Genomic DNA, 72,089 nt, shown 5'->3' on the forward strand with positions numbered 1-72,089 from the left:
ATTCTATAGTGTAGACTTCAGAGATCAAGTTAGACAATCTCACTTTCAACCATCTGTTTCTAACTTGACAACCTTAGATTTGACTGTCCTCTTTCTCATTATAGTTTATTGAACACTACATGGAGTAACTAAGACATTTTCTTATCTTCAAATCTGTAGCCATTTTCCATTGAATATTACCCATGGGGTACAATTAGTCTTATGCCAAGAGGGAAGAGACAATATTCTAAAAAGCTGTTTTCCAATTTTTTTTTGTATGGATGGCCAACTCCCCATCTAGAGAAATCATGAGAAGCATAAATCCTCACTATGATTCACCTAATTTTGGCTCGACTAATTCCACGTTTTGGCAGTTGCATCTTGATACCAGTTACTCTAGTAAGACCTTTTGGTTGCAAGTAGCAAAACCAAACCAAACCAGATTAGGCAAAAAAAAAAAAAAAAAAAAAAAAAAAAAAAGAAAAGAAAAAAGAAAAAAAGGAAAGAAGAAAAGAAAGAAAGGAAGGAAGGAAAAAAGGAAGGAAGGAAGGAAGAAAAGAAAGAAAGAAAGAAAGAAAGAAAGAAAGAAAGGAAGGAAGAAAGAAAGAAAAAGAAAAAGAAAGAAAGAAAGAAAGAAAGAAAGAAAGAAAGAAAGAAAGAAAGAAAAAGAAAGAAAGAAAGAAAGAAAGAAAGAAAGAGGAATAAAGTTTAAGGATAAGGAATTGTCTCACAGAGCTGAAGGGCAGATATTTACCAGGCCGCACAGGGTGACTGGAGCCAAACAAAGACTGAAAAGGCTTCATCTCTTCATCTCTCATCTCTGTTTACATCTACTTATTTGTTTTGTACTTCTTTCTTCCTTCCTCCCTTCCTCCCTTCCTTCCTTCCTCCTTCCCTCACTCCCTCCCTCTCTTTCTTTCTCTCTCTCTTTCTCTCTTTCTTTTCTTTATTTCTCTTTCTTTCTCTTTCTTTCTTTCTTTCTTTCTTTCTTTCTTTCTTTCTTTTTCTCTTTTCTTTATTCAGTTGAGCTTTGGTTTTTCCTTCCATTCAGTAAACTATGGCAACCCTTCAGCTCTTAATGTACATGACACATTTCCTGCTACAGTCTAATACTAAGTCCTAATTCCAAATTTCTAGGGGAGATATTCTTATCTGAATAACTGTGATCAGGCTTCCACATCTAGTTCACACATAATAAGGAGTGTTCAATCACAAAGTACAATAAATGGCTTCTGGGAGCACACACCTATGTATTAGTAGTGGGCATAGAAACAAATCTTTCCCAGACAAAAGTAGACATAAAATAGCCCACTATTCTTTTTTTTTCTTGCTTTTGAAAATATACTCCATTTAATAATGCTTGATTAACTTAAAAACAATAACTATCATGGTTTAAACACTGTATTAAACATTTATTAGACATATTCTGTGTGTTCCAGGCACTATGCTGTGACTTTGTAGGCATCATTTCCTTTAATTTTAAGAACCCTAGGAGAGTTAATGCCATTATCTCCCTTTTCTTTATTTTTATTGAAGTGTAATTAACACACAGTGTTATATTAGTTTCAGGTGTACAATATAATGTCTCAACAATTCTGTACATTACCTAGTAGCCCACTTTTCTTAATTATCTTCATTTTAGACAAAATAATCTATTTTTTAAATCAAATAGATTTCTAAATTAGCTACACAGATAAACCAGGTTATAATTAATCAGATAAAAGTTTTCTTATAAAATATTAACCATTCCAATACATTTAAGATATAATGTATTTGCATACAATTTTTCAGGAATTCATCTATTTCACAAAACAAAGTACATCTTTATAGATTTACAGAGATTGGCATTAATGACCAGTTTTCTAAGGAATGAGAAAATATTATTTTATACTATATTGCAACTCTAACTTTTCAAATATAGTTTTACTTTAGTTGAATGACACAATATTTCAAAATGAGTACTTTATTATTGTTTACTTTTTCCAAGTGCAGGCAATATCTAGATTGGAGTATAATTTGGGCAATTGTTTCAGAGATCAGAATACACTATCAGGCAGTTCTTGTTGATTTTATTATGCCTATGTTATGCATCTCATTTTCTCCTCAGTTGTTTGAATAATTTTATGTAAATCAGCATTCTTTATTCATCCTCAAATTCTCATTTTCAGTCCAAGTCTGTATTTTGGAACAAGTACAGTTTTGGAAGCTTTTTTAAAAAAGTTGAGAAAAAGATATTGTGATCAAATAAAAAAAATTGAGACACATACATGATTTCAGGAACTACCTAAATATAATTATTAGATCTACGGCTCCAACGCTAATCTCTCTTCCTCTATTTTGTCCCACATTCTCAATCATCCACATGACATTTCTCTTTGGAATCTAAATGATACCTCGAACTTAATATGCCCCCCAACCTCCTGCCAACAGTCAGCCCCTTACTAATTTTCTCACTACAACAATTGGCTCCACCAATCTCCCAGCCTCTACTATCCCTCATCTTTCACACTATCAAGATCTGTACATTTCCCACCATGAAATCTATTTTGGTTTCTGCCCTTTCATTCAACATTTGTGCCACCTCTCTTGTCCTTATCATCCAATCTTTAGATTACAGCAACAGGGTCATTTCTAGCATTTCTTTACTCCAGTGTTTGCTATATAATTGTTAAAAGTATCTTTGGAAAATGAAATTTTTATGAGATCGCTCTTTGTTCCCATTATTTTGAAATAAAATTTAACAACAACAACAACAACAACAACAACAAAAGCTAACACTGGCATAGTACTTGATATTCTACAGCCTCTTTAAAGTTCTTTACATGTATTGATTTCTTTAACTTTCTAAATCCATAAAGTAGGTTACTATTATTATTTTCAATTTACAGAAACCAGAGAAACAGAGTGCTTAAGTAATTTGCTAAAGTTTCACAGATAATAAGGTTTCCTGAATTTATCAAATTCTTATGCTTATTACTTTAACCACTTACCCACATTTGTTCCCCGTATCATCTCACTGACCTTAATTCATTAAGAGTAAATGCAGGTCCCACTGAAAGGCTGTTTTAATGGAAGTGTCCAATAGTAAAGCCAAGGCTAATAAATGTAAGACATGAGCCACCCAAATTATTTAAAATACACACACACTTGCATTTACTTTAAGGGCAGCAGGGTTTTTGCCAGGTTTCTAAATCATATGTGCCAATATCTTTTCAATTTTGGCCATGGTAAATCTGTCCCTCATTTAAAGGGAAAGGAAAAGACTAGATCATCACACAGATTTATAAACAGGGAGTACTTGGCAGATGTTGATGTGGCCTTAACCTCTCCAGGTTTAGCAGCTGGACTTAGACACTGTAATGATTTCTCTGTCACTCTCCAATTTGTGACTAATCCAAACTGCCTCCTGTTCTTGGGGGAAAGCAGTCATCTGTGAAGTGATTGGTCATATCAATTTTATGTTGCAAAGTTCTCATTTGCAAAGACATATTTCTGCCAGCACACCTAGAGAAAGCTGTCAAAAGTCAAACTCCTACTCCAATCCCCTCATCCCGAGTCAGCACTGCCAGCACAGATGAGTCCTTACTTAGTTCTCTGCATCCCTCTTGTCCCTCCTGTCATTTCTAAGAAATGTTAGATTTTTTACCAGTAGGAATAGAGCATATTGGATATTACATTCTCTGAACTTCTGAAAAGAAGTGATATAATACAGTGAGGAGGAAAAATAAAAAGCAGACATGAACCAAGCAGAACTAGGCTTGTTTTAGTCTTTTCTATTTACTGTATCTACCAGTACCAACAAACCGTATCTGTTTTCTCAGCTTCATAAACTCACTTGTAAAACGGGGATAGGTCCTAACTTACAGATTTGTTATGTGGATAAAGTGGTATAACATGTGTAAAGTATCTGGCACTCTACATCACTTGTCATGATGAGCACTGGGTAATTAAAAAAAACTTAAAGTATCCGGCACTGAAAAAATTAAGGATATTATGTACAAAATATATTTAATATCTATCTAGAATGTCTAGTGTGTATTTAAAATGGAAAAACATGGGAGGAATACCACTTAAACTGTTATAACACCAACAAAAAACTGGATAAACTGGAAATTCGTTAACCCCAAATCTAAGAATACTCAGGCATTTTCAAGAGAAGATAGGACACAGGTACTTTCTTACCTGCTGCATACATAATCAGACACCAGTAAGATTTCAACTAAAATTGTTATCAAACTGGTAAAGGCCAAGTCTGGGTTAGCAACAGAATATGGAACCCTATAATGTCACACAGTTCAGGGGAATATGCACTCATTTGAAGACTGATTTCCATGAAACTAACTGTTTTAGGATAGCAAGAGTTCTGAAAAAGCATTCCTCATTATAAATGCCCGGGGGAGCAAAACTATAACCACTGTGGGAAAGGGGGGAAAACCATCAAGATCCTTTCCCCTACAGAACAAAAGTCTCAAATGGTGGACAAAAATGGCAACAAATACTATCACCCCTAGGGCACTCTTTCTCCTTGGAAAACAGGGCAAGTTTATGAGGATTTGAGAATTAAAAAAAAATTGTGCATGTCTTTAAGCTTCCTTTTATATTGTGGAGTTTTGAAAGTTTTTAAAAAATATTTTGGATAAAAGTCACTTGTCAAATGTGTGATTTGCAAATATTTTCTCTCAGTCTGTGACTTGTTTTCTCATTTTCTTTTTTTGTTTTGTTTTGTCTGTTTATTCATTTTAAATGTCTATTCTTGAGACAGAGAGAAAGAGAGAGCAAGTGGGGGAGGAGCAGAGACAGGAGGCAGAGGATCTACCTGTCAACGCAAAGCCCTATGTGGGGCTTGAACCCGCAAACCTTGAGATCATGACCCGACCTGAAGTTGTATGCTCAACCGACTGAGCCACCCAGGTGCCCCTCATTTTCTTATCAATGTATTTTATATAACAAACGTTTTTCATTTTTAAATTATAATTTAGAGGTGCCTGAGTGGCTCAGTCGGTTAAGCATCCGACTTTCGCTCAGGTCATGATCTCGCGGTTCCTGAGTTCGAAACCCACGTTGGGCTCTGGGCTGACAGCTCAAAGACTGGAGCCTGCTTCAGACACTGTGTCTACCTCTGTCTGCCTCTACGCTGCTTGCACTCTGTCTCTTGCATTGTCTCAAAAATAAATAAACATTAAAAAACATTTAAATTATAATTTATCTTTTTCTGTCATGAACTGTGCTTTTCATGTCACGTCAAAAAATATTTGCTTAGCTTAAGCCCACAAAACTTTCTCCTATCATTTCTTTTATAAATGTTATTGTTTTACATTTTCCAGTTTGGTCTGTGTGATACACCATACCTGAGTTTTATGTTGATGAGATGACTCGTGGCTGGAAGCCCCTACATAGCTTCAGGATGGGTGCTGGTTGCCACAGAAACCAACCATGCGATTAGAGGGGTGGAACCTTCAAATCTCCAGAGAGTGGAGTATGTGTGTGTGTGTGTGTGTGGGGGGGATATAGATAGAGGTTATATTAATCACCAGTGACTAATGATTTAATCAATACTCTCTAGGTAATAAAGCCTTAATACAAACCCAAAAGGACATGATTTGGAGAACTTCCAGGCAGGTGAACAAGAGTACCCCACTGCACCCCAAACTCCCTGGTGACAGCAGCTCTGTGCTCAATACCCTTCTGGACCTCACCCTATGTATCTCTTCATCTTGCCGGTTATTTGTATCCTTTAATATCCTTGTTAATAAACCAGTAATCTAAAAAGTAAATTGTTTTCCTGAGTTCTGTAAGCTGTTCTATCAAATTAATTGAACCTGATGGGGAGGGTCTGGGAACTTCTGATTTATAGCCAGTTGGTCAGAAGCACAGGTGATAATCTGCACTTGTAATTGGCATTTGAAGTGGAGGCAGTCTTTTGAGACTGAACCCTTAACCTCTGAGATCTGATGCTATCTCCAAATAAATAGCATCAGAATTGAGTTGAATTGTAGATAACACAGCTGGTGTCTGCTGGAGAGTTGGAGAATTGCTTGATTTGGAAAAAAATCCCTCACATTTTGTGACCAGAAGTACCGGAAGTATTGGGAATGAGTAGAGTGTTGAACAGGTGAGTGTTTTTCATATTACTCTTTATCAGATTTTAAAAGTTTGTCTATTTCTAGTTTTCTGCAAGTGTTTTATAAAGAATGGCTGCTGTATTTTTTTTAATACAACCGGCAACCATCAGTTTGTTGTCTGTATTTACAGTTCAGATTCTTCTTTTTGTTTATTCATTTTTTAGATTCCATTTATGAATAAAATCATATGGTATTTGTCTTTCTCTTATTTAGCATTATACCTTCTAGGTACACACACACACACACACACACACACACACACCACATCTTCTTTATACACTCATGCATGGATGGACATAGGTTGGTTCCACACCTTGGCTATTGTAAATAATGCTGCAATACACAATAAATAATGGCTCATATAACTTTTCAAGTTAGTGTTTTAATTTTCTTTGGGTAAATACCTAGTAGTGGAATTACTGGATCATACGGTAATTCTGTTTTTATTTTTTTTGTGCATCTATAGTTGACACACAATGTTACATTAGTTTTAGGTGTACAACTTAGTGATTTGACAAGTTTATACATGTGTGCTATGTTCACCACAAGTATAGATACCATCTGTCCCATTACATCGCTATTACAAATCAGTAACTGTATTCCTTATGCTCCACTTTTATTCCTGTGACTTACTCATTCCATAATTAGAAGCCTGTATCTCCCATTCCCCTTACCCCTTTTTGCCCAACCCCCCATTACCCTCCCTTTGACAACCATGTTTGTTCTCTGTATTTATAATTTTGATTCTGCTTTTTGTTCATTCATTTTTTTTAAGATTCCATTTATGGGGGCACCTGAGTGGCTCAGTCAGTTGGGCGTCCGACTTCAGCTCAGGTCATGATCTCACGGTCCATGCGCCTTTGAGCCCTGCGTCAGCCTCTATGCTGTCAGTTCGGAGCCTGGACCTGCTTTGGATTCTGTCTCCCTCTCTCTCTGCCCCTCCCCACTCACGCTCTGTGTCTATCAAAAAATGAATAAATGTTAAAAATTTTTTTAAAAAAGACCCATTTATGAGCAGAATCATATGATGTTTGTCTTTCTTGGACTCACTTATTTCACTTAGCTTAATACCCTAGTCTAGGTCCATCCATGTTGTCTCAGATGGCATGATTGCATACTTCTTTCAGCTGTATAATATTACATTGCATATATATATATATATATATATATGTATATACCATATTTTCCTTATCCATATTTATTTTGACACTTGGATTTCTTCCATGTCTTGGCTATTGTAAATAATGCTGCAATAAACATAGGGGTGCATATACCTTTTTGAGTTAGTCTTTTCCCTGGGTAAATGCCAAGTGGTGGAATTGTATGGTATTTCTATTTTTAATTTTTTGCAGAACTTCCATAGTGTTTTCCACAGTTGTACCAATTTACATTCCCACCAACAGTTCACGAGAGTTCCTTTTTCTCCTCATCGTTGCCAACACTTGTTTCTTTTGTTCTTAATTTCAGCCATTATAGCAGGTGTAAAGTGATAGCTCATTGTGCTTTTGATTAGCATTTTCCTGATGATTATGCTGTTGAGCATCATTTAATGTGTCTTTTGGCCATCTGTATGTATTCTTTGGGAAAAAAATATTTTTTTTCAGGTCTTCTGCCCATTTTAATCAATTGTTTTTTTGGTGTTGAGTTGTATAAGCCTTTCATATATTTTTGATATTAACCCTTTATCAGATATATCTTCTCCTATTGAAAATACCTTCTCCTATTTAGTAGGTTGTCTTTTTGTTTTCTTGATGGTTTCCTTTGCTGTGCAAAAGCTTTTTATTTTGACGTAGTCCAATAGTTTATTTTTGCTTTGGTTTCTTTTGCCTTAGGAGACATATCTAGAAAAATGTTTCTATGGCTAATGTCAGAGGAATTACTGCCTGTTTTCTCTTCTATGATTATTATGGTTTTAGGTCTTGTGTTTAGATCTTTAACCCGTTTTGAGTTTATTTTTTGTGTAGTGTTACAAAGCAGTCCCATTTCATTCTTTTATGTCCAGTCCCTGTCCAGTTTTCCCAGCACAATTTATTTGAAAGACTCTCTTTTACCCACTGCGTATTCTTGCCTTTTTTGTCATGGATTAATTGACCATATAGGTATTAATTTATTTCTGGGTTCTCTATCTTGTTCCATTGATCTATGTACTTTTGTGCCAGTACAATACTATTTTGATATACTTTGAAGTATATCTTGAAATCTGGGATTGTGCTACCTCCAGTTTTCTTTATCAGGGTTGCTTTCATTATTTGGGTTATACTGTGGTTCTACACAAATTTTACTACTATTCTAGTTTTGTGAAAAGTGCTACTAGTGTTTTGAAAGGGATTTCATTGTATCTGTAGATTGCTTTGGGTAATATGGGCATTTTGACAATATTAATTCTTCTAATCCATGAGCATGGAATATCTTTCCATTAGTTTGTATCATCTTCAATTTCTTTTATCAGTGTTTTATACATTTCAGAGTACAGATCTTTCACCTCTTTGGTTAAATTTATTCCTAGGTACTTTATTATTTTTGGTGCAATTGTAAATGATATTATTTTAATTTCTCTTCTGTGAAATCATTGTTAGTGTATAGAACACTGCTGATTTTGGGTATTAATTTTGTATCCTGACGCTTTACTGAATTTTTTTATTACTTCTAGTAGTTTTTGGGTATAATCTTTAGGAATTTCTATGTATAGTATCATGTCATCTGAAAATAGTGACAGATTAACATCTTTAGCATATGGATGCCTTTTATTTCTTTTTCTTGTCTGATTTTTGTGGCTAGGACTTCTAGTACTATGTTCAATAAAAGTGGCAAGAGTCCTGTTCCTGTTCCTGACCTTAGAGGGAAAGCTTTCAGCTTTTCAATATTGTTGATTATGTTAGCTGTGGGGTTTTCATGGATGGTCCTTATTATCTTGAGGTGTGTTTCCTCTAGCCACATTTTGTTGAAGGTTTTTTTTATAAGGGATGGATGTTGTGCTTTGTCAAATCCTTTTCCTGAATCTATTGAGATGATCATATGGTTTTTGTCCATCATTTTATTGATGTGGTGTATGACATTGATTGATTTGTGAATACTGAACCATCCTTCCATCCTGAAAATAGATCCTACCTGGTCATGGTGAATATTGTTTTTAATATATTCTTGTATGTGGCTTGCTAATATTTTGTTCAGGATTTTTGTATCTATATTCATCAAGGATGTTGGCCTGTAGTTTTCTTTTTTGTGTTGCCTTTGTCTGGTTTTGGTATCAGGGTAATGCTGCCTTGTAGAATGTATTTGGAAGTTTCCCTTCTTCTTCTATCTTTTGGAATAGTTTGAAAAGAAATGATATTAACTCTTCTTTAAATTCCTGGTAGGATTTACTTGTAAATCCATCTGGTCTTGGACTTTTATTGTTTGGTAGTTTTTAGAGTACTGAGTCAATTGAGTTCCTTGTAATTGGTCTGTTCAGGTTTTCTATTTCTTTCTGATTCAGTTTTGGAAGATTGTATGTTTATAGGAATTTATACATTTCTTTTAGATTGTACAGTTTGTTGGCATATAATTTTTCATAACATTTTCTTTTAATCCTTTGTATTACTGTGGTGTCAGTTGCTACTTCTCCTCTGTCATTTCTGATTTTATTTATCGGGCCTTTTTTTTTTTTTCTTGACAGATCTGGCTAACAGTTTATCAATTTTGTTTATCTTTTCAAAAAAACAGCTCTTGGTTTAATTTTTTTCTATTGTTTTTTAAGTCTCTATGTCATTTATTTCTGTTGTGATCATTATTGTTTCCTTTCTTCTACTTACCTTGAGTTTTCTTTATTCTTCTTTTTCTAGTTCCTTTAGGTGTAAGGTTAGATTGTTTACTTTAGGTTTTTTTCTTGTTTCTTTGGTAGGCCTCTGTTGAAATATACTTCCCTCTTAGATATACTTTTGCTGTGTCCCAAAGATTTCAGACCATTGTGTTTTCATTTTCTTTTGTCTCCATGTATTTTTTTATTTTCTATTCCCTTCACTTACCCATTGGTTGTTTAGTATCATGTTATTTAGTCTCTGTGTGGTTATTTTTTCCCATTTTTTTGTGATTTATTTTTAGTTTCATACTGTTGTGTTCAGAAAAGATGCATGGTATGATTTCAATATTTTAAAATTTATTGAAGCTTATTTTATGGACTAACATGTGATCTATTCTGGATAATAGATTTGGAAGCAAATGAAAATAAAACATGGCAGTCCAAACCCTTCGGGATGCAACAAAGGCAGTTCTGAGAAGAAAATACACTGCAATTCCATCCTACCTCAAGTAACAAGAAAAATCCCAAATACAGAACCTAACCCACAACTAAAGGAACTAGAAGCAGAGCAGCAAAGAAACCCCAAAGTCAGCAGAAGAAGAGAAATAATAAGATGAGAGCAGAAATAAAGAATATAGAATCCAAAAAAAAGGAAAACAGATTTATGAAAAACAGCTGGTTTTTTGAAAGAATAAACAAAATTGATAAACCCTTAACTATGTCTCAAAAAGAAAAGAGAGCGAACCCAAATAGATAGTATCATGAATGAAAGAGGAGAGATCAAACCAACACCACAGAAATGCAAGCAATTATTAGAGAATACTGTGAAAAACTATAGGCCAACAAACTGGGCAATCTGGAAGAGATGGACAAATTCCTAGATACCCACACACTACCAAAACTCAAATGGGAAGAAATAGAAAATTTGAACAGACAAATAACCAGTGGAGAAATTGAATCAGGTATCAAAAATCTCTCAACAAATTAGAGTCCTGAACCAGATGGCTTCCCAGGGGAATTCTACCAGATATTTAAAGCAGAGTTAATACCTATTCTTCTCAAGCTGTTTCAAAAAATAGAATTGGAAGGAAAGCTTCTGGACTCATTCTATGAAGCCAGCATTACCTTGATTCCAAAACCAGACAGAGACCCCACTAACAAAGAGAATTACAGACCAATATCCCTTATGAACATGGATGCAAAAATTCTTAACAACATACTAGAAAATCAAATTCAGCAGTATAGTAAAAGAATTATTCACCATGATCAAGTGGGATTCATTCCTGGGCTGCAGGGCTGGTTCAGTATTTGCAAATCAATCAGTGTGATACATCACATTAATAAAAGAAAGGATAAGAAACATATGATCCTTTCAATAGATGCACAAAAAGCATTTGACAAAATACAGCACCATTTATTAATAAAAACCCTCAAGAAAGTCCAGATAGAAGGAACATAATATCAAAACCCATACATGAAAGACCCACAGCTAATATCATCCTCAATGGGGAAAAACTGAGAACTTTCCCCATGAGATCAGGAACACGATAGGGATGTCCACTCTCACCACTGTTGTTTAACATAGTGTTGGAAGTCCTAACCTCAACAGACAACAAAAGGAAATAAGTGGCATCCAGACTGGCAAAGAAAAAGTCGAACTTTCACTTTTTGCAGATGACATTATACTGTACATGGAAAACCTGAAAGACTCTACCCAAAAATTGCTAGAACTGATACTTGAATTCAGCAAAGTCACAGGATATAATGAAATCAATGTACAGAAATCAGTTGCATTTCTATACACTAACCATGAAATACCTGGGAATAAACCTAACCAAAGAGGTAAAAGATCTGGATGCTGAAAACTATAGAAACCTTATGAAAGAAATTGAAGAAGACAAAAATAAATGGAAAAAAAATTCCATGTTCATGGATTGGAAGAACACATATTGTTAAAATGTCAATACTACTCAAAACAATCTAGACATTCAATGCAGTGCCAATCAAAATTGCACCAGCATTCTCTTCGGAGCTAGAAGAAACAATCCTAAAATTTGTATGGAACCACAAAAGACCCTGAATAGACAAAGAAATATTGAAAAAGAAAACCAAAACTGGAGGCATCACAATTCCAGACTTCAAGATGTGTTACAAAGCTATAATCATCAAGGCACTATGGTATTGGTACAAAAATGGACACATAGATCAATGGAATAGAATAGAGAACCCAGAACTGGACCCACAAATATATGGGCAACTAATCTTTGACAAAGCAGGACAGAGTATCCAATGGGGAAAAAAAATTCTATGTAGCAAGTGGTGCTGTGAGAACTGGACAGCAACATGCAGAAGAATTAACCTGGACCACACTCTTACACCATACACAAAAATAAACTCAAAATGGTTGAAAGACCTAATGTGAGACAAGAAACCATCAAAACTCTAGAGGAGAAAACAGGCAACAACCTCTTTGACCTCAGCCACAGCAACTTCTTTCTCAACACGTCTCTGAAGGCAAGGGAAATAAAAGCAAACATGAACCATGTGGACCTCATTAAGATATAAAAGCTTCTGCACAGCAAAGTAAACAATCAAAACTAGGTTTGCCTACTTGGCTCAGTTGGTTAAGCATCCAACTTTGGCTCATGTCATGATCTCACAGTTTGTTGGTTCAAGCCCCACATCAGGCTCTGTGCTGACAGCTCAGAACCTGGAGCCTGCTTCAGATTCTGTGTCTTTTTCTCTCTGCCTCCTTCCCACTCACATTCTGTCTCTCTCTCTATCTCAAATATAAATTTAAAAGAACATGGGAAAAAAACCTAAATGACAACCAACAGAATGGGAAAATATATTTGCAAATGACATATTGGATAAAGGCTTAGTATCCAAAATCTATAAAGAACTTACCAAACTCAACACTGAACAAGAAATAATCCAGTGAAGAAATGGGCAGAAGACAGGAATAAACACTTTTCCAAAGAAGACATCCAGATGGCCAACAGACATGTGAAAAGATGCTCAACACTGCTCATCATCAGGGAAATAAAAATGAAAACCACATTGAGATACCACCTCACACCAGTCAGAGTGGATAAAATTAACAATTCAGGAAACAACAGATGTTGGCGAGGATATGGAGAAATTAGAACCCTCTTGACCTATTGGTGGAAATGCAAACTGGTGCAGCCACTCTGGAAAACAGTGTGGAAGTGCCTCAAAAAATTAAAAATAGAACTACCCCATGACCCATCAATAACACTACTAGGAATTTATCCAAAGGATACAGGAGTGGTGATACATAGGGGCGCATGTACCCCAATGTTTATAGTAGCACTGTCAACAATAGCCAAATTATGGTAAGAGCCCAAATGTCCATCAACTGATGAATGAATAAAAAAGATGCGGTATATATATACAATGGAATACTACTTGGCAATAATAAGGAATGAAATTTTGCCATTTGCAACAACATGGATGGAACTGGAGGGTATTATGCTAAGTGAAATAAGTCAGTCAGAGGGATGACAGTTATCGTATATTTTCACTCGTATGTGGAATTTGAGAAACTTAACAGAAGACCGTGGGGGAAGGGAAGGGGAAAAAAATTTCAAACAGAGGGAGGCAAACCGTAAGAGACTCTTAAATACAGAGAACAAACAGTTGATGGGAGGGGCTGGAGGAAGGGAGAAATGAGTAATGGGCATTGAGGAGGGCACTTGTTGGGATGAGCACTGGGTGTTGTATGTAAGCGATGAATCATGGGAATATACTCTCAAAGCCAAGAGTACACTGTATACACTGTATGTTAGCTAACTTGACAATAAATTATATTTTAAAAAATAAATAAAAATAAAGGCTATTTTGTCTGATATAAGCACTGATACCCAGGCTTTCTTTTCATTTACATACACATGCTGAAGGTTATTCCTTCCCTTCATTTTCAGTCTGTGTGTATCTTTAGGTCTGAGGTCTTATAGGCAGAATGTAGATTTTTTTTATCCATTCTTCCACTCTATGTCTTTTGAATGAAGGATATAGACCATTTATATTTAAAGTAGTTATTCATAAGTATGTACTTATTGCCACTTAAAAAATTTGTTTTCTGGCTATTTTTGTAGTTCTTTGTTACTATCCTCTTCTCTTGCTCTTTTTTTCTGTGATCAATGAATATCTGCAGTGTTGTGTTTGGCTTTCTTTGTTTTATTTTTTTGTAGATATCATAGGTTTTGTGTTTGTGGTTACCACAGGATTCATATATAACATCTTAAGTAAATAGGAGTCCATATTAATTTATGGTCATTGAAGTTCAAACACATTCTTTAAAAATAAACCTCTTCTTTCTTTTTATTTTCTCTTCTTTTCCCATTTTATTCCCTTCTCTGCACTTTATATAAATGTTGTCATATTTTATGTGTTTTCATTTATACTTTTATGCCTAATTATGGCACTTTCTTTCCACTTAAAGAAGTCCCTTTAATATTTCGTATAAGGCTAGATTAGTAGTGATAAACTCCTTTATTTTTTGTCTTTCTGGGACCTTTTTATCTCTCCTTCAAATCTGAATGATAACCTTGCTGGGTAGAATATTCTTGTTTGTAGGCGTTTTTTTTTTTTCCTTTCAGCACTTTGAATATATCATGCCATTAGCTTCAGGCTTGCAAAGTTTCTGCTCAAAATTCAACTAATAGCTTTTTAGAGTTTCCCTTGTAGGTAATTTTTTGTTTCTCTCTTGCTGCTTTTAGGATTCTCTCTTTATCTTTAATCTTTGGCATTTTCTTTTTTTTAATTTTCTTTTTTCTGTTTTAAAATTTACATCCAAATTAGTTAGCATATAGTGAAACAATGATTTCAGGAGTAGATTCCTTAATGCCCCTTACCCATTGAGCCCATACCCCCTCCAACAACCCCTCCAGCAAACCTCAGTTTGTTCTCCATATTTATGAGTCTCTTCTGTTTTGTCCCCCTCTCTGTTTTACATTATTTTTGTTTCCCTTCCCTTATGTTCATCTATTTAGTCTCTTAAAGTCCTCATATGAGTGAAGTCATATGATTTTTGTCTTTCTCTGACTGACCAATTTCACTTAGCATAATACCCTCCAGTTCCATCCACATAGTTGCAAATGGCAAGATTTCATTCTTTTTGATTGCCGAGTAATACTCCATTGTGTATACATATATATATATATATATATATATATATATATATATATTACATCTTCTTTATCCATTCATCCATCAGTGGACATTTGGGCTCTTTCCATACTTTGGCTATTATTGATTAGTGCTGCTGTAAACATGGAGATGCATGTGTCCCTTCGAAACAGCACCCCTGTATCCTGTGGATAAATGCCCAGTAGTACAATTACTGGGTCGTAGGGTAGTTCTATTTTTAGTTTTTTTGAGGAACCTCTATACTGTTTTCCAGAATGGCTGCACCAGCTTGCATTGCCACCAACAATGCAAAAGAGATCCTCTTTCTCTGCATCCTTGCCAACATCTGTTGTTGCCTGAGTTGTTAATGTTAGCCATTCTGACAGGTGTAAGGTGGTATCTCATTGTGGTTTTGATTTGTATTTCCCTGATGATGAGTGATGTGGAGCATTTTTTCATGTGTCGGTTGGCCATCTGGATGTCTTCCTTGGAGAAGTGTCTATTCATGTCTTTTGCCCATTTCTTCACTGGATTGTTTTTTGGGTGTTGAGTTTGATAAGTTCTTTATAGATTTTGGATACTAACCTTTTATCTGATATGTCATTGGCAAATATCTTCTCCCATTTCATTGGTTGCCCTTTAGTTTTCTGATTGTTTCCTTCACTGTGCAGAAGGTTTTTATTTTGATGAGGTCCCAGTAGCTCATTTTTGCTTTTGTTTCCCTTGCCTCTGGAGACATGTTGAGTAAGAAGTTGCTGCGGGCAAGATCAAAGAGGTTTTTGCCTGCTTTCTCCTCAAGGATTTTGATGGCTTTCTGTCTTACATTGAGGTCTTTCATCCATTTGAGTTTATTTTTGTGTATGGTGTAAGAAAGTGGTCCAGGTTCATTCTTCTGCATGTCGCTCTCCAGGTTTCCCAGCACCACTTGCTGAAGAGACTGTCTTTATTCCATTGGATATTCTTTCCTGCTTTGTCAAAGATTAATTGGCCATACGTTTGTGGGTCCATTTCTGGGTTCTCTATTCTGTTCCATTGATCTGAGGTCTGTTCTTGTGCCAGTACCTTACTGTCTTGATGATTACAGCTTTGTAGTATAGCTTGAAGTCTGGGATTGTGATGACTCCTGCTTTGGTTTTCTTTTTCAAGATTGCTTTGGCTATGCCGGGTCTTTCCTGGTTCCATACAAATTTTAGGATTCTTTGTTCTAGCTATGTGAAGAATGCTGGTGTTACTTTGATAGGGATTGCTTTGAATATGTAGGTTGCTTTGGGTAGTATCGACATTTTAACAATATTTGTTCTTCCTATCCAGGAGCATGGAATCTTACCAAAGAGGTGAAAAATCTATACACTGAAAACTATAGAAAGCTTATGAAAGAAATTGAAGAAGACACAAAAAAATGGCATTTTCATTATTATGAGCCATGGTGTGGACCTCCTTGGGTTCATCTTGTTTGGAACTCTCTGTGATTCTTGAATTTCGATGTCTATTTCCCTCTTTAGTTTAGGGAAGTTTTCAGTTATTATTTCTTCAAGTAAGTTTTCCACACCCCTCTGTCTCTCTTTTTCTGGGACCCCTGTAATGTGAATGTTTGTCTGCTCAACGTTGTTCAACACATCTTTTTATCTTCAGTTTTTAAAATTCTTTTCTTTTTGCTGCTCAGCTTGTGTGCTTTCCATTACTGTGTATTTCAGATCACTGATACATTCTTCTGCATTCTCTAATCAACTGCTTTTCCCTTCTAGTGTGTTTTTTGTTTCAGTTAGTGTATTATTCAGCTCTGATTACTTTTAATATTTTCTATCTCTTTGTTTATATCTTAGTTCTTCCATGTTTTTGTCCAGTCCAGTGAATATCTTTATAATCATTACTTTAAATTCTTTTTCAGGCATATTGTTTGTTTCTGTTTCATTTAGTTCTTTTTGTTATTTAGTTCTTTTTCTGAGTTTTTTCCTTGTTCTTTCTTTTGGAGCAATTCCTCTTCCAATTTTGCTTGACTTTCTGTGTTTGTTTCTATGGATTAGGTAAAATGACTTCTTCTTCTAAAGTTGAGGGAATAGTCCTCTCTATGGTGACCTCTATGTAGAGTGTGTGTGCTTGGTGACTTTGCTGGCTGGCTGGAGCTGGGGCTGTATATGCTAGTTACTCTTTTAAACCATAGCTTTTTATGGAAGTAATGAAGAAAACAATAATAATAAAGCAAAAAGAAAAACAAAGAAAATAATAAAAGAAGAAAAGGGAAAATTTTAAAAGGAAAAATGGAGAAAGAAGAAAGAGAGAACAAGAAGAGAACAAAAAGGAAAATAAATAGAAACCAAAACAAATTTTCAAATGTAAAAAAAATTAAAAATTAAAAAACAACAAACCAAAAAACCCCACAAACCACAGCTTGTTTTCTGTGCACCAGCACCACAAGGTGGCTGGTGTGGGCTTATGGACCCTTGGCTTGCTGAGGCTGCCAGGTAATTGTGAGCCAGACCCTACTCTGGTCTCAACTTTTAAGATGGAGGGGGCAAGAACATTCTCATAGCTCCTTGCCCCTTTCAAACCATGACTATTTTTCTATGCCCCGTGTTGGCTAGGGCCGGTGTGAGCTTGAGGACCCTGGACTTGCTGAGGTTGCAAACTTCCTTTGATGACTAGAACAACTAGTTACAGCATCAGAGCCCACCCCTTTCAGTGTTGGTAACCTCCAGTTATGGTGTCTGAATCTGCCCCTTATGATGTCCAGACTCTGCTTTGGTCTCTGCTTTTAAGGTGGAAGAGGAGAGCACTTCCACAGCTCATTGGCCAGTTTAAGCTGTGGCTTCTTTTTCTGTGCCTCAGTAGGATTAGGGCTGGTTTAGGCGTGTGGACATTGGGTTCCTTGTATTCACAAGTTCTCTGAGACAACTGGACAGGACCATTATGGGGTCCAGACCCTGCTTTGGTCTACGCTTTTAATGTGGGGTAGGAATGTAAACTGTGTCACTTTCTTGTCCTAACCTAGAGAGCTTTCTAGCCACTCTGCTATTTGACAGAACTCTAGTGTTGATTCTTTTATATGCTAGTTGCTCTTTTAAATGGTGGCATTTTTTTCTGTGCCCAAGGACAGAGGGATCTGTTCCTTGTCCTTCAGTACTATCCCTCCTCAGTGCCCTTTGCAGTGTTGGAGATTGGGGTTCCCTTTGATACTGTGTCTCCATCTGTCTTGCTGTTCTCTTGCCATTCTCTATATCTTTGGTTGTTCACTAGCTGTTTAGTTAGCCCTCAGTTATTTTTCATGAGGAATTGTTCTATTAAAAGCTGTAATTTGGTGTGTTCATGGATGAGGTGGTTTCAGATCTTCCTATGTCACTACCTTGAACAATGTTTTTAATTAAAAAACCTCCAGACTGCTTTCCACAGTGCCTACATCAATTTTCATTTCCACCAACAGTGCACGAGACTTTCTTTTTCGCCTCATTAACATTTGTTATTTCTAGTGTTTTTGGTTTTAGCCATTCTGAGAGGTACAAGGTGATATATCAGGGTGGTTTTGATTTGCATTTCTTTGATGATTAGTGATGGTGAGCATTTTTCCATGTGTCTATTAGCCATTTGTATGTATTCTTTGGGAAAATGTCTATTCAGGTCCTCTTGCCCATTTTTAAGTCAAATTATTAGTTTATTTGGTGTTTAGTTGTATAAGTTCTTCATATATTTTAGATATTGAACCCTTATTGGATATATCATTTGCAAATATCTTCTATTTAGTAAGTTACCTTTTTGTTTTGTTAATGGTTTCCATTACTGTAATTTTGGCATTTTGTAATTTATTTTCATTTAATTGAGAAAAATTTTAAATTTCTTTTGATATTAATATTTTTGACCTATATGTTATTTAGACATGTTATTTAGTTTTCCAATATTTGAGGATTTCCAAGATATAGTTATTATTTATCTTTAGTTTAACTTTCTTATAGTCTGAGAACAAAATATTACATGATTTCTATTGTTTTATATTTGTTCAAGTTTATTTTATTGCCCCAAATAAGGTTTACCATAATGAATTTTCCATCTGACAAGAAAATAATGTGGATTTTTCTGGGTTTTTTTGGTTGAATTTTCAATATATATCAATTAAGTCAGATTGGTAGTTGGTATTATTTAGTTCTTCTATATCCTTACTGGTTATACATTTACTTTTGTTTAACTGACTACTGAGAAAAGAATGTTGACGTCTCCAGCTGTGACTATGGATTTGTCTCCTCTTTATTTTAGTTCTATATTACTATTCGTTCTTTATTCAGTTCATATATTTTGAATCTCCATTGTTAGGCATATACTTATATAGAACAATTGGATCTTTTTATCCTTATGTGTTGCCTGTCTTTATCTTTCATCATATTTCTTGTTTTGAACATACATTGTCTAATAGAAATATAGCCACTCTAGTTTAATTTTGGATAATTCTATTTGTATTTTTGCAAATCTATGCCTTTATATGTAAAGAGGGCTTCTTTTAAATAACATTTAGTTGGATCTTGCTTTTTTTAATCCAGTCTTACAATTGTCTTTTTTAAAAAAAATATTTATTATGTTTATGTTGAGAGAGAAAGAAGAAGCGTAGAGCAAGGGAGGGGCAGAGAGAGAAGGAGAGAGATAACCCCAAGAAGACTCCATGCTGTTAGTGCAGAGTCTGACATGGGACTCAATCTCATGAACTGTGAGTTCATGCCCTGAACTGAAATCATGAGTCAGACACTTAACTGACTGAGCCATCCCAGCACCCCTGGCAACCGTTGTCTTTTAACTAATGTGTTTATACCATTGACATTTAATGTAATTTTTAAAATGAGTGAATAAAAATATACCATCTTGCTAGCTATTATTTTTATCTATTCCATGTGTTATTATTTTTTCTTACTCTTCTGCTTGCATTTGATTTAATTTAGCATTTTGTGACTATTTTATCTTCTTTATTGACATTAATTATACATATCAAAAATAATTTTGTGACACTTTAGGGTTTACAATATGCATGTTTAGTTTAACTCTATTTTTAAGTAACACATTTTCACACATAGTGTAAGAGCCTTTCAAATTGTGTATCTGATTCCTCACTCCCATTTTTTGTGCTGTTTTCTGTTATATATTTCACTTTCACTTATGCTACAAACACAAAATATATTGCTACTACCTTTGCTTTGGACAAACAGTTATGTCCTAATTAATTCATATAATATTAATTTTTTTATATCTTCATTTATTCTATTTTGGTACTCTTTGTTTTATTATGTAGGTTCAGTTTTTTTTAAATCTAATATCATATCCTTCTTCCTTAAAAAATCCCTTTAACCTTCCTTGAAATGCAGGTCTACTGGTGATGAATTCTCTCATTTGTGAGAGATTTCTCTCATTTGTGAGCAGGGGAGGGGCAGAGTGAGAGGGAGACACAGAATCTGAAGCAGGCTCCAGGCTCTGAGCTGTCAGCACAGAGCCTAACACAGGGCTTGAACTCACAGACTGTGAGATCATGACCTGAGCTAAAGTTGAATGCTTAACAGACTGAACCAACACCCAGGTACCCCTCTCTCATTTTTTAAAAATAAATTATTTATTTCTCTTTTATTTTTAATAGCATCTTTAATCTAGATATAATTCATATAACATAAAATTCACCATTTTTAATGAGTGCAATTTTGTGGGTTTTAGTATATTAATACAGTGGCGCAATCATAGATAGACATTATCTACTTTCAGAGCATTTTCATCACTCTGAATAGAAACATTGCACCTATTACCAGTCACTCCTCATTATTAGTAGCCTACCCATTTTCCCTTCTCTCTATTCCTGGGAACATACTAACATACTTTCTTTCTCTATGGATTAATTTATTCTGAATATTTTATATGGCCTTGTACCTGGCTTCTTTTACTGAGAATAATGCTTTCAAGGTTCATTCATTTTATAGTACTGAAGAATGATGATGAATGATAATAAACCTATTATTGTTATTGTAATTTTTAGGCCACATCTATTTTATAGTCTCAGTAGTTTCCTTCATAGGTTTGTTTCTTTGAAGCTAGAATGCTTAGAGTCTGGTTTTTAGCCCAGTCAATTTTCATCTCAAACGATTAAAACATGTTACTTCTTGTTTAATCTACATAATATATTGGTCGTGCAGTAAACTTACCTCATGGAAGGAAGGGTAAGGAATGAAATGGCAAAGAACATTATTATTTAACACCTATTATTTCTCAGGACTCGCATGTAAGTGATTATATATAATGCCAAAAAATTCTGTGAGATGGGAACTAAGTGATCTCCATTTTTATAAAATCATGCTCAAATTTAAACAGTAAATAAATATAAGTTTCAAACCCAGGTTTCTTGGAATACATACAGTATTCATAAGAATACACTGTATCCAATAGAATTTTTTTAAAGAACAATGATTTTTTAAGTATATTTATTTATTTTGAGAGACACAGAGATAGCACAAGTGGGGGAGGGGCAGAGAGAGGGAGACAGAGAATTCCAAGCAGGCTCCACATTGTCAGCTTGGAGCCTGGTGTGGAGCTTGAACTCATGAAACTGTGAGATCATGACCTGAGCTGAAACCAAGAGTCGGATTCTTAACCAACTGAGCCACCCAGGCACCCCAAGAACAATGATATTTTAAATAAATAACATAAAATGAATGAAAATGCTATATTTCTTGATAGGTTTACAGTACCTAATTATGCATCAGTTATAAAATGGTTATTTATATAGACTTATATTAAATGCTCGAAGTAACGTTGAATTCACCAGAGCTTTGTGCTCTAGAACGACTGATAGTCAAGTCCTCTCATTCTTTGTCTTCTAGGAAGGAATTTGCTGCAAGGACCCACATTTCCCAATGTGGCTTAGATACTTAGATAAGACTTCTGGATAACCCCCTTGTTTACCTAGGACAAGGCCTGGCACAGATCCTCCAAATTCCCATTATCTACCTCTTAAAAGATTAGCTGAATTTACTGATCAATGGGAACAAAATGCTTGTGAACTTGACCAAAATTTAATCTTCTCTCATTCCCATAGGACCCTTAACTTTGACTTACTCTCAGCTTGATCCAGCATTGGAATGTGGAATAGCTTCTTGTAGTAGGGTTTTCCAGAAAAACAATGTTAATGGAATGTGTGTGTGTGTGTGTGTGTGTGTGTGTATACACACATACCTATGTATCTCTTTATATGTGTGTGTATGTATACATATATATGCATACATGTATATATGTATATATATATACATATATATCTAATGATTTTTTAAGCTGGGTTACAAATAACCTGTGACTAGACTTATGTACACTAAAGTTCTTTTTGAAATTCTGCTGATGGGAAATGAATATAAACTAGAATTAACCAATTTCAAGGCCTCTGCTGAGATTTAGTCTTCGACAGTTGACAGAAACACTCAGAAATTAGCATTTTGGTAAAACCTTTATTTGTATAAGATGCCTCTTAGCCAAAGAGCCTGTCTGTACAAAAGGATTAACCTATTGACAATGACTTTCTAAATCCAAACCCATTGAATAACAAGCACTGAATGTGTTTACCTTTCTAATGCACCACAATTCACTATGAAGCTGGCTTTCTTGAAAAGGTCAAAATGCTTAAAGAGCTGAATTTCAATAGGAAGACACAGAAATCTGAAGTGGAATGGGATTGGGTTTGTTGAATATAAATAGAAAGTAAATTATATGAATGTGGGCCATCTAAGTGGGTAACACTCCCCCCCAAAAAAAACATCCCACACCTTCTAAAGACTGTTTTGTTATTTGGTAAGGCACTACTAGTCCATTGTCAGCATATTACTTATTCTCTTAAATAAGACACATTATTGTACTAAGAACCTCAATAACTGCCATGCTATTCTTGCAAACCAAGTCTCAAAAATTCACTCTGAAAAAAGCCAATAGTCTCTTTATGTATTGAACACTTCAGGGGTATTAGGTATGTTCTGATATTTACTGCAGAGAAATGCTACTTTTCGATAGGTAGAACAAGAAGAGATTGATGAATTAATGAAATTGTAATATTTCATGTTGGTATTTTCCTGGGCAACTCCTATCCTGACCTGATTTTTGTAGTTCTGCTAAAACTGATTTTTACTATAGTAGTTCCTATTTATCCATGGTTTCTCTTTCCACAGTTTCAGTTACCCATGGTCAAGCATGGTCCAGAGCAGATGATCCTCCTTCTGACCTATCATCCAAAGGTCAATAGTAGCCTAAGGTTACATGACAATGCCTATGTCATCCTCCTCACTTCATCTTATTAGGTAGACATTTTATCATCTCACACCATCACAAGAATAAGTGTGAGTATAGTACAATAAGATATTTTGAGAGAGAGACAATATTCACATAACTTTTATTATAGTATACTGTTATAATTGTTCTATTTTATTATTAGTTATTGTTGATCTCTTCCTGTGCCTAATTTATGAATTAAATATATGTATGCATATATTGGAAAAAACACAGGATATATGGGGTTCACTACTACCTGTTGTTAGTACTGTGGGTCTTAGAATGAATCCCCAGTCGATATGGGGGGGGGGGACTATTGTGTAGGTAAATTGTACATATATCCAATGTATATTGATCATAGAGTGTTCCAAACAGGTGTTCATCAATATTGGTCACTTAGGCTCATTAGTGGCCACTTTGAAATTAGGAAAAGTGGTTGACTTTCAATTTCTATAAGTAGCTTCTGGTATAGAAACACTAGCACTTCTCAGAATTAAAAAAATCATTTCAAGAACTGTAAACATGTCTCCTTCCTGTGACAGTAAAAGGTTTTGTAGTGCTTTTCCAACCCAGTGATAACCAATTTAGTGCTTATGTGATAAGATCCAGAGCTCTGTCTTTGGATAATAATTCCTTAAGAGTTTTACAGAAAAGAGATAAGAGTCATTTCCCCCTTTTGGTAGACTCAAATGTGAGAATATATTGTGGGTTGCATTATATACCTAGTTAATGCAATTATTTCTTATTCTGTGAGCTACTGGATACCTCAGTGTAGGCAGCAAAGAGTTCATGTTCCACTATAAAAAAAGACACCAGTAAAGTTAAAGACAGTGAAAGTTACATGTAACATTTACTAATCAAGTTGCATATACTCTTCTTCACATATAAAGATGGTATCACTAAATCCCCATTCCCTAAAGCATGCACTTTGAATTATATTCCAGGTAAGGAGATATGCCTATACTGAGTCCTTACTTGTGAATACTAACATTTGGTTTTGAATGAGCTGGATTTTATGAAGGGTAGAATCTATAACCCGGAGACAGGGATTTTTTCTTTTAGGGTGTAAACAAATGAGCTCACACAGGGAAGAAATGCTGAATTTTGGTTACTTTGGCACTGTGTTGTAGAGTTCAGCTAACTTATTCAGACCATTGTGATTAGGAGACCAAAACATTATCTTTTGGCCTTCTATTCATTTGGCTGTTTATATTTTTAAATAAACTATTTTTCTAGGTATGCTTTAATAATACTTTGTAGATTCTATGCATTTTAATAATGGAAAATGTTATAGTCAATGTGGAAAACAGTATGGAGTTTCCTCAAGAAGTTAAAAGTATAACTACACTATGATCTATCACTCGCACTACTGGGTATTTATCCAAAGAATACAAAAACACTAATTCAAAGGGATATGCACCCCTATGTTTATAGCAACATTTCTTATGATAGCCAAAGTATAGAAGCAGCCCAAGTGTCAAATGATTGACAAACAGATAAATAAGATGTGGGATATATACACAATGGAATATTACTCAGCCATAAGAAAGAATGAAATCTTGCCATTTGCAATGAGATGAATGGAACTGGAGAGTATAATGCTAAGCAAAATAAATTAGGGAAAGACAAAAGCTGTATTACTTCACTCTTAAGAAACAAGACAAATGAGCAATGGGGGAAAAAGAGAGACAAACCAAGAAACAGATATTTTTGAAAATTGTTTTTATTTAAATCCAAGTTAGTTAACATATGATGTAACGATTTCAGGAATAGAATTTAGTGATTCATCACTTACTTATAACACCTGGTGTTCATCCCAACAAGTGTCCTCCTTAATGTTCCTTGCCTATTCAGTCCATCCCCCCACCAAACACCCCTACAGCAACCCTCTGTTTGTTCTCCACATTTAAGTCTCTTATGATTTGTCTCCCTCCCTGTTATCTTATTTTTGCTTCCCTTCCCTTATGTTCATCATTTTGTATCCTAAATCCACAATATGAATGAAATAATATGATACTTGTCTTTCTCTGACTGGATTAATTTGCTTAGCATAATACACTCTAGTTCCATCCATGTTGTTGCAAATGGCAAGATTTCATTTGTCATTCATTTTGATTGAAGAGTAATATTCCAGTGTGTGTGTGTGTGTGTGTGTGTGTGTGTGCATGACATCTTCTTTATGCATTTGGGCTCTTTCCATACTTTGCCTATTGTTGATAGTGCTGCTATAAACATTGGGGAGAATGTGCTCCTTTGAAACAACACTCCTGTATCCTTTGGATACCAAAGGTATTGGTATTTACCAAATAAGGTAATTCTATTTTTAATTTTTTGAGGAACCCCCATATTGTTTTCCAGACTGGCTGCCCAATTGCATTACCACCAGCAGTGCAAAAGGGTTCCTCCTTCCCCGCATCCTCACCAACATCTGTTGTTGCCTGAGTTGTTCATCTTAGCCATTCTGACAGGTGTGAGGTGGTATCTCATTGTGGTTTTGATGTGTAATTCCCTGATGTGAGTGATGTTGAGCATTTTTCTCATGTGTCTGTTAGCCATCTGGATGTCTTCTTTGGAGAAGTGTTGTCTTTTGCCCATTTCTTTATTGGGTTATTTGTTTTTTGGATATTGAGTTTGATAAGTTCTTTATAGGTTTTGGATACTAACCTTTTATCTGATATGTCATTTGAAAATATATTCTCCCATTCCATCACTTGCCTTTTAGTTTTGCTGATGGTTTCCTTCGCTATGCAGAAGCTTTTTGTCTTGATGAGGTCCTAATAGTTCATTTTTGCTTTTGTTTCCCTTGCCTCTGGACACATGTCAAGTAAGAAGTTGCTGCGGCCAAGGTCAAAGAGGTTGTTGCCTGTTTTTTCCTCTAGGATTTTGATGGGCTTCCTGTCTTACATTTAGGTCTTTCATCCATTTTGAGTTTATTTTTGTGTATAGCATAAGAAAGTGGTTCAGATTCATTCTTCTGCATGTCACTGTGCAGTTTTCTCAGCACCATTTGCTGAAGAGACTGTCTTTTTTCCATTGGGTATCCTCTCCTGCTTTGTCAAAGATTAGTTGGCCATACATTTATGGGTCTATTTCTTGGTTCTCTATTCTGTTCCATTGATCTATGTGTCTGTTTTCATGCTAGTACCGTACTGTCTGGATGATTATAGCTTTGTAATACATCTTGAAGTCTGGAATTGTGATTCCTCCAGCTCTGCTTTTCTTTTTCAGGATTGCTTTGACTATTCGGGGTCTTTTGTGGTTCCATACAAATTTAAGATTGTTTCTTCTAGCTTTGTGAATAATGCTGGTGTTATTTTGATAGGGATTGCATTGAATATGTATATTGCTTTGAGTATCAACATTTTAAAAATATTTGTTCTTCCAATCCATGAGCATGGAATGTTTTTCCATTTTTTTTGTGTGTGTGTGTGTGCATCTTCTTCAGTTTCTTTCATAAGTTTTCTATAGTTCTCAGTGCATTTTTAACCTCTTTGGTTAGGTTTATTCCTAGGTATTTTATGATTTTTGGTGCAATTGTAATAGGGATGTATTTCTTGATTTCTTTTTCTGCTGCTTCATTATTGGTGTTTAGAAAGGTCACCTATTTATGTGCATTGGTTTTATATCCTGTGACATTGCTAAATTCACATATCAGTTCTAGAAGTTTTTTGGTGGACTCTTTTGGGTTTTCTACATACATTATCATGTCATCTGCAAAGAGTGAAAGTTTGACTTCCTCCTTGCTGATTTGGATGCCTTTTGTTTCTTTGTGTTGTTTGACTGCTGAGGCTAGGATTTCCAACACTGTATTGAATACTAGTGGTGTGAGGGGACATCTTTGTAGTGTTCCTGACCTTAGGGGGAAAGTTCTCAGTTTTTCCCCATTGAAAATGATGTTAGTGGTGGTTCATTTGTTTATGGCTTTATGATCTTCAGGTGTGATCCTTCTATACCTATTTTCATGAGGGTTTTTGCCAAGAAAGGATGCTGTATTTTGTCAAATACTTTCTCTGCATCTATTGAGAGGATCATGTGGTTCTTATCCTCTCTTTTAATGTGATGTATCACATTGATTGATTTGCAGATATTGAACCAGCCCTGCATCCCATGAATAAATCCCACTTAATTATGGTGAATAATTATTTAATATATTGTTGGATCTGGTTTGCTAGTATCCTGTTGAGAATTTTTGCACCCGTGTTCGTCAGAGAAATTGGTCTGTACTTCTTTTTCGTGGGATCTTTGTCTGGTTTTTGAATTAAGGCAATGCTGGCTTCATAGAATGAGTTTCAAAGTTTTCCTTCCATTTATATTTTTTGGAACAGCTTCAAAAGAACAGGTGTTAACTCTTCATTGAATGTTTGGTAGAATTCCCCTGGAAAGCTATCCAGCCCTGGACTTTTGTTTGTTGGGAGATTTTTGATCACTGATTTAATTTCTTTACTGGTTATGTGTCCAAATTTTTTATTTCTTGCAGTTTCAGTTTTGGTAGTTTATATGTTTCTAGGAATTTGATCATTTCTTCCAGATTGTAAAATTTGTTAGCATATAATTGGTCATAATTTTCTCTTATTATTGTTTTTATTTCTGTGGTGTTGGTTGTGATCTCTCCTCTTTCATTCTTGATTTTATTTATTTGGGTCCTTTCCTTTTTCTTTTTGATCAATCTATCTAGGGATTTATCAATTTTGTTAATTCTTTCAAAGAACCAGCTCCTGCTTTCATTGATCTCTTCTGGTTTTTTGATTTCCATGTCATTTATTTCTGCTCTAATCTTTCTAATTTCCCTTCTTCTGCTCGTTTGGGGCTTTATTTGCTGTTGTTTTTCAGCTCCTTTAGGTATAAGGTTGGGTCGTGTATTTGAGACCCTTCTTCCTCCTTTAGGAAGGCATAGATTTCTATTTACTTCCTTCTTATGACTACCTTTGCTGCATGCCACATGTTTTGGGCTGTTGTGTTATCATTTTCATTGGCTTCCATGTACTTTTTAATTTCCTCTTTAATTTCTTGGTTAACCCATTCATTCTTTAGTAAGATGTTCCTTAACCTCCAAGTGTTCATGGTCTTTCCAAATTTTTCCTTGCGGTTGATTTCGAGTTTCATAGTGTTGTGGTCTGAAAATATGCATGGTATGATGTCAATCGTTTTGTACTTGCTGAGGGCTGATTTGTGTCCCAGTATGTGATCTATTATGGATAGTGTTCCATGTGCACTCGAGAAGAATGTGTATTCTATTGCTTTAGGATGAAATGTTCTGAATATATCTTTAGGTCCATCCAGTCCAGTGTGTCATTCAAAGCCATTGTTGCCTTGTTGATTTTCTGTTTATATGATCTGTCCATTGCTGTAAGTGAGGTGTTGATGTACCCTACTTTTATGGTATTATTATCAATGGGTTTCTTTGTGATTAACTTTTTATATTTGAGTGTTGTATATTTGAGTGTTTTCAGGTTGGGGGCATAAATGTTTAAAATTGTTAGGTCTTTTGGTAGATAAACCCCTTAATTATGATATACTGCCCTTTCTCATCTCTTGTGACAGTCTTTGTTTTAAAATATAGTTTGTCTTATATGAATATGGCTACTCCAGCTTTCTTTTGGCAACCATTAGCATGATAGATGGTCCCCATCCCCTTACTTTCAATCTGCAGGTGTGTGTTTAGGTCTAAAATGAGTCTCTGGTAAGCAGCATAGAAATAGGTCTTGTTTTCTTATCTATTCTGATACCCTATGTCTTTTGATTGGAGGGTTTAGTCCGTTGACATTTAGATTGAGTAGTAAAAGATTTGTTTTTAGTGTAATTGTGATGCCTCAAGAGTTGGTGGTGTTCTCTGGTCCTTTCTAGTCTTTGTTGCTTTTGATCTTTTTTGTTTTGTTTCATTGTTCCTCTATTCACAGAGTCCCCTTAAAGTTTCTTGCAGGGCTGGTTTGGTGGTCACAAACTCCTTTAGTTTTTGTCTGTCTGGGAAACTCTTTATCTCTCCTTCTATTTTGAATGACAGCTTTGCTGGACAAAGAATTCTTGGCTGCAAATTTTTCTAATTTGGCACGTTGAATATATCCTGCCACTCCTTCCCGGCCTGCCAAGTTTCTGTGGATAGGTCTGTTGTGAACCTGATCTGTCTTCCCTTGTAGGTTAAGGACTTTTTTCCCTTGCTGCTTTCATAATTCTTTCCTTGTCAGTGTATTTTGTGAATTTCACCATGATATGCATTTGTGATGGTCGGGTTTTTGTTGAATCTAATGCGAGTTCTCTGTGCTTCTCGGATTTGATGTCTGTGTTCTTACCCAGATTAGGAATTTTTTCTGCTATAATTTGGTCCCATAAACCTTCTGCCCATTTTTCTCTCTCTTCATCTCCTGGAACTCCTATAATTCAGATGTTATTCCTTTTAAATAAGTCACTGAGTTCTCTAAGTCTTGTATCATGCTCTTTTCCCTTTGTTTTCTTTTGTTCTGCTCCATTTTTCTCCATAATTTTGTTTCCTACATCGCTGGTTTGCTGCTCTGCTTTGTCCATCCTTGCTGCTTTGGCATCCATTTGAGACTGCATCTCAGTTATAGCATTTTCAATTTCATCCTAACTAGATTTTAATCTTTTATCTCCGCAGAAAGGGATTCTATGGTTTTTTTCAACCCCAGATAGCATTCTTATTATCATGGTTCTAAATTCTAGTTCAGACATCTTGCTTATATCTGTATTGATTAAGCCCCAACTGTCATTTCTCCCTGTTCTTTCTTCTGGAGTGAATTCCTTCATTTTGTCATTTTGGAGGAAATTAATAAAATAAAAAATTAAAATTAAAAACAAAGCAAAAATTAAATAAAGGAAGCTATATCCTAGATCTGTTTTGGCATGCTTATTGAAAGAAGCTTGGTAGAATAGATAAAACAGGGAAAGAAAAGAAAAATAAAGTTTAAGAAGAAAATTAAAAATAAAAAGAAATGATATAAGAGAATAGAAAGAATGAAATAAAGAAAAAGAAAAAGAATAAAAATTAAAAAAACATTAAAAACTAAGTAAAAATAATAAAAGATTTAAAAATTAAAAATTAAAGAAGAAAATAAAAATAATTGTTTTCTTTCTGCATCCAAGAAAAGGAAAAGAAAGTAAAAAAAAAAAAGAAACCAATTCCAACAAAAACAGAAGCAAAAAAAAAAAATGATCTAATGAATGAACCAACAACCAGAATGAAAGCTGAATGAATTTATATCCAGTTTCCCCTAGAATTGAAACTATGATGCACTCTATAGTCTGTACACTAACCAGGTGGAGGGACTTTTGCTGGTCTTCTAGGGGATGTGCTTGAAGGCACAGTTGGGTGGCACTTAGTGTAACAGCTCCTTCTCTGCTAGATGGTGTTGCTTAGCTTACTGGGGTGAATCACTGTGGCATGCATGCAGTCTGGGTCCATATGATTGTGGGAGAGGTGGAAACAGCTTCACCAAGCTCCCTAGTCTCTGGCACAGGAAGTTCACACTCTCAAACACCCCTCTTTTGTCTCAGGACTCTGTTCATTCCCCACCTCTACCCTGTCCACGTCCAAGCCATCTGCCTGCCAGGTGGTACCTTCCTCCAGAGTTTTATCTCAGATGGGGTTGTGTTTCAAACATTTCACTTCAGAGACCCCTGTGGCTTGGACCGATGCCAAATCTCTGGGTGAGGGTCTTGTTGAGCAATGGCCAGGTGCCAGCTTTCACTGGAAAGCATACATGTGATTTTTCAGTTGCAGAGGTTCAGAGATTATGGGAAATCACAACACACAGCCAGTGCTAGGTTTCATCACACTCTGGCGTTTTTGTCCTAATACCAGCAAACATGGCTGCTCTTCTGGGTCCACTGGGACCTTTGCCTGTGGGGAGGCCATATGACCCCCACCAAATGCACTCCAAGCAGGGCAACTGCTTCTCCCTGTGTGGCACATGAACCTCTCAGACCATGCTCCCTGCTCCTGGGGATTTGCTCTACTTCCTCACTGCAAAGCACTGAGCCCCAAAACTTTAGACTCCACTCTATTGTTTATAGAATCCAGATGGTATTGAAACCCTCTCCTTTTTTCCTGTCAGTGGTTTTGGAGAACAGATTTCTTGTTCAGTGCCCTGCCAGTGTTTTCACTCTCTCTATCTCCAGCTACTTTGGGGGGAGTATTTTTCCTGTGCTCTCCTGATGTATGGCACTCTCGCCCCTTTTCTGTCCTTTCTCCAGAGAAACAACTCCCTACCCTCCATGACTTTTCTCTTCCCCAGTTCACCTCTACAGACCATGTACCTACCTTCTGAGTTCTGTGGCTTAAGTTATTCATATTGTTGTGTTAATCCTCAGGTCAATTTCCTAGTTGTGCAAAATGGTTTGGTGCTGATCTAGATGTGTTTCAGGGACAAGAAAAGCTGAGGAACTCCATGCTGTTCTGCCATCTTGATTGCATTCTGACTTAATTATAACAAACAAACTGATGGTTATCAAGGGGAGGTAGGTGAGGGGATGGGTTAAGTAAGTGGTGAAGATTGAGGAGTGCACGTGTGGTGCACACTGGGTGATGTGTAGAATTGCTAAATCACTATATTGTACACTTAAGACAAACATAACACTGTATGTTAACTAACTGGAAATAAAATGAAAACAAAAAATAAATTTTTGAACAGCAAAAATATTTTAAATAACATTAATTTTTTAATTAGAAAATATTTATTTAATATATTAAAAATATAAAATTTAATAAGAGCTTAAACTACTTTTCTAATCATAGTTTTTTACACTTCATAGAATTTTCAAGCTTTAAAATTACCTATTTTATTTCAATGATAAATTTGAGATATTGTTATAGTATGCTTCACACACACACACACAAACACACACACACACACACTCACAAGCAAACTCAGTATTTGAGACTTTCTACTTGGAACATCAACAGGTAGAGAACTGAGAAGTAAAATTCTCCTTCAGGTGTTCTGATCTGTCCAATAGTAGTCAAGTGTCCTATCTGCATTGCAACATACTATACTTAAGGGGGTAATAAATATGAAATAATACACTGCCCTATTTTATCCTTCTGTGGCTCATGTTCTAAAGAAGAATATTTAGCATATCTTGCTGCACTGTTGAAGTCAGTAGAAGTTATGCCAACAAATCATCAGACAACACTAGTGGCTTATAAGACTCTCCAAGTATATAAAACATACATGAAATATACTAGGTCAATAAAACTTTTGCAAAGAATTAAAAAAAATTCTCTTCATTTTAGTAGTAAAGAAATAGATTTTCTTTAGATAATAACTGGCAACAAATTCCTCCTGGCTTATTCATAATTGCCTGAAAGTTATTTTTATATCTTAATTTATTTATATAGACAAAATATGTAAATTTCTTATTTGAGAACATGAATAACATGGTGCCCAGTTTTCTTTTTATTTCTAATATCTACATTTTCTGATTATTTATATGTTCCCTTATTATGAAGTGTTGACCAGTCACATTGGTCTTGTTTATAATAGCTATGAATGTGCCATATAAGTGCAAAAACAATATGAGAAAGAAAACTAAAATGCATGCATTAGGATAATTTTAAATTATTTTAAAAATACAGCAACAGGAAGGAGATTCATGGGACCTTTTTTTAAAAATTTATTTTTGAGAGACAGAGTGTAAGTGGAAGAGAGGTGGAGGGTGGGAGACACAGAATCCAAAGCAGTCTCCAGGGTCTCAGCTGTCAGCACAAAGGCTTATGTGGGGCTCAAACCCACAAACCATGAGATCATGACCTGAGCCGAAGTCAGATGCTCAACCAAATGAGCCACCCAGGCATCCATCATGAGACCTTTTAAAACAGTAGGACCTATTGGGTCAGAAATAAAAAGACAAAATATGCTGAACTCCAGATGGTAGATGTTTCAAAATGGAATACTATTGTTACTACCCACTAGTTTATAAGAACTATCTTTGCCATCATCCCCAGCAACATATCTATTTCAGATTAAGAAATTGATCTTATTCTTCATACTTGGAGGAAAAGATTGGAGCAGGTAACCCTTTCAAGGTTAGATTCTAAGACATAATCATCTGAAAACTGAGAGTATCATCATAGTGAGAAGTATAAACTATAGAATTTAAGATTACATTCAAAAGTATTTGCTGAATGATTTCTATGGTTATGGGTCTGAATTTTGTTCACTTGTTTGTTCAGTTGTTTTAAAATCCATTCTGTAAGTTATCCCTTTGTGGTAACAAAATGATATAAAGTTGTCAAACTCAAAATTGTTCATATGCCAGCTAGTAACCTAGTGGCTCCATGGAATAGCATACAGTGAGTGTAGACAACATGTAATAAGAGCTAAATTATCCTCTTTTCATTAAACATACAGTTGTGATTCACGGTATATACCAAATTTTCTTTCTTTTTATAACTTATAAGTCAAATTTATTTTTTAATATGAAATGTATTATCAAATAGGTTTCCATACAACACCCAGTGCTCATCCCAACAGGTGCCCTCCTCAATACCCATCACCCACCCTCCCCTCCCTCCCACCCCCCATCAACCCTCAGTTTGTTCTCAGTTTTTAAGAGTCTCTTATGCTTTGGCTCTCTCCCTCTCTAACCTTTTTTTTTCTTCCCCTACCCCATGGTCTTCTGTTAAGTTTCTCAGGATCCACATAAGAGTGAAAACATATTGTGTCTGTCTTTCTCTATATGACTTATTTCACTTAGCATCACACTCTCCAGTTCCATCCACATCACTACAAAAGGCCATATTTCATTCTTTCTCATTGCCACGTAGTATTCCATTGTGTATATAAACCACAACTTCTTTATCCGTTCATCAGTTGATGGACATTTAGGCTCTTTCCATAATTTGGCTATTGTTGAGAGTGCTGCTATAAACATTGGAGTACAAGTGCATCAGTACTCCTGTATCCCTTGGGTAAATTCCTAGCAGTGCTACCGCTGGGTCATAGGGTAGGTCTATTTTTAATTTTTTGAGGAACCTCCACACTGTTTTCCAGAGTGGCTGCACCACTTTGCATTCCCACCAACAGTGCAAGAGGGTTCCCGTTTCTCCACATCCTCTCCAGCAACTATAGTCTCCTGATTTGTTCATTTTAGCCACTCTGACTGGCATGAGGTGGTATCTCATTGTGGTTTTGATTTGTATTTCCCTGATGAGGAGCAACATTGAGCATCTTCTCATGTTCCTATTGGCCATCTGGATGTCTTCTTTAGAGAAGTGTCTATTCATGTTTTCTGCCCATTTTTCCAGTGGCACAATCGGTTAGCGCACAGTACTTATACCAAATTTTCTAATGTGGAACCAAAAGGTAAGGAACCTACTCATATTTAACATCAATTTACTGCAACTCAATATCATGGGAAAGGCAGTAAGAGTCAGAAGATTTTGATTCTAGTCTTGTCCTATTCTGGTTGTGCGATCTTTCTGGGAGTTTTGAGTCAAATTCCTTAGGCTCCTACCCTAAGAGTGATTCAGAGTCTCTGCTTAGCATGTTTCCATGTTAAACCCCATTAAACCTGAATAGAGAGTTCTTTTGGATAAGATATTCTACATCTCAGACACTTTAGTTAAAGTTTTATTAGATAAACACTCAAAAATAAAGTATGGCCTTGTCTACATTTTTCTGTGATCATTCTTCTGAAAATCATTCTAACTACCTCAGGTTGGTCCCAGCCTGAGGTTAAAATAGAGAAATATACTTTTCTTTTCCTTTTATATAGTTTCATTTTAACATCTCTGTTAAATTATTTGCATATAGGCGCCAGAGTTTCAATTTTGGGACTTGGACAGATCATCTTTTATTATAATGAATTAAGCAGAAAGCACCCATCTTGAATTTGCTTGTTGATTGTCATAGCAAAGAATATGAAGAATGAATTAGGACTTGTCAACATCTATCTTAATATACCAAGAAAGAACTAACACACAAAGCATGATTAACATTTATATTCAAGCAAGAAAATGTATTTGACTAAAATTCTAGCATTAAGACCTCCATTTTTTTTCCTACCTTGGTAGTAAAAAATGAAAAATACATTTTCTTTCTCCCCTACAACACTATCTTAACACCTCCCCATGCCACGTTCCTAACTCTGCTGTTCTGTTTCCACCCCATTTATGGAGTAGGTCAACCAGATTTTGGAAAGAAGTAATAGAAACTATGGGGTATTACAATAGAAAATCTGATATTATCTATTGGGAAGTTTGCAATCCAGTGAAGAAGGGAAAAATCACACAGCCACAAGGACACACACACACACACACACACACATATGCACACACACACAAAAACACAAATCACAAAGACTCAAAAATATACCTAAAAATATTGGCTACAGAGAGGCAGACATGTTATATATGAGCCTAAGTTAAGATTAAAGTATTCTCAGAAAACACCACAGGTAATCAGCTGATTAAAATTTCTGTTAAAATACTGTTACTAAGAAATGCCACATGTTACCTTAAGATCTATCATACACTGGTAAAAGGTATTGGTTTATGAAAATATTGATTAAGGTTTTGCTGATAAATGCAGACTGAAATTCTAGCATACTTGTGAAATTTAGACAGATTACCATTCACTAAAAATCATTTCTGTCTGTAATAAAATGAGATGTTAAAACAATAAATGATTTAAGTTGCTAAAGAGGTTGCAAGCAGGGCCCTAATTATGGATTTGATAATTGGTCTTTCGTACTTGGATCCTTGCCCACCCTATCTTGCTCTTAAGTGCTGAGAAGTTGTCATTGGGTTGGTCATAAATTTCATGAAGAGATTCAACATAATTAATGTTTTAAAACAAAGAAGAAGCATAGGAGGCTGGTATGAAATATGAGATATTTTTCTGATAGGTAAAAATGCTTCAGATGGGGATTCCATTTATAATATACCAAAGAAGGAAAGTAATTTTGTTTTGAGAAGAGAATAAAAGCTAATGGATGCTAACAGGTGATAATATTTACTACTTGTCCTTTAACTACCTTGCTTCATTTTTAACTACATAAGCCACGTATACTCCATTTAATAATTAAAACCACATAGCCGTATAGCCATATATAAGAAATGCTTAATGGTTTCCTCTTACCCCAAGTATCCTCCTTTCCCCACTATCCCAAGATAACCAATGATAATAGTTTCTTGTATACCTCTATATTCTATCCTATGATTGCCAGCTATATACACACATTTTCTTGGTTTATTTTTAAATTAATTAATTAATTTTAGAGAGGGAGAGACAGTGTGTGAGTGGGGGAGAGAGAGAGAGGTAGAAAGAGGGAGAGTGAGAGAGGGAGAAAATCCCAAGCAGGCTCCACACTCAGCATGGAGCCCAACATGGGGCTTGATCCCACAACCCTGGGATCATGACCTGAGTCAGAATCAAGAGATGCTCAACCTAATGAGCCACGCAGGTTCTCCTTAGTTTACTTTTTTTTTTTTAGTACAATCAGGCTATTAATATTTTTTTTCTAATGCTTCCTTTTCTTTTCACTCAAGATGTCCTGGATATCACTTTGGGTAAATCCAGAGAATAGTTATACTGTACCTTGAAAAAATGATTATATTTCCTTGGAAGTGTCTTCTTGGAACTGTTTGGTGGGAGCATGGTAGAGGTCAATATATAATGTGGCTGAAAGAATTCTGACATTGGCAAAATAGGTCATGGCTTTGTTACCAATGTTGAAAAATGTATCTGATGGTAACAGATGCTTAAGGGGAGTTTTGGTCCATCACTGGCAGTTTGGGTGTGGCAATGTAGAAATGCTCATATTTTATGCTGTTTTCTTTCTGCAAGGTAGAAGTTGCTATTTTTATTTGAAATGAAAATTCCAAAGATGATATTTTAAGAGTATGAAGAGTTTCAGTGATACAAAAGTGGAATGGTTTGAATGGATCTTCAATGTGAAGGCTTTTCTTTTTACTTACTTTCTTTTTTTAAAAAAAGGGGAGTACTGAATAATGGCACAGTATATTGAAAGAGCGTCTGAGATTGAACATGAAATTCAAATTGCTGAGAACTTGTAAGTCATGAATTACAGAAACATGATTTGGAAAACAGAAGGGAAAGCTTTGGAAAAGGGCTAATACAATGTGAATGCTGTATAGTACATGATTGGTCTCTTACATTATTCTGAAAACCCCCGCTAAATGGAACACTCTTTAGAAATGAAAGCCTAGACAAAGAATGAAATTGTGCAATTACAAATGATATGGCATTCTTATCTATGACTTTCAAATGAATAGCAACTGATTATACCTATGGATTTCACTTTTAAGAATAGTAATATCACTTTGTAATATTTGAAAGAACTTCTATTCCAACCATATATGATTAAAAATGAAACTTGGATACTGAAACAAAATCACCAACTGGATTTACAAATGTAATAGAAAGCAAAAAAAAAAAAAAAAAAAACAACAACCTTGTTTTTAAATCCTCGATATAGCCTACATTTTCTTCTTTAGTTCTAACAATTAAAGTTTTTAAATTTACCATTGACAAACCAATTAAATTTACCATTGACAAACTGCAATCATGGGATCACAGTATTTAATACCTTTATTGTCAGCAATAAAACTCTAAGTATCATGTGATTGTAAAGATGCCACAAAACTAACAGAGCCACACAAAACTATGAAAACAATTCAAAGTTCATAGGAATAAAGAAACCACAATGTCTATAATAAACAGAAAAACTTATAAAAAATTATTGGTGATTCTAGAGCGATCAAGCAGGGAAAATTATGGCTATTTCAATAGCACTTCATTTATGCATTCACTCAACCAACCAAGTAATGAATATATGTTAGCTGCTATGAAAAATTTCTAAAAATGCATTGCTTCTGACTTCAAGAATTTGAAAATTAATAGGAAAGAAATAACTACATAAAGAGCATGCAACAAGTATATACATTATGGAATGTAAGCACCATGGAGACGGAGGTAAAAATAAAATTTCCAGAGGAGGGAAATACTACTTCCAGCTTGTTGAAGTCTGGCCTCCTTGGGAAGCAGACTCTGAGACAAAGATTAGCATGTTGGAATTTTATTAGGAAGTTCTTTCAGAATTTATACCTTTTATGTGAAAGAAAGGTAACAAGATTGGGCAGAGATGATGGATGTTAATGAAGCTTATTGGGGAGATCATTTTGCAATATGTACAAATATCAAATCATTATGTTGTACACTTGAAACTAATATAATGTTTTTTACACTTGAAACTAATAAAATGTTATATGTAAATTAGACCTCAATTAAAAAAGAGAGAAGTTGGACTGCAAAAGCTGTTCTTAGAATAAAAGTCTCAGTTAACCTCACAGTGTTCTGTGAAACTAGGGTGACCCTTCATAATTGTTCTGAGTTTGGATGAGGGGAATGGGCATTTATATTTCCTTATCTACAAGTCATTGGATACAGGGGCATGCCCTTATGTGACTGGACTCTCAGATGAAAGCAATTCCTAGATATGAATATCAGCCAGCAGTACTTGTAGCATTCATGGGCAGGAAAGTGGAGGAATCTGGGAGCACACTACAGTGTCCACTACACAGCTGAAGAGGTCAGAGTATTAGAACTCCAAGGAACCTTATTAATTATTAATTATCTCACCCAACCTAATAATTTTTACCTGATAAAACAGAGTTTAAATTATTTGTCCAAGGTCACAGAGCGGGAGATAAAATTGAAGCTAGAACTCATTTGATTTTTCTTTCCCTTATCCATTCTGATACACCTAAAGCTTTCTTATGCAAAGAGCTAAAACAAACAAAAGCAAACAAAATAAAAAGCAAAACAAAAACTAAAGCTGAAACATTCCACTCTTTGGAAAACAACAGGAAAACTGTATCTGAATTTAAGTAAATAGTTGCTTTATCAGTAAACCCCATGTAAATATCTTACGTTTAAACAAAATTTTTCATAAATGTATCTAGCACTACTATATATTAGTAAAATGCTAGGAGTTGAAGAGTAAGAGGATAATGCATACAACCACCATTGTTTCCAGTCACTGACATATTAACTTTAGATTTCTTCTTCATGAGAAGCCCATTGTTTCTGGGAGGAGAAAAGAAAACACTTAACAGTCATAAAGAGTGTTATAAACTCCTTTTTCTGTTATTTCTCTCAATTCTCTTGACCCAGACCCCCAGAAATCTCATGGTAGTGGTTGCAAACACCCAGTGGGAGCTCACAGGAGTCAAAAGTAAGAGGAGGGAAGACATTCTTTTAAAACGTTCTGTTTATTTTCCCCCTCATTGTCCACCGCTCGGCTCTAGAAATAGGTGCTGTTGCAGAAGTATGTGGAAGACTGGGGCAAATAATGCCCCAGATTTCTGAATACAGGACCAAAATGGTGAGCCTCAGGAAACCATTATGTTCCAAGAATAGTCCATTATATTTACTCTCATATTTACCATTTCTATTGCTATTCCCTTACTTGTGATGTTCCAGAGTTTTATTTGATATCATTTTCTTTTGGTCTGAATATATTTCATTAGCAATTCTTCTTAAAATGGTCTTATGATAATGAATTTATTTTAGCTTTACTTCATCTGAGATTGTTTTATTTCATCTTCATTCCTGAGGAATAGAATTTGGACTGACAGTTCTTTTCTTTCAGTACATTGAAAAATATGCCACTTCCCTTTGACTTCCATGTTTGGTGATGAGAAATCCAGTTAGAATCATCAGTCATTGTATTCATTGTATTAGTTTTCTAGGATTGTTATGACAAAGTACCATAGACTGGATGGTTTAAACCACCGAAATTTATTTTCTCACAATTCTGGGGGCTATATATCTCAGATCAAGGTCTTGGCAAGGTTATATTCTTCTGAGGCCTTTCTCCTTGGCTTGTGGATGGCCATCTTCTTCTCGTGTCTTCGCGTGGTCTTTCCTCTTCATGTGTCTGTAACCTCTTCTTATTTAAGGACACCAGTCATATTGGAGTAGAGCCTACCCATATGACTTCATTTTACTTTATTATTTTTCTAAAGGCCCTATCTCCAAATGGGGTCATATTCTTAGGTACTAAGGGTTAGGACTTTTATATATAAATGTTTGGGAAACACAGTTCAGTACATTATGTTCATTTATAGGTAATGCATAATTTTTACCAGGCTTCTTTAAAAAAATAATTTTGTCTTTGGTTTTCAACAGTCTAATTTTGGTATGTTTGGCTTTGATTTCTTTTAGTTTGTCCTGTACCTTACTAAGATTCTTAAGTATACTTGGATATGCCCCATTTGTGAGCTGCTCTTTGGTCAGTTTGGGACTTGGGTTGTAGTCTATTTGTTTGTTCAGGTCTCAAAGTCTTCGATATTCTGAATAGGGTCTAATCTATACACGTGAGGCTCAGGGATGAGCCCAGGATTGGATTAGTATTTTTATGGGGTCACTTTCCCATGTTTCTCCTTCCGTACTATTCTTGGAACTCTGTACAGCCAGCTTTTTTGGTGGGCTACCAGCAAGCTCCCTCAAGCTCAGCTGTTTTCCTTAGTGTCCTCTTTGTCCAAACCTCTTTCTTTGACCAGATAACTTTAATTCTGCTCTGTTAGGCACAGAGCAGATCAACAAGTCTGCTGCATAAGTAGGTGTCCACCTCGGCAATTAGTTCCTACTTTCTGCTTCTTTTAGGCAGCCCTAATGGGCTATCATTACTTGGCTTTAGAATTTGGTAGGGTAGCTCTTTCCTTCCCCCATGACAAGACCAAGAAAAGCTGTTGAAGTCTATTCCTAAATTGAGGTTTGATTAATTTTCTTTCTTTAGACATTTAAAAATAAACCAGAAAGTGGGATGAGCTAGAGTGGAAGTTTAAAGTAGCAGGTAGTTTCAAAATCTCAGGGCAACAAGTTCAACTCATCACTCTTTCAAACAAGCATGTTTGAATTTCAAACAAGCATGAAATGTTTGAATTTCAAACAAGCATGCATGTTTGAATTTCAAACAAGCATGAAATTTTCAGAAATAGTGTTGGGGGGTGCCTGGGTCATGCAGTCGATTGAGCTTCTGACTCCTGCTTTTGGCTCAGGTGATAATCCCAGGGTCGTGGTATCAAACCCTGAGTGGAGCTCCATGCTGAGTGTAGAGTATGCTTGGGATTCTCTCTCTCTCTCTCTCTCTCTGTCTCTCTCTCTCTCTCCCTCCCTCTGCTCCTGTCCCCAAATCGTGCACTCTCTCTCTCTCAAATAAAAATTAAAAAGCAACAAAATAAAAAAAATAGTGTTGGGGAAATTGCCTAATCATTTCAGAAAATAACTTAGAATTCTATGTCACAATCTATATCAAATTATACTTCTTATGTATTTAAAATGTAAATACAAGAAGGAAATGATTAGGACTAAGGATGGCCTTCTTAAAATATAAAGTATATAGAAACAAAATTTATCATAACAACATATGTTCCTTAAGGAAAATACAAATGTAAAGAAAAAATGTGTTATTAAAAATGTGTAATTCCACAATACAAAGATAATGGACTATTGACATTGTGGAGTTATCTTTCCTTGCTTCCAGTTTCTTTTCTCTCTCTGTCTCTCTGTGTCTCTGTCTCTTTCTTTTTATCATAATATGTTGAATCTGCTTTTGTTCTCAGCAATATCCCACCAGCATCTTTGAGAAACTCAGCGCTTTCCTTTTAATATTTGCATAATAATCAATTGCATATCTGTAAAATTTTGCTTGAGTTGGTAGGTAATTAGGTTCTATTTTTCACAATTAAAACCCACACAGTAAAGAATATCCTTATCGCTAGGTTAAATGTTTAGAAGTAAAATTGCTGCCTCAAAGGAAACATTTAAAAGACTTTTTGTTTTTCTTTTTGTACTAAGTTGACCTTCAAAGTATGTACAGAGTTTACACACTTAGTAATGATGTATGAAAGTTACTATTTCTTCATTATTACCTGCAATTAATACCAATATTTCTTTCCATCTTTGTTAATATTATATGCACAAATTAAAACCTTATATTAATTTTATTTTCTTTAATTTCTAATGATGTTGAATATTTTTTTAATGTTTATTTATTTTTGAGAGAGAGATAGAGAGAGTGTGAGCAAGAGAGGCAGAGAGAGAGGGACACACAGATTCTGAAGCAGGCTCCAGGCTCTGAGTTGTCAGCACAGAGCCCAATGTGGGGCTCGAACCCATGAACCATGAGATGATGACCTGAGTCGAAGTCACATGCTCAACCTACTAAGCCATGCAGGCACCCCTATTCTTGCCTATTTTCATTCAGAAAACCTATATAATTATTTTTTTAATTTCTAAATCCATCCTATTGAAATTTTGATTTGTATTATATTAAAGGCATACATTAATTTGTAGAGAATTGTCAACTTTTATATATCAAGTCTATGAATATGCTATATTTCACTTAATTAAAATATTATTTTATATTCTTATATGCAGTTTTGATGTAAAAATAAGAAGTGTGTCCTAATACTCAAAAATACACCAAAATGTTAATTCTAGGTATTTCTATTTGGGGGGATTATGAGGTATTATTTATTCCATGAAATTTTTAAAATAGTTTTATTGATATGCCATATAATTCACCCATTTGAAAAGCCATTCAGTTATTTTTTAATATGTTCACAGGATTGCACATCCATCATCAGTATCTAATTTATAACATTTCTATAACCCATAAGAGAAACTTCACACTCAGTAGCATTCACTCCTTATTTATCCTCAACTCCCAGAGTCTTAGGCAATCATTAATTTACTTTCTGTGACTATAGATTTGATTATTCTGAACACTTTAAATAAATGGAATTATATAAAATGTGGTCTTTTGTGACTGGCTTCTTTTACTTAGCATGTCTTCAAGGTTCATCCATATTATAAGATGAATCAGCACTTCATTACTTTTCATGGCTGAATAGTAATCCATTATATGGCTATATCGCCTATTGTTTATCCATTCATCAGTTGATAGACATTTGAGTTCTTTTGGCTTTATGGATATTATTAATAATGCTGTAGTGAACATTAGCTAGTTTTTGTGTAAATATTTGTTTTTAATTCTCTTGGGTATGTACTTAGGAGTGACATTGTTAGGTCATATGGTAGCTCTATGTTTGACTTTTTGAGGAAGTGCCAGACTGTTTTTCAAAGTGACTGCACCATTTTACATTATCACCAACAGTATATATGGGTTCTGATTTTTCCACATCCTTGTTAACGCTTGTAATCATATGTCGTTTTTATTATAGCCATCCTAGTGGGTGTGAAGTAGCATGCCATTATATATCTTTCTTAATACTCTATAATGTTCACATACTTCTTTTTAATGGCAAGCCCCCTATATTTATAAAAGCAAAATATTATTACATGAGTACTCTGGAAACTGGAAATAAATGCTGACCTCTGTTTACACAGTGTCCTGAGTCACTTTTGGGCAGACAGACATTGAGCAATCATAAAATGGACATGTTTATAGCCACAGATATGCAATTGTATGTGAGGAAAAATAATATCACAAATTCTAATGATATTTTTTGACTTTTAAAAAGGAAGTTGGCTGTTCTTAAAATAACTTTTCAGCATCTCTATTAGCATGTCACATTTTTATGAAAAATTTAAAGTGCATTTTCAGAGATTTAGGGTTATCATCAGTAATCTCATTTTTAAACTATTTTTTTGCTTCCATCTTATTTTCATTCCTTTCATTAATTCATTTTATGCTCAGACCCAATATCTACTATGTGAATACCACAACTATATCACATCAAACATCTTTACAACAATTATTTTTGCCTTGCTTGTATTACCCCTAATTTGTAGAAAGGAGACAAAGTAAGGGGATTTATGACGCAGATTACCCAAATATAGTAAATCCAAATATGTACTTGAATTGCTATCTAATTCAATGTGTTGTAATGAAATAGCTGAAGTAGTCAATGTAAATATCCTTCCTTCATTTCTTTCTTTCTCTTCTTTCTTTTCTTTTCTTTTCTTTTCTTTTCTTTCTTTCTTTCTTTTTCTTTCTTCCTTTCTTTTCTTTCTTTCTCTTCTTTCTTTCTTTCCTTTTTTCTTTCTTTCTTTCTTTCTTTTATCATTTGTAATAACTGGGGAATATTGATATTAGTGTAACTTCACATTATAAATCAATATAAATGGTATCAATCAGCATTTTGTTAGTTATGGTATACTCTGTCTATAAATTCATCTTAACTTTTTGAAATACAAATGAGAACAAAGGAGGAGGCATTTTCAAAGTTACTGTAGGTCTGTTTTATCTAGTGGTGGCAGCAATTTCCAAATCATCTTCAGGGAAAATAGTTTCTTCTGTTTAGGAAATATCCAAATAGGCTCCTTAATTATCAAATATAAAGTAGGCACACCTCCAAATGCCTTTAGAGAGACTGTAAACTTTGGTAATCTGAATGTGATATTGAATAGTTCAGTTTGGTCATTTAAATTGCTGTGAATGCTTCAGATTATGGAGGATTTTGTAGTTTGCTTTTTGAAAGAGAGATAAAAGTGGGGAAAATAATTTCTTGGGTGCACACAAATGTCAAGGTGCATTGAAAGTTTGTATTTATGGAGAGAATGGTGCTTTGAGAGTACTGGAAGACAAAACTCTGATATGGACACTGTAGTGGCAATGGAGAATCCTTTTGAGAAGGCTTTAAGGTAGGAAAACATTGGCTGAAGGGAATCAGAATAGGAAAGGAAACATAGTGCAGGCCCTCCTAATCGACAGACTATAATGTGAGGCACTCCTCTAAGGACATGAAGAAATAATTGAGTAATACTGTGGAGGTGAAGGGATTCGGATGAGTCCCAACAAGCAAATGCTTTAGAGCAGTGCTATCCAATAGAAATTTCAGTGATAAAGAAATGTCTGATACAGTCTAATAATCACTAGACATAGGTGGCTATTGAACACTTGAAAAGTGTCTGGTGTGATTGAGGAACCAATTTTTAAAATTAACTTAATTCTAATTATTTAAATTTAAAGAGCTTTGTGTAGCTAATTGCTACTTATTGGACAGAGTAGGTCTGGAATATTAAAAATAAATGTAACATCATATATTTAAAAGTAGTAGAAACATGAACGTTTCAATTGCATGTTTAAGATGAGTCATAAATTGGATTGAAAATACATCTTTATATTATAGTAATTGGTAAAAAAAAATTTACAGTGTGTCATTCTCTACTGTCTATGGAATGAAATTCAAAATCTTTAGCTGAATATACAAGGTTTTCCAAAACTCAGTCCCAGGTCACTGCTCTAACCTTAAGTCCAACAATCTTCTAATACATACACCCTATTGATGAATAAAAAAACAGGTTTAGAAACATTATCCCCAGTTTTCTTTAGTGATAGGTGTTCAAATCTAGACAGTGTGACTCCAGAGTTCTTATTCCTATTACTCTACCAGTTTCTTTTTTTTTTTTAATTTTTTTTTCAACGTTTATTCATTTTTGGGACAGAGGGAGACAAAGCATGAACAGGGGAGGGGCAGAGAGAGAGGGAGACACAGAATCGGAAACAGGCTCCAGGCTCTGAGCCATCAGCCCAGAGCCTGACGCGGGGCTCGAACTCACGGACCGCGAGATCGTGACCTGGCTGAAGTCGGACGCTTAACCGACTGCGCCACCCAGGCGCCCCTCTACCAGTTTATCTTGAAAGAGATATAATAATGGTACCTACTTCATAAGGTTGCTTGAGGATTAAGTGAGATATTTATATAAAGAGCTTGACTTTCACCTGGTACAGAATAGTGCTCAATGAAAATTAGCAATTGTGTGGCACCTTGGTGGCTTTTTCAATGAAGCATCCAACTCTTGGTTTTGGCTCAGGTCATGATCTCATGGTCTGTGAGATTGAGCCCTATGTTGGGCTTGGCGCTGACAGTAGAGAGCCTACTTGGGATTCTCTCTCTTCATCTCTCTCTCCCCACCCCTCTTGTGCTCGTGCTCTCTCTCTTTCTCTTTCTTAAAATAAATAAGCTTTTTAAAAAAGGAAAATTAGCTATCGTTGATGATACATTGGCATTGTGGCTTGTAATACTTATTACTTTTAATATTATAATTAAGAAAAGAACCAAGGAAACAATTTTTTAAGACCAATAAAGTATTTTTCTTTTTGACCTATATTATCTTGACTAGTATTATAACATTTACAGAGATCTCTAATAAAAATTACTTCATGAATTAGCTTTATACCACTCTAGAAAAGTTCTGCCTCCCAAAAGCCACCTGGATTACAAAGAAATAAAGTGGCTTAGCAAAGTGCTCTGGCATTGAAATTATGTAATTTCAAAAAATACACTTGTACATAAACCAAAAATAGAATAAATGAAGAAAAGTCAGTAACTAAAAGACATAATGAACTATAAACAAAAGGAATTTTCTTTGTTTAAAATTTTTTTTAATGGTTTCATTTATTTTTGAGACAGGGAGAGACAGAGCATGAGCAGGGGAGGAGCAGAGAGAGAGGGAAGCACAGAATCTGAAGCAGGCTCCAGGCTCTGGGCTGTCAGCACAGAGCCCGATGCAGGGCTCGAACTCATGAGTGTGAGATCATGACCTGAGCTGAAGTCGGACGCTCAACTGACTGAGCCACCCAGGCACCCCCAAAAAGGAATTTTCAAACAGGATTATTCTTCATGCCTTTTTATCATAGAAAAGACAAAATGTAGAAAGGAAGCAAATGCATTTGCAAGAAGCCAGACAAGGTGATTCAGCTTGTATCTATCAGAGATACAATAGCCTAACTATGCCCTTGAGTATGCATAGTAAAGTTATTATTTGCTTTTAGAAAGTATGTGACTCTAACCATAAGAAACTAAAACATAAATATAGGCTTTACTATGAAATATAATTTAAGAATGCTTTCGTCAGTTTGGGTATACACCACAAAAATTTCTCCTACATAAATGAATGAATTTAAGAAAAATATAGTTTTCATTGAGAGGTTTTTGCTCATGGTAAGTATTCAGAAGGGGAAAATATTTATAAAAGGTGAAAATATAAAAAGAGATTATGAACACCAATAGTTTTTAATATCCATTAATTATTTTGAATGTTCCATATATGTCTTAGAAAATTGAGGCAATGCTTATGAGAATGCTATATAAATATCGATTGTTTTAACAGTGTAATATTAAATCTAAAAACAAGATGTCCAGTAGATAAAATTTATAAAATAAATAAATAAATCTATAAAATAAATAAATAAATAAATAGAATCTAAAAACAAGATGCCTTGCATGCATGTTGTGATTTATTTCCTCTAAGGCTTTTTACTTCTTTACCAATTGGTATAAGGAATTTTATCTCTCCCAGATTGCAGGAAAAAATAAAACAAACATATTGCTAAGATTTTCAGAGCTAGAAATAGAGCACAAAGAACTCGTTTTAATCAAAGTTAAACAATTTGATGAAATTCCTTATGTTAATGTTAGTTTTATATTTTTTCTAGGTATTATAAAATACTATTCTGTTTTGTGGATTTGACTGCAGTAGATTTGTAAGTAGATAGTATCGGAGGAGCTACTTGATGCTCACTTTATTTTGTTAACTTTTATTACTAAGGGGTTGGATTAAGTCAAGAGAATATTTCATGTAATATTGTCTGTCTTGAACTTTTGTTTATAATTTTTTAGAATAAAAAAACTGCTTAAAGTTTGCATAATAGTACAGAATTCTAAAGCAAAAGGAATGAAAATAGTTTTTTGAGAGAATTTTTATTTCTATTTATTATTTAAAAGCCTGAAGGGGTTCCTGGGTGGCTCAGTCAGTTGAGTGTCCAACTTTGGCTCAGGTCATGATCTCAAGGTCTGTGAGTTTGAGCCCTGCATTGGGCTCTGTGCTGACAGCTCGGAGCCTGGAGCCTGCTTCAGATTCTGTGTCCCCTGTCTCTCTGTGGCCCTCCCCTGCTGGTGCTCTGTCTCTCAAGAATAAATAAATGTTTAAAAATTTTTTAATTAAAAATAAAAGCCTGAAGCTATAACTTTTTCTTTATGTCCTTATTTCCTTTTTTGCAAAATCTCTCCCCAAGTCTTCCAGAAGTCCTCTTAAGACAAATCAAAAGTTAACCTAAAGTGAGTCAGTGGTTTTGACTCCTGTAACTGTAAATATAAGAAATTTGTTACAGTGATGCATTTAAATCAGGTCAAAAAGTAACATGGTTGAATGTGTTTATTTTTCTTTGCAGTTGTGTTATGTTGAATGTTTTTTCTTTAAGCTCTCTGCTTCTATCACATTATATCAGTTGAGAGGATTCAGGATTTTCAATACTGAAGGTCAGACACTACTAAGCACTAAAAGTCTTTAACTTTACAGGGAAACGAGAAAATATTCAAGTTTAGTTCAGACATTTGTGACCTCAATTTAGACCCTTATTTTTATGTTAAATCCAAATGTGTTGAATCTAAAATCAAAACAATATACTTTGTCCTACTCTGGATTAAAATAGGTTGTGCTGGACCTGAGTTGCAATAGATTTTAATACGTGTGTCATATCAGCCTACCTTCTCCTAATAAGTTAGTAAACTTCTATTTTTCTTTATCAGTACATCCAATAAACATTACTATTATAGGAAATATACTCCTAATACAAGGCAACCTGCTTTTTGTGCTCATCATAAAAAAATGTGTAATATGAGCATGCTGTGTACACAATCATTCCTTCCATGCCAGAGGAGAAAAGGGAGGAAAGATGAAAATTTGGTGCACAGAAGTCTTTGTAGTATAAATGGGCTCAAAATAATTAGATATTATAATTCAGGGCACAATAGTAGCCCAACTGTTTAAAATTTTGTGTTATACTATATTAAATTTTTAGTTATCTACTATTGGTTTGGATATTGTCTAAGATTCATAGTTGACATTCACAAGGAAACATCCAAGCATACAAATTAAAAAAAAACTAAAAAGTGCAACAGTACAAGTTGATTTCCCAAGGATGCAAAGAGAATAATTTTCTACCAATGAAGTATACCTTTATGCACTCTATTGAAAATTAGGCATAGTGTTACACATTCATGATACATCGTGTAGCTCCTCAAGTACAAAGAGTGGGTTAGAACTAAAGTGTAAATCATGTGCTTGTTTTTGGATTGCTTTATCTAATTCTTTATACATATATTAGTCCCATTGTAAAATAGAGATGTGATTTTCCTTTCAGAAGTCTAACTAAATCTTCACATTATGCAAATACACATCTGTTCAAAAAACAAAGCTAAAGAAACAATCCACATTTACTACAAAACAACAAAGATTTCAAGGATATTTGAATATAATTTTGTTTTTGCTTTGTTTCAGCTGCATCAAGGTCTAATGGTGATATATTTTACTACTGTTCTCCAAACAATAAAAAATTTCCTTTAGAGTGTATTGACCATAATATAAACAACATACTTAAAGATAGTTATTTTAAACAAACGAATCTCAAAGGCAAACTAATTAAATATATTTTGCATGTTAGAAACCTATAAAAAGGGGAAAGCTAATATAAGAAACAGAGTTTGAGCACACACCTAGTCACTAAATGATTTTATCAGTTCATACTGACATCAACAATGGATTCAATTATATATGCTGTTCATTAATAAGAGTATTAAAATGAAGCCCCTGGAATATTTCCCTTCAAGCTTGTTTTGCTTTGGCAAATGTTTAAATCCTTGTCTCCACCCTCTCCCTGTGTTACTAGAAATGTTGATTTTTAATTTGAATTTTCCATTCTCTTCATTTGACTAATTTAGTTTAGTGACAGGCAACTTAATTGATCAAACAACATGTATTTTTTAAGGCATTATTTTTATTTTTATTTTTAACAAAGACAAGGTGAATCCAAACAAGGAAAAGGAAGATACATAGAGATTGAAACGTATCTGGAAAATGAGTAAGAAGAGAGTTTTAGAGTGAGTGATCATATTCCCCTTGGTGATACTGTTTAATGAAGAAATATTTTTTTTCAAAAGATAACCTCTTTATTAAAGGAATTAATTTTATTTCTGAGATCGGTTAAGAAAGCAGTTATATGGATATACTCAATTGTGTTCTCTATCATTCATTCAATAAGTATTTATCAAATATTGCACTCTGCTAATCCTTAATTTCAAATTTTAGCACAATTATTCAATATGGTATGAAATACTATTGGTGTAAAAATATTTGCAGATAAAGCTACTTTAAAAGCTGGATTTCCAGAAAATATGAGTGAAATTACCATGCTTTTTGATTTTTCAAAAAGGTCAGAAACCTTAATACAGGCAGACCATTTGCACCAGATGCCCAAGGAAACATTTTTAATTGCTAAATTCTACTAAATATTCAAGATCTTTAAGAAGAGATAATACTGAAAAATCAAGGTTGTAAAATATTAAGAATTGATTATGCACATTATGGAAAGGTGTTTTAACTCCAGAAAATAATATAGTGTAGGATTCACATACACTATTTACTGAATATACGTATTGTACTTATTCTTCCTCTCAGAATTAAAACTTCTATATTAAGCAAGATACACCAACATCTAAACTTAGAGTTAGGTAAACCCAGACTAACTTTCTACACTATGCAACAAATAGCATTAAATATTCCTTACAGTGTTATTTAACTTTAACACTTTTAGTAAAAGAGAGCATTTTCTGTTTTAGCTCGGTTTCAGTTTGTTTCAATTCTTCATTCTAGAGAGTATCACATTATAGGTGTTATATAGTTTAGTAGCTTTAAGTAAAACAAGAAGATTAGGTCCTTGTGAGAAATACTAAAATATTTTTACAAAATTTTTGCTAAAATTATTTCTATGGACAGCAACAACCTCTTTCATCTGGAAAGACAGCATTTCTATTTTACATACAGGCACACACGCAGGCACACAGGTGCACACGCATACACCCCAAGAAACAAATGTTTGAATAGAGACACAGAGATTTAGTAAGATTATTAGATTTCACATGCTCATGAGTTAGGACTTACTATATATACAGCTCTGATACTTATAAGCCATGCATATATCTATGACATTAAATCAGTCTTCTCCGAAGACAGTAATTCATCAACAAAAGTGACAGTAGCCAACTGTCCAATTTTCTTATCCCCCATTGGAGCCACTAGGGGGCATGTCGTTCCATTAATCTAATGATCAACACTTGACTTGACATTGGAAGCCAAGTAAGTAAAATTTTAATTTCAGTGGGTTAAGAATTTGTATGCTGTAACTAATTTAAGAGTTTAGTCTAATTTATTTCAAATGCTTCCTAGAAAAAAAAAATGTTAAGTCAGGCAAATTTGTATGCACAGAAAAAAATTATGGGAGATGAAAAAATAATTTTTATTTTAACAGGTTTCTCAGTAGTACTTCCTCAGAAGAGACACACATTTTTTCTAATATGGAAGGGTTTACATAGTATAATATTCCATGCATTTTTTTTATTGTATCTTGACAAAATGTGTGTATATTTTATAAGTACAACAGACTATTTGATTTTCCTCTAGAGGGTTTGACTTTGGAATAATAATGGTGAATATAAGCCATTTAACATTGTTTTGGGACTTATATTTAGAAATGGAATTAGCAAGGTGAAAGTTGGTACACATTAAAAATACAGCAATAACAACCAGCAAAGAAAGAACATTGAATCAAAATTACACTATCCACTTGTTTGATTTTTTCATTATCATTTTCTAATAATTTATAATGAGTGCATTTTCCTGATGATTTTTATAGCCAAACAATTTTAATCATCTGGTTTCTTTCCTCATGCTATTCATGTAGATATTTAAAAGACAGTATCAATTCTTTGTACTCTAGATGCCTACAGATCTTTGGATCAAAGCTGAAGAGTCCTCAGGAAAAAATGGGCCGGGAATATGAGGATGAAAAATGGTGAAATAAGAGAAATAGTAGTCAAAAATGCAGCAGTTGTATTTTATTTTAATCAATATGTGTATGAAATTGTACTTCCAATTTGAGATTATTTTATCTGTCAGTTTGCTATGTGATTTAGGATTCAATCACCTTTGTACCAATGACTTAGAAAATCCTGGGAGTTAGGGATGCAATCTATTGTGGTTGGACTAGGAAGGGAAGAACTAATGTTTATTTAGCATCAAAAGTGTTTCAAGCATTTTACAAATATCTCATTTAACTTTCACAACTCCCAGAAGTCAGGAATAACGCTATGCCTAATTTATAGGTGAGGAAACTGCAATCTGTGCCTAGGAGAAATTTAGCCTCTTGTGTAGCTCACAAAGACAACCAGTGAAAGATCTGGTATCTCTTTTCATTTAGTTCAAAATATTAAAAAAAAATTTTAACATTCATTCATTTTTGAGAGACAGAGGGAGACAGAGTACGAGTGGGGAAGGGGCAGAGAGAGAGACACACACAGAATCCAAAGCAGGCTCCAGGCTCTGAGCTGTCAGCACAGAGCCCAACCCGCGGCTCAAACCTAGGAACTATGATACCATGACCTGAGCTGAAGTCCCACACTCAACTGACTGAGCCACCCAGGCGCCCCTCGTTGAAAATATTTTAAAATTTATCTTGAAATTTCTTCTTTAACCCATATATTATTTAGAAGTGTGTTTAATTTAGCCAATTATTTTGGGATTTTTCAACTACCTTTAAGTTACTGATTTCTGGTTTAATTCCATGGTAGTCTGAGAGCAGACATTGTTTACTTACTATACCCTTAAATTTGTTAAGGTGTGTTTCTGATGTTAAGTTTACACATATTAAGGATCATTACACCTTTTGTTGAGAATTGACCCTTTAATGATATGTAATGCCCCTCTCTTTGATAACTTTCCTTGCTCTGAAATCTGCTTTGTCTAAAATTAATATTTCTACTCCGACTTTCTTTGGTTAGTGTTAACATTTTATATCTTTCTCTATCCATTTACTTTTCTATGTACCTTTATACTTAAAGTGCTTTTCTTTGTCCTCCTGTTTTTTAAAAAAAATTTTTAATGCTTGTTTATTATTTTGAGAAAGAGAGAGACAGAGACAGAATGCAAATGGGGGAGGGGCAGAGAGCAAGCGAGGTACAGAATCCAAAACAGGCTCCAGGCTCTGGGCTGTCAGCATAGAGTCTTATGTGGAGCTCGAACCCAGGAGTGGTGAGCTCATGACCTGAGTTGGACGCTTAACCAACTGAACCACCCAGGCGCCCCTCCTGTTTTTCTATATCTAATTTCACTACATTCTGATAAGGACTCCAAGGATTTCCAATTTTATATTTGTTGAAACACGTTTTTGTTTTTTTGTTTTTTTTTGGCCTAACATTTGTTTGTCATTTAGAATTGTCCTTGGAGCACCTGGGTGGCTCAGTCAGTTAAGTGTCTAACTTCAGCTCAGGTCATGATCTCACGGTTCCTTGGTTCAAGCCCCACGTGGGGCTCTGTGCTGACAGCTCAGAGCCTGGAGCCTGTTTCAGATTCTGCGTCTCCCTCTCTCTCTGACCCTCCCCCGTTCATGCTCTGTTTCTCTCTCTCTCAAAAATAAATAAACGTTAAAAAAAATTTAGAATTTTCCACATACCCTTCAGGAGAATGTATATTATGCTGTTGTGAGGTGGAGGGTTCTATTTATGTCAGTTTGTTCTACTTGGTTTATGGTGTCGTTCAATTCCTCTACTTCCTTACTGATTTTCTGTCAAGATTTTCTAAGTCTGTTATTGAAAATGGGTTTATAAAATGTCCAGCTATTATTGGAGAACTGTCTATTTCTTTAGTTCTATCAATGTTTGCCTTATATATTTTGAAACTCTGTTGTTTGATGTATATGTGTTATAGTCATTAAACCTTCTGAATAAATTGACATTTTTATCAATATGCTATATCACTCTTCTTCTCTTAAGATAACTTTTTTACTTAGGCTATTTTTTTTTTTGTCATAGCCACTTAAGCTCTTGTGGTTACTCTTTGCATGGAACATCTTTTTCCATCATTTCACTTTCAACCTATTTGTATCTTTGGATTCAGAGTGTTTCTCTTATAGACAGCATATAGTTAGATTCTATTTTCAATCCATCCTTTCTTTCATGTACAGTTTTAATATGTTTTCTTATATATTTATATATTATATATAATTTAATATATTTTATTATGCATACTATGAGGATTACATTTAACATCCCAAATTTGTGAAAGGTATAACACTCTAGTTTTAATTGATATGGATTTAGCGTCAATAGCATTAAGACTGCTCCTTTACAGCTTTATTCCTTCTTCTTACCATTGTTATTGCATCAGTTTCACGTTTATTTATTTTGTGGCCATTAACATGATTCATACTTAGCTTTATATATATGTACTTTAACTCATATAGGAAATAAAAATAGGAGGTATGAACTAAAAATACAATATTATTGGCTCTTATATTTACCTGTGTAGTGAACTTTACCATTGTTCTTTACTTCTTCATATAGTTTTGAGGTACTGTCTAGTGTATTTTTTTATTTCAGCCTGATAGATTCCATTAGTATTTCTTGTAAGGTGGGTTTACTAGTGATAAACTCCCTCAGAATTTCTCCATCTGAGGATGTATTAATGTTTTTATTTTTGGAAGATTTTTTTTGCCAGATACAGTATTCTTAATTGACAGGTTTGTTTCTTTTAACACTTTAAAAATGTCATCCCATTGCCTTCTTTCCTCCATGAATTCTGTTGAAATATTTTATGTTAATTTTATTCAGGATCTCGTCTATATGACAAGTCACTGGATAATTTTAATTCACATCTGTTTTTACACTTCACTCATTTATTACAAAATATTTACAGGAACCTTAAGATGTTACTGACTTCTCCATAAGCATATGAGAAAAAAATAGCTGACAAACTCTTTTTTTCAAGACCCATAACATATTCATGTTTTAAACTGCAATTGCAAAAAGAGATACCAATTGCTTCCAGATTCTAGATGCTGAAAGATTTACACAAAATCAACCATTGATACTTTAAACACAGAATCATCTAATTTACAACATGGTAAGAATTTTACAGCAGCATTTAATTCAAATATCTATAATTCAGATATCACTACTATTAGATGTTGCAAATTGGCAAGGCAAATGCTATGTATTGCCTAAAATGAAGTTTCATTTAAATAAGAAAATATTGGTGACAAAAGTGTGTGTTAATTAAATTTGTATCCAAATATGCAATAACACATAATATATGAGACATGTACTTTTCTCAAAAAATGGACAAAATTACATGTGTTTACCCCTTTACATTTCTGGCAGAGCTGAAAAATGGTCATCTATTAGCTAGATCACAGCGCTTGATAATTTCCTACTATCAACTGCTCCCCAATTATTTTTTTCATTGAATTATTTATATTACCTTTAACTTATCTTTTGAGGGACACGTAATGTCTTTTTGTGGTAAGGGTATTCTATAAAACCTGCTTTTACAAGCAAAATCTTGTGTTTGAAATTTATAAAATTCCAAGTAAGATTTTATAGTTAACATATAGTGGAATAATAATTTCAGGAAAAAACTTTAGGGTTTCATCACTTACATATAACACACAGTGCTCATCCCAACAAGTATCCTCCTTAACGTCCATCCCCATGTAGTCCATCCCTACACCCTACACCCCAGCAGCAACCCTCAGTTTGTTCTCTGTATTTAAGAGTCTCTTATGGTTTGCGTCCCTATCTATTTTTATATTATTTTTGCTTCCCTTCTTCTATGTTCAACTGTTGTGTATCTTAAACTTCACCTATGAGTGAAATCACATTATATTTGTCTTTCTCTGACTATTTCGCTTAGCATAATACACTCTAGTTCCACCCACGTTGCTGCGAACAGCAAGATTTCATTTTTTTGATCACTGAGTAATATTTCATTGTGTATACATACCACTTCTTCTTTATCCATTCACCAGTGGGTGGACATTTGGCACTTTCCATACTTTGGCTATTGTCAATAGTGGTGCTATAAACATTGAGGAGCAATTGGGGTGCATTGGGGAGCATTGGGGGAGCATTGGGGTGCACCTTCTAATTAGCATTCCTGTATCCTTTGCATCAATACCTAATAGTGCAATTGCTGGTTCGAAGGGTAATCCTATCTTAAATTTTTTGAGGAACCCCCATATTGTTTTCCAGACTGGCTGCCCCATTTACATTCCCACCAGCAGGGCAAAAGGGTTCCTCTTTCTCTGCATCCTCGCCAACATCAGTTGTTGCCTGAGTTGTTCATCTTAGCCATTCTGACAGGTGTGAGGTGATATCTCATTATGGTTTTGATGTGTACTTCCCTGGTGATGAGTGATGTTGAGCATTTTTTCATGTGTCTGTTAGCCATCTGGATGTCTTCTTTGGAAAAGTGTCTATTCATGTCTTTTGCCCATTTCTTCACTGGATTATTTGTTTTTTGGGTGTTGAGTTTGATAAGTTCTTTATAGACTTTGAATACTAACCTTTTATCTGATATGTCATTTGCAAATATCGTCTCCCATTCCATCACTTGCCTTTTAGTTTTTCTGATGGTTTCCTTCTCTGTGCAGAAGCTTTTTATCTTGATGAGGTCCCAATAGTTCATTTTTGCTTTTGTTTCCATTGCCTCAAGAGACATGTCAGTCAAGTAACAAGTTACGGTGGCTGAGGTCAAAGAGGTTGTTGACTGTTTTCTCCTCTAGGATTTTGATGGCTTCCTGTCTTAGGTTTAGGTCTTTCATCCATTTTGAGTTTATTTTTGTGCATGGTGTAAGAAAGTGGTCCAGGTTCATTCTTCTGCATATTGCTGTCCAGTTTTCGCAGCACTCTTTGCTGAAGAGACTGTCTTTTTTCCCTTGGATACCCTTTCCTGCTTTGTCAAAGATTAGTTGGCCATACGTTTGTGTGTTCATTTCTGGGCTCTCTCTTCTGTTCCGTTGATCTATGTGTCTGTTTTTGTGCTACTACCATTCAGTCTTGATTATTACAGCTTTGTAAAAAAGCATCTTGAAGTGCAGAATTGTGAGGCCTCCAGCTTTGGTTTTCTTTTTCAGGACTGTTGTAGCTATTCGGGGTCTTTTCTGGTTCCATACAAATTTTAGGATTGTTTGTTCTAGCTCTGTGAAGAATGCTGGTGTTATTTTCATAGGGCTTGGATTCAATATTAGATTGCTTTGGGTATTATCGCCGTTTTAACAATATTTGTTCTTCCAATCCATGAGCATGGAATGTGTTTCCATTTTTTGTGTCTTCTTCAATTTCTTTTCTAAGCTTTCTGTAGTTTTGAGTGTATAGATTTTTGACCCCTTTGGCCAGGTTTCTCCCTAGGCATTCTATGGCTTTTGGTGCAATTGTAAATGGGATTGATTCCTTGATTTCTCCTTCTACTGCTTCATTATTGGTGTCTAGATACGCAACCGATTTCTGAACATGGATTTTATATCCTGAGACATTGCGGAATTCACCTATCAGTTCTAGCAGCTTTTTGGTGTGGTCTTTTGGGTTTTCCACATAGCGTATCATGTCTTCTGCAAAGAGTGCAAGTTTGACTTCCTCATTGCCGATTTGGATGCCCTTATTTCTTTTATGTTGTCTGATTGCTGGGGCTAGGACTTCCAACACTGTGTTGAATAAACAGTGATGAGAGTGGACATCCTTGTCACGGTCCTGACCTTAGGGGAGAAGCTCTCAGTTTTTCCCCATTGAGGATGATATTAGATGTGGGTCTTTCATATTTGGCACTTATGATCTTGAGGCATAATCCTTCTATCCCTAGATTCTTGAGGGGTTTTCTCAAGAAAGCATGCTGTATTGACACTTTTTCTGCCTCTATAGAGAGGCTCATGTGGTTCTTATCCTTTCTTTTATTAATGTGATGTATCACATTGATTTGTGGACAGTGAATCAGCCCTGCATCCAAGGAACAAATCCCACCTGATCATGGTGAACAATTCTTTTAATGTATTGTTGGATCTGGTATGCTAGTATCTTGTTGAGAATTTTTGCATCCATGTTCATCAGGGAAATTGGTCTGGACTTCTCCTTTTTAGTGGGGTCTTTGTCTGGTTTTGGAATCAAGTTTAATGCTGGCCTTGTAGAATGAGTTTGGAAGTTTCCTTCCATTTCTATCTTTTGGAGCAGCTATAAAAGAATGGGTGTCAACCCTCCATTAAATGTTTGGTAGAATTCCCCTGGAAAGCCATCCAGCCCTGGACTCTTGTTTGTTGGGAGATTTTCAATTAGTGATTCAATTTCTTTACTGGTTATGTGTCTGTTCAAATTTTGTATTTCTTGCTGTTTCAGTTTTGGTCGTTTATATGTTTCTAGGAATTTGGTCGTTTCTCCAGATTGTGCAATTTGTTGGCATACAATTGCTCATAATATTCTCCTATTATTATTTGTATTTCTGTGGTGTTGGCTGTGATCTCTCCTCTGTCATTCGTGATTTTATTCATTTGGGTCCCTTCCTTTTTCTTTTTGATCAATCTGGCTAAGGGTTTATCAATTTTGTTAATCCTTTCAAGGAACCAGCTCCTGGTTTCATTGATCTGTTCTACTGTTGTTTGATTTTGATATCATTGATTTCTGCTCTAATCTTTCTCATTTCCCTTGTTCTGCTGGTTTGGGGATTTATTTGCTGTTGTTTTTCCAGCTCCTTTAGGTATAGGGTTAGGTCGTGTATTTGAGACCTTTCTTATACTTCCCTCTTATGGTCGCCTTTGCTGCATCCCAGAGGTTTTGGGCTGTCATGCTGTTATTTTCATTGGCTTCCATGTACTTTTTAACTTCTCTTTAATGTCTTGGTTACCCCATTCATTCTTTAGTAGGATGTTCTTTAATCTCAAGTACTCATGGTCTTTCCAAATTTTTTCATGTGATTGATTTTAAGTATCATAGTACTGTGGTCTGAAAATATGCAAGGTAGGATCTCGATCTTTTTGTACTTGTTGAGGGCAGATTTGTGACCCAGTATGTGATCTATTATGGAGAGTGTTCCATGTGTACTCGAGAAGAATGTGTATTCTGTTGCTTTAGGATGAAATGTTCTGAATATATCTGTTAAGTCCTTCTGGTCCAGTGTGTCCTTCAAAGCCATTGTTGCCTTGTTGATTTTCAGTTTATACGATATGTCCATTGCTGTAAGTGGGGGTTTGAAGTCCTCTACTTTTATGATGTTGTTATCAATGAGTTTCTTTATGTTTGTGATTAATTGATTTATATATTTGAGGGTTTGCATTGGGGGCATAAATGTTTACAATTGTTAGATCTTCCTGGTGGATAGACCCCTTTAATTGTGCCCTTCTTCATCTCTTATTACAGTCTTTATTTTAAAATCTATTGTGTCTGACTTAAGTGTGGCTACCCCAGCTTTCTTTTTGCGACCATTAGCATGATAGATGGTTCTCCATCCCCTTACTTTCACTCTGTAGGTGTCTTTAGGTCTAAAATGAGTCTCTTGTAAGCAGCATAGAGATGGGTCTTGTTTTCTTCTCCATCCTGATACCCCATGTCTTTTGATCGGAGCATTTAGTCCACTGACATTTAGAGTGAGTACTGAAAGATATGAATTTAGTGCATTGTGTTGCCTGCAGAGTTGGTGTTTCTGATGATGTTCTCTGGTCCTTTCTAGTCTTTGTTGCTTTTGGTCTTTTTTGTTTTGTTTTGTCTTTTCTCCACTCAAAGGGTCCTTCTTAAAATTTCTTGCGGGGCTGGGGCACCTGAGTGGCTCCGTTGGTAAAGCGTCTGACTTGGGCTCACGTCATGATTTCATGGTTCATGAATTCGAGCCTGGCATCAGGCTCTGTGCTGACAGCTCAGTGCCTGGAGCTTGCTTCGGATTCTGTATCTCCCTCTCTCTCTGCCCCTTCCCTGCTCATGCTGTCTCTCTCTCTCTCTCTCTCTCTCTCTCTCTCTCTCTCTCTCCATCTCTCTCTCTCTCTCTCAAAAATAAAAAAAAACATTTAAAAAATTTCTTGTGTGGCCGGTTTAGTGGTCACAAACTCCTTTAGTTTTTGTTTGTCTGGGAAACGATCTCTCCTTCTATTTTGAATAACAGCCTTGCTGGATAAAGAATTCTTCCCTGCATATTTTTCTCATTCAGCCCACTGAATATATTCTGCCACTTCTTTCTGGCCTACCAAGTTTCTGTGCATAGGTCAGCTACGAACCTGATCTATCTTCCCTTAATAGGTTAAGGACTTTTTTCCCTTGCTGCTTTCATAATTCTTTCCTTGTCAGTGTATTTTGTGAATTTTCAAATTTTCTGCTTCTTCTGATGCTCAAAACTGCTGTTGAAGCACTCTAACAATTTTGTCATTTCACTTATTGTACTTTTAACATCCAGAATTTCTACTTTATTTTTTAATAATTTTATCTCTTCATTAATATGTTCTATTTGTTAGAACATCAGTCTTCTGGCTTCATTTGTTTGTCCATGGTCTCCTTTAACTTTTTGAAAATATTTGTTGGAATACACAACTGCTGTCAGGTAAGTTAAATGTCTACTATCCACAAGGAATGTTTCTGCTAATATGTTATTTTCCATTGGTCCATGATTTTTAAATACTTATTTATTTATATTTATATTTATATTTTTATTTTTAGATAGCATGAGGAGGAAAAGAGGTGGGGGGAGAGAGAGAGAGAGAGAGAGAGAGAGAGAGAGAGAGAGAATCTTAAGCAGACCACACCCTGCTTCGAGCCTGATGTGGGGCTTGATATCATGACTGTGAGATCATGACCTGAACTGAAATAAGAGTTGTATGCTTAACTGACTGAGCTACCCAGGTGCCCCAATCCGTCCTTTTTTGTTTCTTTGCATGCCTCATAAATTTTGTTGAATACTGTTGTTTTGAATGTCATAATTTAGTAAGTTTGGTAGTCAGAATCTTTCCCTTTCTCAAGGTTTGTTGTTACTTGCTGTGGGTTGTAGGTTTGGGCTTATTTAATTACTTTTTGAATTATATTTTAAATATATTTTGGTTGTCTTTGGTCTATGAAGCCTCAGTTCCTTTGGTTTGTGGATACCTAGGGGCTTGACAAAAATTTCCTTAAAGCATAGTAATAGAAAACAAAAATATTTTCCAGTTTTTACAAAATACCTCTGTTTTGGGACACTTGCAAATTTAGCCATGCTATTTACAACTTTAACTTTACCCTCATTTTTAGCTTGTACTGAGCCTAAAACCCAGCCATGGGTGAAAGCCTGGGGTTATCTCAGGTTTTCTGACCATTCTTCCTCCTCTTGGCATTCATTTCACTTGCTAGATTTTCTGTTATACAGGAGAACATTTCAAGACTTTATTCCTGAAAGTAATTCCCAAGTTCGTCTACTAGTCTTTCATCATGTCAATTGTTTGCCCCTTATAATCCCTTGCCCCAGATGGCAGGAAATTGTTCATTTGCCTTTCAATGTGTTCAAAGAATACTGTCTGCTTAGCTTCTTTTCTGCCCTGAAAGAGTTCTAAATTAGGTGAAACAAAGGCAACTGTCTCGCATCAGTCTTTTAGGAAACTCCCAGACAAATTAAAACAAACAAACGCAATTCTTTGGTAGCAAAGATCTCTCTGTTCCCTTCAGAAGCAGGTATCCACAACTGGAATGCTGGCTCTCCTCTTCAAAAATTTGCTGCATTGGTATTATCTGCTATCTTTCTGTCTATATCTATCTATATCATCTTTTTCTATATTTATATATCTATCTATCTATCTACATATCTGTCTATATCTATCTATCATCTATCTATCTATCTATATCTAGGCTGAACTATGGAATTATGTAAATATTGACAGTATCATTGGTAGTAAGCGGAAGTGACAATATTTAATATCTGTGTCTCTTACTCCTGAGACTATGTTCTTTCTATGTTATGTATTTTCTTATATGCCCATCTATTCTCCATATTTGGCCAAACTGGACTCAGTGTATGCTCTTTCACTCCTCCCCATGCACACTTGGTCTCTGATTAAAGTTCCATCCGCAAGAGCTCTGCCCACATAGCCCAATTGCAACTTTGTATTATCTTCCTATTTACCCTTTCCAGCAGGTTTAATTTCTCTTTTTCCCCTAGGCTGTCTTTTGGTCATTACTGAACTACTCTTCTAAATTATACTGAAAATGTTTTACTACTATATATTCTTGTCTATTAATTTCACTTGCCTCATGTACAGCTAATATGCAATAGCAGTTTTATTCTTTGATTATTTGGAAAAATATATTTTTCTCTTTTCTTTAGTAATACCTATTATCTGCCAGTTGGACCTTTATAATCTATCTTCTGTATCCATTACTTTCCCCCATTTTCCTTCTTTTATTTTTTGGTCTGTATTCTCATATTTGTTAGAAATTTTGTCCTTTGCACCACTGATTCAATTTTCTCCAACATCAAGTCTGTTATTTATTGCTTTCAAAGCATATTTCCTGCAGCATGCATAGATTGTTGGCACACAGCAGTGATTCAACAAATTATAGTTTCTCTCTCAAGGTGAGAGACCAAGGAATTCAAAGGTACATTTTGGTGTGGTCAATTGGAATCATCCTTGATAAATAAACTCATATTTTAGATTTAAAAAAGGCAAGGGCAGGGGGATATGTTAGGGGCTCAACCGCACTACCTAAAAAATTCTGAGGCAAATCAGACTCCAAGGTGTGGCTCTTTGATAACCACTGAGCTACTAATAGCATCAACTATGGAGTAGGCCGGGGTAGAAACCCGAGTTACTCTAGGAGCTAGGAGAAATGACTATATAGGTCACAGAAAATAAATGAACCCAACCTCTCATAAAGAGAAGATTGTATCAATTTCTGCCAGGATTATAAATAAATTTCTAATTTTTTCAACCCAATGGAATACATATACCTTTTTCACATCAATTTTACAGGTTACTAAGAGGAGATCCTTGGCATCTATATACATTCTATCATTTTTCCAGAAGAGTATATAGTCAATAAAATTAGAAAGTATAAGATACTTAACTCTACAGCTAGACTAAATACAACTTTTTATGATTTACAAAACACTACATAGTCTTCCCAGTGCCCCATTGTACTCATTGTAATTCTAAATTCTGTACTGTGCAAATAAAAGTTACAAGTAGCTCAACTTGAATGAGTACTGATTTTATGGTCACCAAAGAGATCCTGGGAATTAGCATTTGCCGTTAGGATGCATTAGGATGTTTCTGTACTGAGCATTTGTCTCATTCTTATTATAAAATTAATTTTTTCAATTTTTCAGTAACTGGAATTTTCTCTAATACTCCTTTATTTAAAATTCAGATTTTATATCATGAAAGTGACTGGCAAACATTTGAATAATGCTCATGAAATTTTAAATTAATTTTAAATGATTATTTTGGTAGAGAGAGAACACGAGTGGGGGAGAGGAACACAGGGAGAGGGAGAGAGAATCTTTTTTTTTAATTTTTTAAAATGTTTACTTATATTTGAGAGAGAGAGAGAGCAAGCACAAGTGGAGGAGGGGCAGAGAGAGAGGGAGACACAAAATCTGAAGCAGGCTCCAGACTCTGAGCTGTCAGCACAGAACCTGACACCAGGTTTGATCTCACCAACCGTGAGATCATGACCTGAGCCAAAGTTGGATGCTTAACAAACTGAGGCACCCACGTGCCCCAGAGGGAGAGAGAATCTTAAGCAGGCTCCATGCTCAGCAGGGAACCTGATATGGGGTTTTAACCCCCATCCCTGGGATCATGACCTGAGCCAAAATCAAGAGTCAAACACTCAACCAACTGAGCCATACAGCACCCCTACATGCTTTTTTTAAAAAACATTCTAGTTTAATAAAGGGGAAGAGATTGTGAGCACATTTCATCTATAATCATTATTAAAAAGAATATTTCTCCAAAAAATTGTTAGAGCAAATCGTAGATTTTCTTAATTTGAAAAAATCTAAATTTTATGGCAATTTATTTTCCAGTAATTTCCATATCAAATATTCAAAGTAATTTTTCTTAGAACCCTGGTGTAGTACATGGCATAAGCATTCAGCTGCATAATACAAAACTTATGCAGAATTTTACCCAAACTCCAATTCTTACAGCAGATCATATGTTCCCAAGTATCACCTGCTTTTAATTATGACTGAGGAGTCAAAAGTTAAAAGTACTATTGAGAGTATACTAAAATATAAGTTTAATGTGGAGCAAATAAAACAAAATTAGAAAATAAAGGCAGATTTTGATAATTTGATTTGGTGTAAGAGTAAAAAATATATTTCCTCTAATAGCATTTCTGTTTTACATTTCCTCTTTCAGATGTGCATTTATTTACTGAGTTGTTATTTTGCTGTTACAGGGTATTTCTGTTTCACAGTGGCAGAAGTCCAGGATAACACATTAAATGGAATTTGGTACACTGTAGTTCATGGAGAGATCACTCAGGAGGATTTATGTATTTGGAATGCCAACTAATTAAACACCTGGAGATGAAGTGCACTTTCCCTGGCTGAATTCTGGCAAGTGTGTCTTATTTCAATATTCATATAATCATAACCAGGTCATGGGTGTAGAGTTTTGGAGAAATAATAATTCTGCCAACCCAGAGAATCTTCCAAAGTGCAGGAAAGACAGAAATAAGTTTTATTTTGAAATAAGCATATCCGGATTATAATGCCTCATAGGTACGTCAAAGAAATTCCACCCTATTTATACAGCCAGTCACAACCCATTATGTACATAAGTTCTCAAGTCTTCTCTAACACGACTTAACACCATCATTTGCTACAAATTCTTTAATAAAGGTGTTAATAAAGGCATTAATTCTTTAATAAAGTTCATCCTAAGTTTACTTGGGAATTAAGGTAACCATTTGTTTTAGTTAATTGCATTTCTCCAAAGGTATATTAAATCTTCTCATCTCTGTGACAAGCAGATGGTTACAGCTGAGAGAAAGGTGCCCAGCTTAAATTTACACTGTGACAAAGAGCTAGAGCTGCTATCTTTGTAAATGTTTACATTTGAAAGGGATGACTCCCAGACACTTAAAAAACATTCCTTGTCTGTAACCTGGCAAGAGAGTTACTAAGCCTCTAAAATATATATACATGTATATCAAAAACAAAACAAAACAAAGCAAAAATGTTAGCTTAGAAAAAGAATTCACAACCACTAGCTTTCTCATAGGAAAACTGTAAGAAAAAAAGGGAAAACATTGTCTCCATTTGTCAACATGCAAAATTAAGTTTTTATTTATCCTTAAAATGGGTAAAATAGCAGAGTGCAAACACAAGGAATCACCTTCTGCACTAACAGTTGGCACTATCAGGGATTGAGTGGGAGTCCCATTGGCTTGGCATGGATGAAGCAGACTAGAATATCATTGCAAAAGTTCAGAAAATTAAAGTATTAATAGAATTAAAGTCCAAAAAAGTATAACAGAATCTACATGATAAACCTAAACAGTGTCAGGGCTTCCTTATTAGGAGTTTTAAATAGAATAAGAAAATCTAACATAATAACCAGTATGTCTGAGATACGATTAAAAATCACTCATTACAGCAAGAGCAAAGAAACCCACATTTTTTGGGGCGGTTGATTATATATTTATTTGTATTGTTTTCAAATGATTTATTTTTTATCATTGTTTTCCATCATGATGATTGTACTATTTATTTTTTTAATATGACATTTATTGTCAAATTGGTTTCCATACAACATCCAGTGCTCATCCCAAAAGGTGTCCTCCTTAATACCCATCATCCCCCCCTCCCTCCCACCCCCCATCAGCCCTCAGTTTATTCTCAGTTTTTAAGAGTCTCTTATGGTTTGGCTCGCTCCTTCTCTAACTTTTTTTTTTTCCTTCCCTTCCCCCATGGTCTTCTGTTAAGTTTCTCAGGATCCACATAAGAGTTAAAACATATGGTATCTGTCTTTCTCTGTATGACTTATTTCACTTAGAATAACACTCTCCAGGAATTTACCCAAGGGATACAGGAGTGCTGATGCATAGGGGCACTTGTAGCCCAATGTTTATAGCAGCACTTTCAACAATAGCCAAATTATGGAAGAGCCTAAATGTCCATAAACTGATTAATGGATAAAGAAATTGTGGTTTATTTACACAATGGAATACTACTTGGCAATGAGAAAGAATGAAATATGGCCTTTTGTAGCGACGTGGATGGAACTGGAGAGTGTTATGCTAAATGATTGTACTCTCTAATCCCTATCCTCCAACCCACATCCCCTCTGGTAACCATCAGTTTGTTCTCTATAGTTAGAAGTCTGTTTCTTGTTTTGTCTCTATCTCCTTTTTTTTTCCTTTACTCATTTGTTTTGTTTCTTAAATTTCACATACAAGTAAGATCATATGGTATTTGTCTTTCTCTGACTTATTTGACTTAACATTATATTCTCTAGCTCTATCCATGCTGTTGTAAATAGCAAGATGTCATTCTTTTTTATGTCTGAATAATATTCCAGTGTGTGTGTGTGTGTGTATTTCACATCTTCTTTATCCATTCATCTATTGATGGACATAGGCTGCTTCCACAGTTTGGCTATTGTAAATAATGCAATAAAAATAGGGTGCATGTATCCCTTTGAATTAGTGAAATTCACAATTTGCATGAAGAAAAATAATCAACTTATGATAACACTAAGATGAAAAACATATTAAAATTATGTGAAAAGCATTTTAAAGCAGCAGCCATAAAAATTCTTGAATAATCAACTACAAATTCTCTTAAAACAAGTTAAAAATAGATATCAGCAAAGAAATATAAGTACAAAACTCCAAATTTAAATTATAGAACTAAAAAAAATGCAATTATCAAAATAAAAAAACTTCTCAAGAGTAGACTGAAGATGACAGAGAAGAGAGTCAGTAAGTTTGAAGATGGATCAATAGTATTTATTCCATCTAAACAACACAGGAAAATTAAACTGGAAAAAATGAGGAAAATTTCAATGATCTGTATAACAATAACAAAATATCTAACATTTTATCAGAATGAGAGGAGAAACAGAGTGGAGCTGAAAGAATACTTAAAGAAACAATGGCAGAAAACTTTCCAATTTTCCAATAAAAAATAAATAAAATAAAATAAACCTACAGATTCAAAAAGGTGAGTGAACTCCAAATAGAATACACCCAAGTAAAGCTATGCAGGGACCCATCAGAGCCAAACTACTGAAAAATAAAGACAAAAAAAAAAAATCTTCAGAGTGGTGTCAGCAAAAATGGCAGAGCAGGTAACTTCAAGATTCTGTCTCTCCACAGAAACGTTGGAAAATCAAACAGAAGAGTCAGAATCAACTTTGTCAGAACTCTGGAAAGCAATCAAAAGCTTGCAGCAAACAAGAAAACGTTGAATCAAGAAAAAGCACTAAAAAAGGGCAGGTAAGTTTAGTGTTCCATCTAAGTGTTAGGTAAGTGTTGTGATATTTTCATGCTCTTACCCAGACTCCTCTCTAGCAAAAGAGTAGTCTTAAGATGGCTGCCCAAATTCCCAAAATGGCACCCTAGTCCCTGGTTCCAGAGGTAGCAGAGCATATTTCATTTGAAAATTACTGTGTTTGCCTTATCTAACTTGTCTGAGGGCTACCTAAAATATTTTATTTATTTTGCGTAACTTAGAACTCTCTCAGGGCAGAAATGTCAGCACCCAGAGGGCATTCCTCAAAATAGCAAAGGGCAAATGAATAACCCACTGCCACTTGAGACAAAAGATTACCACTGAGGTAAAAAATAAATACACCAGAATCCAGGGAATAAAAACCAGGGAGAGAAACTCTTGGAGATAAACTCTTTGGAGAATTATAGCACTAAAAATGTACCTAATATACCAGAGAATTGAGAAAGCCATGTGCATGCCAATGAAAAATGCATGCTCAGAACAGACCTGAGAAGATCCTAAGATTTTAACTCTGATTCTTGGGCTCGGCACAAGCAGGAAGTGAGAGATAAGATAAAATATAAATAATCTAGTTAGACACTGAAAGAATGCTCCAGCACAAAGTCAACCTGGAAAGACCGGGAGAATTATTTTCATTTTAATTCTTTCCCCTCTTTCCCTTTTATTTGGCTTCTGGCATTTAAGTAATTCATTAAAACACAAAGTGAACAAAAAGTAAAACAGAGACTTCAGAGACTACACATGACAAATAATACAGACATTACATAAATATTTTTAATAAGTCACTAAACAGATCAGTTCTAGCAACAAAATTACAACATTATAATTTTCAAAATGTCTGGCTTTCAACAAAAAATTCAAAGCATGGAAAGAAACAACAAATTATGGTCCATTCAGAGGTATCTGGGTGTCTCAGTCAGTTGAGTATCTGATTCTTGACTATGACTCAAGTCATCATCTCCCAGATTAGGATCAAGCCTTGCATCAGTCTCCATGGATCCAGCTTGGGATTCCCTCTCTCCCTCTCTCTCAGTCTTTCCCCTTCTCTTGCTCTTTTTTCTCCTCTCTCTCTCAAAATAAAATAAACATTAAAAGAAATATGTTCCATTTGAAGAAACACTTAGGAAAAACAATCTCAGAGGAGACAAACATACTGGACATAATAGAAAAGGACTTTAAATGACCTGTTGAAATATATTCAAGTAGATAAAGGAAAATATGATCAAAGAACTAAAAGATTTCAGGAGAATAATGTATAAACATGTAGAGAATATTAATAAAGAGGTATAAATTATAAAAAATGAGCCAATGAAATTCTAGAGATGAAAAGTACAGTAATGGAAATGAAATTTCACTTGAAGCTTCCAATTGTACACTTGAACAGATGAAAGAAAGAATCAGTGAGCTTTAAGATGTGATTTAGGGAAGGAGATAAGATGGCAGAGCAGCACGGAGACCCTGAGATTGTCTTGTCCCTGAAACACAGCCAGATCAACACCAAACCATTTTGAACAACTAGGAAATTGATCTGAGGATTAACACAACAATCTGCATAACTTGCACCACAGAACGCAGCAGGTACATGGAGTGGAGAGGTGAACTGTGGGAGAGAAAAGCTGCAGAGGGTAGGGAGCTGTTTTTGTGGAGAGAGGACAGAGAAAGAGAAAGGGGGAGAGTGCAGCACATTGGGGTCATGCAAGAAAAGCACTCCCCTTAAAGTAGCTGTAGAGAAAGAGAAAGAAAGAGTGAAAACACTCAGAAGGGACTGAACAGGAAAACTGTTCCCCAAAACCATGAACAGGAAGAAAAGAGAGGGTGTCAATACCACCAAGATCCTATAAACAGTAGAGCACAGAGTCTGAAGTTTTGGAATTCAGTGACTGGTGGCGATCAGGTGAGGAGGGAAGGTGAATCCCCAGAAGCAGGCAGCATGGTCTGAGGGGTCCATGTGCCACAGAGGGAGAAGTAGTTCCCCTGCATGGAATGCATTTGGTAGAGGCCATACAACCTCCCCACTGGCAAAATTCCCAGTGGACCCCAGAGAACAGCCACATTTCCTGGTATTGGGACAAAGATGCCAGAGTGTGGTGAAACCTGTGCCAGTTGTGTGGTGTGATTTGCCATAATCTCTGAACCTCTGCAGCTGCCCAATAACATGAATGTTTTCTGGGTCAAGCCGGCAACTGGCTGTTTCTCAGTGAAACCCTCCCCCAGAGACTCGGTGCGGGTCCAAGCTGCAAGGGTCTCTGAAGTGTGGGGTTTTGAAACACAACCCCATCAGAGATAAAATTGGAGAGAGGTGCTACCTGGCAGGCGGACAACTTGGACATGTGCAGCATAGAGGAGGAGAGTGGACAGAGGCCTGAGACAAAGGAGGAGTGCTTGATCATGGGTTAGTGAGAGCTCAGAGCTCCTATGCCAGAGACTAGGAAGCTGGATGAATTCATTTCCACCTCTCTCACAAATGTGCATGCGTGCATGTGCATGCAAGCCACACTGATCCTCCCCAGGAAGCTAAGCGGTGCCACCTACTGGAGAACAGACCTGTTCAGCCAGGACCTGGCCAATGGCACCCTCCAAGCACATCTCCTAGAAGATGAGCACAAGTCACTCCTTCTGCTTGGTGTATGGACTGTAGAAGCCTTCATAGTTTCAATTCTAGGGGAACTTGATGTAACTTCACCTGGGTTTCATTCCGTTTGCTGGTTCATTTGTTTGTTTGTTTTTCTTCGTTTATGTTTTTGCTTAAATTGTTTTATTTTCTTTCTTTTCTGCCTCATTCATGGATACAGAAAGAAAAAGAATATTTTTTTATTTTTTATATTTTTTACTTTATTTTTCATTTTTCCAATTTGTTCTACTTAATTATCTCAACTTCATTTTATTCTATTATATAAATTATTTTTTAATTTTTAAATTCTTTCTTACCTTTTTTCTATTCTTTCCATTTTCGTCTATTCTATCAAGCATATTTCAACAAGCAGACTGAAACACACTTAAGATATAGCTTCCTTTACTTGATTATTTTTATTTTTAATTTTTTTAATTTAATTTTTAATTTTATTAATTTTTCCTTCCTCCAAAATGACAAAATGAGAAAGAATAGGGAGAAATAACAGCCAGGGGCTTAATCAACAAGATATAAGCAAGATGTCTGAACTAGAACTTAGAACTACATACCAAGAATACTAGCTGGGGTTTGAAAAGCATAGAATCACTTTCTATGGAGACACAAGAAATAAATCTAGTGAGGAAAATATTGAGGATGTTATAACTGAGATGCAATCTCCAATGGATGCCACAATGGCATGGCTGGACAAAGTGGAACAGCAATTCAGTGATTTAGAAACTAAAATTATTGAGAATAATGATGCAGGAAACAAGAGGGAAACAAAGGAAAAAGATTATGATACAAGACTTAGAGAACTCAGTGACGTATATAAAAAGAATAGCATCCAAATCATAGGAGTCCCAGGAGATAAAGGAGAGAAAAAGGGGCAGAAGGTTAATGGGAGAAAATTATAGTGGAAAACTTTCCTAATCTGGGGAAAGACAGAGACATCAAAATCCAGGAGGCACACAGAACTCCCATTAGATTCAAAAAAACCTAACCATCACACAGGCATATCATAGTCAATTTCACAACATACACCAACAAGGAAAGAATTATGAAAGCAGCAAGGGAAAAAAGTCCTTAACCTATTAAGGGAAGATAGATCAGGTTCGTAGCTGACCTATGCACAGAAACTTGGTAGGCCAGAAAGAAGTGGCAGAATATATTCAGTGGGCTGAATGAGAAAAATATGCAGGGAAGAATTCTTTATCCAGCAAGGCTGTTATTCAAAATAGAAGGAGAGATCGTTTCCCAGACAAACAAAAACTAAAGGAGTTTGTGACCACTAAACCGGCCACACAAGAAATTTTTTAAATGTTTTTTTTTATTTTTGAGAGAGAGAGAGAGAGATGGAGAGAGAGAGAGAGAGAGAGAGAGAGAGAGAGAGAGAGACAGCATGAGCAGGGAAGGGGCAGAGAGAGAGGGAGATACAGAATCCGAAGCAAGCTCCAGGCACTGAGCTGTCAGCACAGAGCCTGATGCCAGGCTCGAATTCATGAACCATGAAATCATGACGTGAGCCCAAGTCAGACGCTTTACCAACGGAGCCACTCAGGTGCCCCAGCCCCGCAAGAAATTTTAAGAAGGACCCTTTGAGTGGAGAAAAGACAAAACAAAACAAAAAAGACCAAAAGCAACAAAGACTAGAAAGGACCAGAGAACATCATCAGAAACACCAACTCTGCAGGCAACACAATGCACTAAATTCATATCTTTCAGTACTCACTCTAAATGTCAGTGGACTAAATGCTCCGATCAAAAGACATGGGGTATCAGGATGGAGAAGAAAACAAGACCCATCTCTATGCTGCTTACAAGAGACTCATTTTAGACCTAAAGACACCTACAGAGTGAAAGTAAGGGGATGGAGAACCATCTATCATGCTAAT

This window comes from Felis catus, chromosome X, assembly GCF_018350175.1.
Source record: "Felis catus isolate Fca126 chromosome X, F.catus_Fca126_mat1.0, whole genome shotgun sequence".
Classification (NCBI taxonomy): Eukaryota; Metazoa; Chordata; class Mammalia; order Carnivora; family Felidae; genus Felis; species Felis catus.